Genomic DNA, 58,693 nt, shown 5'->3' with positions numbered 1-58,693 from the left:
AGTGTCTTGGCAAGCTCAAACCCAACGTGGGACGCAAGGGGTGAGAGAAAGGAATAGAAACTCAATCGAGATTAAAGTGCGATGCCCCAAGTTTAATCTCAACCACCCACTGAAACTTTTACACAGAGGGATGCCAATGGCATGAACATCACATATGTTTTCTATAAGTCATGGTTGCATTCACAATGTCACAGATCATTAGCGAGGAAAGACGATGTGGTCAGTCCATCGGTTATCTGTATAGATCAGAGAGTCATTTGATGTGTTATTCCATTCATTCTGTGTCCGTCCCCAGACGTTATTTGAATAGACACGGTCGCAAATCCTTTTGTTCCCCTCCACAAACGTCTTTTGATGGAGCATCCAGTCTTTGATGACAGGCTACACTGTGTGCTTATTGCTAATGTGCAATTTTGCTGTGTTATTGAAAAATATTTAGTTCAAAATATAAAGTTCAGGTCAGCTGTATACACTTACGTGATCTAAATCAGAGCACACGGTCTCCTGGTTATAGGAGACACTGAACACTTAACCATGAAACACTTGCGACGCCTTGTGGCCACATTTGGTATTAACAAAGCTTTTGTTTAGGACAAAAGTGCCTGTTCGAGCTCTGTTCTTGGGATCGGCATACCACATAATCTATAAAAGGGACCTAACATCAGGCCTTTGCAGACCATCTGAATATTAAAAAATAAATAAAATCAAAATCTATGTAGAAATAATAGTTAGGTTTGGTGTCTTTTATTGGACTTTTCTGGGATGTAAGATATAGTTATATCTGCCTGATTTATCTGATCATTATCAAGCATAATCTAGTCTGACCTTGACAATCCTCAAGCATAAAACACAAGTCTGATTAAAGCACACCTTTCTCCACCTGCACAAAGGCAATTCAGTGCCAAAAAGCTCTCTCATCTTCACAGGACATCCATGTCAATCCACGATTAAAAGGAGGATGCTGAAATAAGGGATGCGACATTTTTATCATTCTAAGACAGCAAAGGTAGCACTTGACAAGCCAGAGTAATCGCCCCCTCTGAAATGGCCTACGAATCATCCTGGCAGTGAACACTAAATCCACTTCCCAGAGACTTCTAATGCCTTCTGTTCTTGGTCCTCTGAGTGAACCAAACTCACCTGCCAAGCACTCCCTCTCCCTGCCTCGTCTCTCATCCCCCTCTCCTCTCATCTTCGCAGCTTCCGTCGTTCCTGTCACATGCCTCCCGCTGCCAGCCGCTTCAGCACCGGGGATATTTTTAACTCCTCCCGAAGCGACTGTGCGGCTTTCAGTGCCAGGTTCCCTGGCGCTGTTGCCCGGCTGGTGTCAAACCTCGCGGAGGAGCCCTGGGTCTCTCCTGCCCACATTAACTACATTCGCATGTCAATGCGAGGAAAGAAAAACAGGCCCAGGATCAGCGTCGTTTCCGCCACTGAGACGTGTGGGATTCTGGCGCAGTGTGTTATGGAGATTGAGAGAGGAGTCTCAGCTAGCTCGGGGCCTCTGTTGCTAAAGCATCCACCTTCGTGGGATCAGGGTCCCGCCTGTTCTTACTGATCATAAAAGTTTCCCAGGCCGCTGCTGGGGGGATTGAGCCTACCAATGAAGAGGCCCGTGTTTTCTTCGGTGTTACCCACCGGCACGAAAGGGCTAGGAATAAACTGACGTGTCATGCCAGAGGTGCGCCATTGCGGTGGGCTTTGCGGTGGTTACTGACTGTGCGTGTGAAGTAGAGCAAAACCGTTCAGCCGCACTTTGAGAGCGAAACCCTCGTCATGGGAGGAGGCAGCGCAGCATCCCTCGTCCCCCCGTGCAGCAGGTCAGCGGGGAGATGAACGGCAGAAGGTTTCATCTGATCCCACTGCTGCCGTGCGGAGTGATGAGCTGAGGGCTGGAGCCGAGCTGGAGGGCAAGGGAAACACTAAGCTGCTCGGGGAGCCTTAGCCGACCCTTAGCCCTCTGCTCTAACACCTGCCTCAGCTCGTGAAGGGCTCAAGAATTCCCCAAGGGCCTAGTCTGTGCCTCAAATAACACAGTATACACTATGTACTTCTTTATCTAGTACTTTTTTTTTAATCTAGTGTTTTTCTAGTGTAACACAGTCCCAAATTAAACTTCTATGCAGAACCTCATGTTATTAAGGCAAGCAAACTTGCAAGTCCGCTTAGGTGGCAAAAGTTGGCATGAACATTTGTCAGTAAAACATTATGAAGTCATTATATACACCAATAATGTCACATTCAAATACAATACGAATCAAGTTGCTGAAGGGAACCGATGTTTGACTCAGTGATCTAGCTAGTAGTCACGTCTCTTTTGCTATGTAAAGGAGTCTGCCACTACTTTGTCTCAAAAGCAAAGGATAGTGCGCGGTATATGATTTGAGACACAGTGTAGGCAACCGTGAAATTTTCGAGACCTTGAGACAGAATTACGATGAAGGACATGTTCAAGTCAAATGTGACAGATGTTGTCACCAAACAGGCTAACAGAAATCAGCTTTACAGAGAATCTGGGTCCAGGCACCTAGTGAGTAAGTCAAGACAACAGCGGCAAGAAAAACATGTACAGAGTAAGAAACATTTAGAGAAACCAAATCTCTGAAAGGGATCCTATCCTCCTCTGGATGAGCCCAGATAGCAAACTAACAGTACAGAATGAATAAAGTTTTGTTGTTGTTGTTTAGCTATGCAAAAAAATGCCAGTCCAAGCACACCAGTGAGGTTCCAAGCAGTCCGACGAGTTGCTAGCTGCCGTGTCCAGCCAGCAGCTGCACTGACACGCTGCCACTTATTGTTTACCATCACAACAGTCTAGTAAAGACCATCTAAAAGGTTACACATAAACCGTCCAATAAAACGACAGACAGTGCGCCAGTAAACCACTTTGTGGCTGGATTTCTGTGGATTTCCTTCCCTGCTCAACACATCTGTGGTGAGAAGGAATGACAATATGACTTTGACTTTGAAAATTAACCTGTTATTGATGCTCATGCCTGTATCACATTCCATTTGCACCAACGAGCACGGTTATCTCACAGAGTTCTGCTGCTACTCTGGTCCACGGCTACACATTGACAACTGCTGTCACTGTTGCCACGGCGCCTCTCAGAAGCCGAGTTCAGCCTGTGCTGCAGATGGCCCTGGATTTTCTTTGACTACTGCAGCTTTCCTGCATTGGCCAGCAGGGAGGATCTGGCATGAGCGCTAACTCCATTAGGTTTCCCTACAGCTGTTAAGACTGATGGGCCCACAGGGTTGAGAGACTGCCATATAAAGTCTTTCATACTCGATCACGCAGGCCTTTTTTTTAACCTACATACACACACTTGCATAGCTAGCCAACAAAACCTAGCCCTCTCCAGAAAAGTAATGAATGAGTGAATGAATGAACAGATGAATGAATCCTTTAATATCTGTACAGAGCGTCCTTGCTCACATTCAGTTAGAATCAAAGGTGTTCAAATTGACACACAAATCTGTTTATATTCCACCAATGTTAAGCTTCAAGTCATAAAGATTTCGACTCAAATCTAAATCACACACACACACACACACACACACATTTTGCTATCTGCATTTAGTTTCAGGAAGAGCAATAGATTCTAACATGAACTGGAGTTTGAAGATCGATTGATGTGGCCTTTCTTTTTTAATGACTCCTGTGAGATTCTCCCTACCTACCAGTGATGAGCATTCTGTCTGACTGCTGAGTGCCAGGGGGCAAGACGGAGAGATGTATCAGAGGCCCATCTCCATCCCATCAGCCACGGTCCGCGTGCAGCGTGTCCAAATGCCACGGGAACGTTTCAACGACGCCTGACAAGCCTCAGGGGAAACGTTCAAAAAGAAGGCCAGCACTGTTTGTTATCGATCTCGTCTTCCGTCGGAGGGCAATAAAAGCTAGTGCCCTGGAGCCCCGGACTGCAACACTCATTAGGAGGGTGTGAAAGTAGCAATTCTGGCACACAGCCGCAGGCAATGAGCGAAAGAAGAGCTAGGGAACAAGGATGAAGCGGAGGAGGAGGAAGAATGAGAGAGGGTTCGTCCCTCGGCTTCTCGAGAAAAAAAAACAAAAAACAGGTGACCTAAGAGGATTAGGCAGTGACATCTATAGGTGGGACCTGAGAGTGTGTTTAATTGTGCAGGGAGCAGTGTCAACACAGGGCCTCAGTGTGCAAGAAATAACCGCGTCATGACCCGTGTTTTAACACATGCCGACTGGTGTATAATATCTTACACCAGAAGCATCAAACTGAGACACTGCAGAGTTTAGTGTTCGCCCCACTCTGTTACAACTCATTCAGTTATTGGGGGATGTACTGATTAGCTGATGAGTTGAATCAGGTGTGTTCAGAGCAATAATTAGGATAACTGCCAAACATTGTGTTATGACCCTCCAAGACACTCACTCATGTCACAGATTTTAATAGACATCCACTTCAAAAAAATTCAAACCCTGTAATAGTGAACACTACAGAAAGTCCAAAGAGCCACATGGGACTGTAGTTGTATAATAAACACCAAAACGCATGACGGTATGAGAAAAGTAAGTATTTTATAAACTATGATTCTAAACTGGAGCTGGCACAACAAATTTCTAACTCATGCTATTGTACAAACCAAACATGAGACATAAACACAGAATATGGTAAAATGCTGCAACAAACTAGAAGCTCTATAAAACGATCTCATAGTTTCGAAGATAATGGCAGAAAATAATGGAAAATATATATATAATTACATTCATCTTATAAACCTTGTTCAGACCATGTTCAGTACATTCCAGATTACATATTGCAGATACCTCAGACTATTCAAACAATGTGGGACATTTTGTAAGACAAACCACCAGAGTTTTAATGAAAATGGAAATTAATATGACAAATACAGTGTGAAAAAACATAACTTATGCCTTCAGACACAACTAACAATGAATTATGAAAAGCTGAAGGAGTCATCAGTCATTGTGTGTGTGTGTGTGTGTGTGTGTGTGTGTGTGTGTGTGTGTGCGTGCACGTGTGTGTGTGTGTACGTGTGTGTGTGAGTGCGTGTGTGTGTGTGTGTGTACGTGTGTGTGTGTGTGTGAGTGCGCGTGTGTGTGTGTGTGTGAGTGTGTGTGTGTGTGTGTGTGTGTGTGTAGGAGTGTTTTGTGCTTATGTTGTCATATTTCCAGTCACACTGTGAACACTACCATGGTAATGTAACCTTTAAGAGACACTCTCCCACCCTCCCACAGCATCAGAACTGAAGTAAGCTCACCTCCCTCACTCACACTTCACCTCTCTGCTTCTCCCTTTATCTGCCTCTCTCAGTCTTCTGTTTTTCTATCTCTCGCACACACACACACACACACACACACACACGTCTCTCCCCTGCCTTTCTTTCTTTTTCTCAGCACTTCTTCAGCTCAAGGATCTACCAGTGCATGAGCAATACTTGAGGAAACAATGCCAAAACAATCTAGCCAAACATGCACACTGAGGGATAGAGATAAGTGACACAGCAAACCAAAAGAACAGAGCATATACACTAGAGAGAGCGAGAGAGCAAGAGAAAGAGAGAGAGAGAGAGAGAGAGAGAGAGAGAGAGAGAGAGAGAGAGAGAGAGAGATCTGCAAAACACCAAATCCCAATCTTCATCAATTAGCTCTGTGGTTCTGGAGGAGCGGTGGGGAGGGTTTGTGGGTCGCTCCATTCAGAGCTCGGCACTTATCTCCTGGAAGAGCACTCACTGACCGCTCTTCCAGCGATGTGCACGTTTGAATATTCATCCGGTCCTTGTCTTAATTAAGCATTTGATTAGGACATGAGAAAATGGAGGCCACTTAAGGATGGTACAGCTGTGTGGCTGTGTTCTCACGTGCAGAGAGGAACTGCACTGATCTGGGTTCAGGGCTTCCTCAGTGTACTCACACGCAGAGAGGAACTGCACTGACCTGGGTTCAGGGCTTCCGCTACTGCCCCCTGACCCTGGCCGCATGTCGGTTAGAGAGGCAACGTGCAACCGATGACATAAGACAACCCCATATAGCTTCAAAAGCAGAGACTTTATATGAGAAGAGAAAAAATTTGTAATTTTGACCTGTTCTATTTCACTCCAAAAGTTTACTCCAAGTAATGCAGACAAAATGTAATGCAGACAAAATGATCCCACAGTGTAAATAACAACTGACATTTTCAAATTGTGTAACAAAAAAAAAAAAATAAATAAAAACGCATGACAGCGAAAATATGCTTCAGCCGTGTGGGGTCCCGGGACTGGTGGCTGTGTGATAGCAAGACAGCACACGTGAGAACTCTAACAACACGGTGCATCACCTGTACCAACATGACAGAACCTTTCGCACCGATCTAGGATCAGCATTTTCCAGCTGAAAATCTCGTCTATCACAATTGAATAAAGAAATCTGCTCTGGGATCAGTGAATGGGCCGGGTGGCCGGAAGGGCAGGGCATGAAATGGCCTGTTAATCTTCTACACCGAGGTTGTGTGCTGCAGAACACTTTGACCATTTAATTAACAGACTTGACTCACATGCACGCATCAATCAGCGTAAATACAGCACCACACAGCATCAAATCCTCTTTGTCTGTTTTATGCTGATTTTATTTTCAACTGATGGATATTTTGCTGCCCAACCCAACACTGCCCAACACTAACGCTGCTACTTCTCATTTATAAGGTCCTCTTACTTTAAATTAAGATTCGGGTAATGAATGGCTTTTCTGTTTGTAATAAACCCGGTGAGCCAGGAGTTATTTTGAGGGGATGTGTTCTTAAGATCAGTAAAATCAGTAAGGTGGCTTGAGGACATATGGAAGGGCTGCCTGCCTGCAGATGCCAGATCCAAACATACGCGGTTCATCTGTGAGAATTCACACATTAAAACACAGATTAAAATGAATATCTTTCAGCAACAGAATGTAAAACAGAACTATTAATATTATGTGCCAATATCTTTCTAAAACTTTGCAGAATAACCCACGGTATTAATATTAGCGAAGAAACGCCCCAGCTCTGAAAAGGCAATAAAAATAAATACATCTAAAACGTGATAACTAAGAAATATTAGCAGCTTGTACAACAAAGTAATGGTTATTTCGGATTAGAGTCATTTTCACCATCCATGTCCTTCCAGCGATTGTAACATCAGATCGATTGCAATCATTCATCTCAGCGGTGTAAAACTTTAAAAGAGACTGTAAGCCTTTGTCATCTACCAATGGCTTCAAGCAGGCGTGAAAAGAGAATAAAACATCAAACAAACATACAGAAAAAAAAGATGGAGGAAGTGCACGTTCCAAATTAGACTGCGCGCAACTCCACCTCTGGGAACATTTCCGCGTGTCCCGCGCTCTCCACGTCTGACGGTAACGGGGCGATGGTGTGTTTCATTCGGTACAGCATCACAATCACCAATGCGAGGAGAAACAGCAGCAGGCAGACGAACAGCCCTAGATACGTGGATAAACTTGGTAACTTGGGGTCCGGACGCCCTATTTGCGCTACGGTGGTCCAAACAGGCTCCTCGGTTGATCCATTTAGGACGGGTCCCGTAAAACCATCAGGTGTTGGCGTGACGAAGTTCCTCCATATGATGCGCTCGTCTATCATGCTGAAACCAACGCGCAGCAATTGCACTCATTCAAATCCACTAGAAACAACGGCGAAGGATATTGCACATCACTCAGTCGCTCGTTCTCGCCTCTCCGAAAACCATGCGGTTCCCTTCGAAATCTTATACGTCAACAAAGAACTTTGAGCTGTCGGACAGTCTTCCCGTGGGTCCATTTGCGACGCCCTTAATGGAAGAGTATCTTACCGGAGGTTATGCGTGCGACTGTCGCTTGCACGCATCCGAGACACCGCGCTCTTTGTCACGCCAGCGAGCGGCAGCGCATGCTTCGTGTCTTTCTTAGTAACGAACCACTTTCGCCCAATAAACGTCTTTTAATTTGATACTAATTCTTAGATATCCAAACGAGTTCGCGCATTTCTGTGCCCAGCATTTCCCGATGCCTCATAGCCTAATGTCCAACAATTCGTGAAGGTGAGGCACGAGCCGGTCAGTTGAATAAAACAGCGATGGCCTTGCTTGTTTGGGATATCGCAAGCTCGTTAATGTCTCTTCATCTACCGTACAATGTCTTCCAATCTCTCCCAGCCCCCAACCAAGCGCATTACACAGCGCGGGGTTGGTTAAACACGAGCCCCCGTGATGCTGTTTCCAGCCATCTATATGAGCTCTAAACGGTAAATAAAGATATTCTATGACACGAATTAGGAAATAATTTCCTATTTCCATTAAATGTTGACAGACTTTCATAATAGCCCGCTTGGTTTCCAACAACAAACCGTTAAAATCGATTAAATATATAACTGGATTCAAAAACGTTCGTCCAAATGTAAGTACATATTGCTGTTTGCTGCAGATTTCAATAAATCATTTTGCATTCACCTTCTCATTACCTTCAGCATGCCTTAAACTTAAACATAGCGAGAATATTATTCAACGTGAAAGTGGATAATGGCTTCCGTAGGCCTGAGGGGAGGTTTGGATCTGTGTGTGGAAATGTACTATAAGTAAAGCCGCCTCAGTACCTCAACCCCCCTATATTTGCTGTAGGTAATAAAAATGCCACACAGGTTCTGTCTGAGGTTCACTTTAAGTAATCTATCACCAGTGGCTCATCTTGACAGATCATGTCTCTTCTAGGCACACAGCTTTGCTTCGTTACTTTAAAGCTCATCTAACCCTCTTTTTTTTAACACTAACTGAGCCGAGTTCGCATCCTGAGAACTGTCACACGTCTTCTGGCGCTGAACTCATTAACTTATAAATCCAACAATAACCGGTGCTTTAACCAATCAGGAAACATCTCTACACGAAGACGGCCCTCCCTGCCTGTCAATTATTTTCCTTGCCCACTCAGCACGTAGAGAGGAAGACTAAGTGCTTATCTTGCGTGTTATCCAGGGGATTCGGGTGTACGGAGAGGTTCGGTTTGAGGGTATGGGACTGAGGAGAGGGGGTGGACTCTTGATGGCCAAGTATGGCTGAAGTTAGCAAGCACTGTAAAACCGAGTTTTTGTGAGTTTTCCGTGTTACTTATATCAGTCTTTCAGGCGCCAAACTCTGTCCATCCTCCACACTTCGTTCTGCGCAAGTCCAGTTTCTGGACTTCTACAAGTCCCAATTTGTGGCCAAACGCATCAAATGCTTCATATTTACAGCGGAGACAGAGGTGTGGAACGGAAAGACCGGTGCGGTAAAGTAATGGTTCTCTTTCCTAATGGGTCAGGGCCTCCAGGAGAAAACGCTTCTCCTCACAACTGGCGGCTTCTTTGTTAGCTCATCGTTCTGTGCTGCGCGCGTGGCGAGACCACAGCTCGGCGTCTCGCCCTGCGCACGTCACGCGCCGCGCAGACAACGAGTCATATAGGAGGAATGCGGGGGAGAGGGAGATGGCGATCGTACATCAGCCTTGCTCGCCCTCACCCTGCGTATTCTCCTGCTGTGGAAGGCTTTTTAATATCGCGCTCGCTCAGGGAATGTGCATTATTAGAAGCGGACGTGTAGAGCCTCCGTCAATAACGGGGCATTTTATCGATTCGAAAGTGAGTCGAGTTGTATATGAAGAAGCATGTGTAGACATTATTTTAAAGCACTGTAAGTGACGCATGCACCGTGTTAATCGCGTAGGCTAACTGACTTGTGTTAGAAAACATGATTGGATGATAGCTTTTTGACTTAAATAGCGGTAACATCCAATTGCTGTCCTAAATAACAGTGGCGGGAGAGAGAACATATAAGTTAAATATTTATGTAGCAATGCAGACTTGTGCATTGTGTTCACCAGCTGTCAAAAAGTGCGACTGACGTGTCACATTATACATTGGAAGGCATTGCGCATGAGACCAACAACAGCAACACCGCGGGCAGAAAATAGCAGCAGGGAGAGAGACTGTACAACAGAGCCAAGCAGTTCGTCGCGGTTGCAATCTACTCTACCTCTGTTAACCGTGCTAGCACAGTAGCACAAGTTTTACACGCGCTCGCACGCACGCGCACACACACACGCGCACACACGTTGACTGTTTCTTGTAAAGCTTTGGCACTCCAATAAGAGATGTCTGTGTTTTAATAAAGACTGCTTGATGATTTATCAGAGGAAACGTGCTTGGCACTTTAGAAAACAAGTAAAACAGGCAACATAAGGCAACAGCTGACACCGACACAGACAAACACAGGCAGGCGAGAGAGAGCTGGGTAATGGTAGAATGAGAGATGTGCATACAGCTGTGTGTAGCAGCGCTCTCTTTGTGTGTGTGTGTGTGTGTGTGTGTGTGTGTCACAGCTGGTGCTCTTACAGCTTGAACTCATTGTCTTTGCTTTAAAAATTCATCAGTGCTTCTGCTCTTAAACCCTTGAAAAGCTTTTCCTCGCCCTCCTTCTCTCTTTGTGATGTCTTCATTTGAATGGGCCTTGAATAACATGGCCGTGCGTCTATATCAAGAGTGTGAAATTTTCCTTCCCAACAAATCTTAAAGCAGCAGACATTTACTGACCCTTTTTAAAAAAATAAAAATTAGAAGCTAGTTGTTAGTGTTGTTGATGTTAGAGGTGTTATATTTTATATATTTATATATTTTATATATTAGATGATGTTAGTGGTGTTATATTTTAATATATTATTAGTCTTTCTTTTTCTCTGCACCATAACTAAACTTAATTCATAAAAGTGACTGGGAAAACGCATGCCATTTTGATGTTATGTGATCAGCTAGATATGTCTCAGGTATAAGGAAAGTTTTCAGTGTTCAGGAGACTCTGTGTGTGTGTGTGTGTGTGTGTGTGTGTGTGTGTGTGTGTGTGTGTGTGTGTGTGTGTGTGTGTGTGTGTGTGTGTGTGTGTGTGTGTGTGTGTGTGTGTGTCTGTGTGTGTCTGTGTGCCCGACACCTTACTCAAGTTGTTCCCGGTGTGTCCTAGTAATGTCAATGCAAATAACTAGGCTAAAATAATAACGCCTCAGCGTGGTAAAAATACTGACACGCCAACTTTTGAATTTATGGAAAGAGAAACATTAACCCTTGCTCAAGTGACTTGCACTTCTACCGAATTCCTCGTGTGACTATAAGGAGATGCATTCAACAGCGGTGTTTTTCTATGTAGGCTAATGTTCACCTGGCCATTGGATGGCGCGCGGACTCTTTTGTGCGCAGTGCGCTCACACGCGCACATTTAAAGTACTGTCGGCGTGCGCAGCTGAACTCCCCAGTCCACACCGAAGTTTCGTTGCTGAGAGCACCGCCGACAGCTTGCTATAAGAAAATGTCCGTCAACGAGGTGTACGTGTTCCGACCGTTCAAACTCATCGCTCTGCTTTGCGTGTTCCTTGCACTTTGTCTGGACGTTGTGGCCCTCGTAAGTCCCGCCTGGGTGACAGCGGAGGGCTACGCTTTGTCCCTATGGGAGTCTTGTAGAGAGATCGAAGCCGACTGGAAGTGCATCTCCACCCTTAAATCTGGTAAGCGTCCTTACGTTTGTAAGGATTGTTCTTGGAAAACGTACCGTTTTGGGTCCAAGGAAGGACTGGTGCATCTTACGTCGATGCGATATTTAATTACATCAGTATATCGATTGAAAACTTTGTGTGTGAACCCTTTTTGTCGATATTTGCGCTATGCTCGACAAAACTTGAACATGACTTTCCTTACAGGTTTCCTGCAGATTAATACCTTGTAAATAATGTACCTTGAAGAATTGCACAGCGAGATAAAAAAAATGGATGTTATGAAATGAAGCGTTATCAAAATATGGACATTATTTGTACTGATCAGATATATAAATAATATCAGTGTTATCCAGGCGATTCAGGTGTACACACGGACATGATGTTTACCCCAAACCTCAAAATGTTACGCTGACCTTTGTTTACTTGCTGCACGTGAATTTCGAACACGTAAGATAAAGTGACAGCGGCCGGGAAAAAGCGCCGATTTGCAGTTCTGTTTTGACAACTGGTTACTTGTATACGCAGATCCATCCGGATCCAACTTTCGCGTATAACAGCCGTCGAAGTGAAGCGCGTGGAATTTAGGATTTTCCGTGTGCACGATGACTGGATCAAACAATGGACTATTGTTACACCCGCCCAAACCCCCCACAACTGTGCGTGTCTCTCTCACAAAGGATTACTCGACTGCAGGTGGAATCCGGCGAATTCCTCAGTTTAAGTGAACTCCCATTCCAGTGTCTTCGTTCTTAGGATATTCTTAAGCTCCACATTACAACGCCGTATCGGTTACACCGTTCAACCCACTCCCTTTCCCGATAGGCCGAATTGTCTCAGTTTGGTAATTGCACTCGCTGTGAAAGTTCCTCCTTCTCTCGGGCCTGGTATTGATGAGCGATTAGTTGACGTGCCGTGAAGCGCCATCTGCGAGGCTCGCTTTGACCCGCGCGCGCATTGTTTGGTGCTGGGCGTGTTCCGTCGCATGAACTCTTGCCTGTAGCTTTGCTTTCGTGCCATTTGTCGTCGCTTGGCCGTGATTATCATTTACTTTGCTAAATGAGTCAGAATATACAAAAGTGTTCTTGTGCAAAATAAAAGTTGCGTGAAGGGAATCACTCATCTGGGTGCGATAAAACAGACTGAAAAAGGGAAAAAAAACAAAAACAAACTCGTAACTACAGACCAAAAGAAAGTCAAAGATGTGTCTAATCATGCTGTGCAGTGGGATCCCTTTTGCCTTATACAGCTCAGTGGTTGGCTCTCTCTCTCTCTCTCTCTCTCTCTTCTCCCTCTTGGTGAAGATGCAAAAGATGTAAATCTCTGAACAGTCACTCACAGCTACTGATGATAATGAAGCTGCCTCCCTGCTGGCTGGAGATGCTGCAAGTGTGTGTGTGTGTGTGTGTGTGTGTGTGTGTGTGTGTGTGTGTGTATGTGTCTCCCTGGAGACATTTCTATGGGGAAATGTGGCAAATTCCATGAGTGTGTGTGTCTCTCTCCCACTCCCAGTCTACCTTAAACGATCGCTGTAGGGCACACTCACTCACTCCCTCACTAAACACAAACACACACATTCAGCGTGCAGACTATGCTCATTCTAAGATTGATGTTAAATTTGGCCAAGAACAGTAAATATACAAATACACACAAACACCAGTTTGCTGCCCGTATGAAAGAGAATCTCTATTGAGGACACCTGTTCACCCTTTTGTCTCCTTGTCTTTGATTGAGCTCATGAGGTCATCTGTGTCCTACTTTAGCTCTGGAGTCTCACTTGTCCTCCAGTTAATTTCACTCCCACAGAGTTGAATTAGACTCATTCTGACCCAGTAATGAATAACTGGAGATTTGATTTTGTATATTTATTTTGTGGCATTTGTAAATATATTCCAACATGGTGTAACAGAACTCATAGTTTGCAGAACTATACTGCGCTTTCCAGCTGTCAGCTGCTGTGTGTATCTCCAAACTGCCTGAAATATGCATAACCTATGTGAACAGGCTTGAGTAAGTCAGTGCTCTGAGTTCTGAAGATTTCTTTACTTATCCTCGAGTCCAGTTTGGACACGGATAATTAAGAGAGAAGCTCCACAAGCAGAAACAGCCCTGCAAAAATGAAGTCAAGTTAAAAAAAACAAAACAACAACAACAACAAAAAAAAACAACAGTATTTGAAGTTGCTTAAGTTTCAGTCACCACAGACACAGAATGATCCTTTTCGGGCAAAACCATTTGTTGAACCCCAGAGCCCCCACAGCAACTAATGAGGAGTTCTTGACAAGTACATTTTACAGCTTCAGTAGGATTAGCTGCACATGGAATTACAGCTTTTAGTTATGTTCTCTTAAGCCTTTAGGAACGTAGTCGCAGGAGTGCGCTACAGTGTGGTTTGTGTGTGTGTGTGTGTGTGTGTGTGTGTAAAAAAAATGCATCCTTTTGTTCACAAATATAGAATAGTGCATGTAAAAACACTCCACGAAGTGCATCGTTGATCCTGCTACATCTAGCTGAGCCAGTATGATACGTCAGTAGTGCCCCTGCACTCCTGGCTCCATTGCCGGTGCGGAATGCCGAAGTTCCCGTTTGTGGGGACTTTATTCAGAATGCAGTGAACCGGCCATTGTGGGAGAGACTTTACAGCCATTACAATCAAGCAGCATTCTCAGTCCTCGTAACGTGTCGGTCACGAAGGGTCCTTCAAAGGCCAAGCGGTATCAGCACCGGCTAACACATGCCACGGTAACCGCACGGTAACCACACAGCAACCACACAGCAACCACACTCTTCAAAGCAGCAGCGCAACTTGTGGAATGGAAGCCTTCAATCCTGCAGCAGTTGACACAGACACAGTGTTTGCTGAATGGAGGTTTAACTCACATATACTGAATATGTATTCTGAAGTACTGAAGTGCTGACTTTAATCCTTAATCCTCTGGGCCAGGTTCAAAGCTTTATACCGTTCAAAGCTCTCCTCTATCATCTGTCTTTCTCAGCCGTTCTCTCTGTTTTGAGTGACAAACTCGATGAATTATCGACAAGATTGATCCCCTGTGATCTTCTGGGAATGACCCAACACACACACACTGAGCGCTTGACTAGCTGGCGTGACTGGCGGTGCCTCTGTTGCTGTGGGTAAAGATATGTTCTCCCCCTCTCTCTCTCCCGTTTGATTCAGCTCATTAAGCCACAGATCCCCGGAGGAGGAGAGAAAGAAGCAGAAGAGAGTAGAGAAAGAGAAGGAGAGAGGGAGAGAGAGGTTGACAAGGGAGGAAAAGCGAGAGAGAAAGCGAGAAGCTGTGGGAGGAGAAATGGAGGGAACGAGACTTGGAGTTAATTAACAAATCACATCTTTTCTCTCCCTCTGTTGGGCAAAGCCAGCAGGAGCACGTTGAGATGATGGAATGGGGGAAGAGTGTGAAAAGGGAAAACAATTGGAAGGAAAGGGGGGGGAACGCGAGCAGCATCGCACGCCATAAGACGTGTTCAGAGTGGGTAGCGCGTGCGTTCATCTCCTCCTGACGCAGCATCACGTGAGGTTTGCCTGACCTCGCGCTGCGCTCGGGGGAGATTCGTGACGAAAGCCGCATGCTACAGGAGAGAATGGTGGGCTTATGCTGATGAAGTCTCTGGGGAAGCAGAACTACCCAGGTCTTTCAAGGATTCTGCTGCACACGCAACACTTTGCCTTTTGCAGTTAGTAAGGTTCAAATTTGGAGCAGTTTGGACTTGTTTTGATGGCAATGCTGTGGAAGTTTCTACTAGTGAGACAAACACAAAAACAGGCCAACCAATTAATGACACTTTGGAAATAAAAATAATACTTTCTACTAAATGACATGCATGTATGTGTGCATTATATTTATAATCTTAAAATAATCTGTATTATACATTTAGGCTCAAACTGCATCTGGTTGCCTTTTTACTGTAAAAAAATTAAGGCACATATTCAAATGAATCTTCAAACTCCGAATATGGGTTGGATCTGGGAGTCAATTATTTGAGACAAAGGGAAGTGACCACACTACTGCGTCAAGTCTCTAATGTGAAGCATTTTAAAAGTTCTTAACTGAGATCTGTCTCATAAGAGTTTATGCTCTTACATTTTGCCGCATACTGTTTGCATCTGCACCTCTCATGTTTAAGAGGAAGTTTGGTGCTGGTTTTGTCCTAATGTAAACCAACAGGGCCAGTTAACATTATGCAAATGAATTAGGATGGGTGGTTTTATCCGCTGTTAACCTCATTAATATTTATAGGTGCAGAACTGCTTTGATTCGCCACCTTTAAAGGCCACAGTAGCCATTCTGCTGTCTCAAAATGCTGGGCATACATTCATTCCCTCCTGAACCTGTATTCAAGTGCTGAAACAATGACCAAGTCTAATGTCTCAGCATTTCAATTGCCTGGGTCTACTGTTAATGATGTTACAACTTAAGAAATTTGAGTCAATGTTTGTGCGCCCTTAGGGGATGATGGTAAGTCTGACAGCATGTAGCTAAACTATCAAAGTCTTTTTGCTGGTTGAATAAGCCTTAAGTTAAACCGCCTCCTAAAACCACAGTGAGGTTTTTGTTTTTTTTTCAAATCAAAATCAAAGAGTAAGAAAAGCTATATTAAGTTAACATGATAGTGGAAGCCTGCATATAGTATACAGAGTAGTCACTTTATTAAGTGCACCTATTCTGAAGTTGTACCGAACATGATACAGTCAGTTGAAAGTTGTGATCCACCACTCCTGTAACCACTATTGTACTCTAGTAGGCAGTTGAGTGACTGCACTGGATTCCTGTACCCAGTGTAGGTTGTGCCAACATGTATTGACCTCTTCCATTAGTGACTTGGTTGCTGGGTGTTTTTTAATATATGTTTATACTATAAATACTCCTGAATTTATATGAAATTTTTTTTAAATAAATATAGATAGATAGATAGATAGATAGATAGATAGATAGATAGATAGATAGATAGATAGATAGATAGATAGATAGATAGATAGGGGTAGAGAGAGAGAGAGAGATGTTGCACTAAAGATATTGCAGGTCAAAACTGTAATGAAGTATATAGTGGTTCCAGACAAATGGGGCGTTTTGGACAGAGGTCCTTCATCAGCACACATCACCTGCCCCTTTTGGTCTGTTTTTTTCCAGGGGCCACTGGAACCATGGTTCAGTGGTATAGAGAACAACACAATTACCATTCAGTTACCATTCAACTTACCAGTTCACCCCTAAGTAGATACTTGAGAACATTTTTGAACGAAAGCTATAGGGGTTTGGAAATTAGTCATTATGTGTCAGTGTAATATGAAAATACAATTGTTTTAAATCTTAAATGTTATACTATTGACACCTCTCTCTCTCTCTCTCTCTCTCTCTCTATGTGTGTGTCTCTCTCTCTCTCTCTCTCTCTCTCTCAGATTGGCAGATAGCCACACTGGTGTTGCTGCTAGCTGGAGCGTCAGTGACTTTGCTGGCATTTCTTGTCGCTCTGATCTCCCTGTGCAGGGGCACACACAGGAAACACTATCGCACAGTGGCAGTGTTCCTCTTCACAGCAGGTAAGCAGACACCCACCCACACACTCACTCAGTAACAGAAGGCTAAGCGTGGCCGGCTTCACACCTAAGCACCCTCTCTCAACCCTCAGAGTAGCCATTTGGGAACTGACATGTCTCCACCGTTACAGCTCTACATGTGCTGCTCCCAGCCATTTCAACATTACAAATGGGTATAGAATTTAAAGCCTTCGGAAGGATGAGGTGGCGATGGTGGTTGAGACTGGTGGCTAGCAGTTGCTGAGTTGCTGTGTGTAAACACAGGCCGAGGCAGCGTGTGTGGACACGGAGGCCATCCTGTTCAGGGTGCTTGCTTAAGGGCCATGCTAATTAATTCACAGCTCATTAATCATGGCATCCAGTCACTCCAGTATGCTAGTTCTCTCTCTCTCTCTCTCTCTCTCTGTCTGTCTATCATTGCCAGTCTGCCTGTGTGTTCCTAAATGGGAGCAGACGTTTTGATTACAGCACTGAGGACGGAGATGAGAGCTCAGAGAGGCTGCTGGGAGATCAGAGGAAGGCCAAGAGCATGAGCTGCGGCTCTGAAGTAGAAGCTTCACCCTTTTCTTTCTCTCTCTCTCTCTCTCTCTCTCTCTCTCTGTTCCCTCCTTCTCTCTCGCTCTCTCTTTCTCTCTCTAAACAGTGTGCCAAGGCAAACCACAGAGCTTACCCACAGTCTTACTAATGAGTTGAGGAATGCATTTCCTCCTGACCAGCAACCCCCCCAAAACACCCTATTCCTGACTCCAGTCTTCTCCTCTACTTCCCCTCATTAATTGCTTGGGTCAGAGCTCTCTTGCTGTAGAGAGACATTGCAGCATTTCTGTGTCACAATTAGGCTTTTATGAGCACTCAGCTCCGACAGCTCCGTGCAGCCGGCGAGGTGAAGAGGTGAAGAGGTGAAGAGTGCCTCCCTCTCTGATCAGCCTCAGACCTTTTGTCCCTTGGCACCAAATTAACTGCTAAAACAAATGCTGTCTGAAAGAGAGCCCCAGCTACAGTGAAACCTTCAAACCCACACCAGCAAGTGTGTGTGTGTGTGTGTGTGTGTGTGTGTGTGTGTGTGAAGTGCAGGTAAAATGTGTAGTATCTGTAAGCATGTGCACGCATTTGTTTATGTGTATGCTTGTGCGCACATTTGCTTGTGCTGTTAGGAACTTGTTTCCCTTGAGTGTATTTGTCTCAAGTACATGCATGTGTGCACGCATGTGTGTTTATGCTGTCAGGAATGTTTGTGTCAGGAATCACACAGCCTATTGTTCTAGAACTTCCTTTTGTTGATTCACAACGGGCTGCAGTGGTCCACTGCCTGGGCTGAACATAGGTCAGTACAGTCACTGCTTTAAGCAGCAGAGCACAGGCTTCCTCGTCTTCCTGATGATCCCAGATCGGTGAACCCACTGCATTTTGCCACCAAAAAACAGCATTACATAAGGCCTGCTTCTACTTGTGTAGTTCACTCACAGAGATGAAATCCCCTACTTTGTTTTAAACTGAACTCAGTCAAAAAAAAAAACCACAGAAGTTTGGAAAGCTGGCTAGATTGATGGATGTTTCCTTAACTCCTAAAATGGGTATAAAGGAAACTGAAGTTCAAACACCTTTTCTATCTCTCTCTCTCTCTCCCTCTCTCTCTCTCTCTCTCTCTCTCTCTCTCTCTCTCTCTCTCTCTCCCTCTCTCCCCAGAGGGGGTTGAAATGGTCAGTGCTGTATAGTGTGCTTCTGAGATGGCTGGCGTGTTTGTAACAGTGTGTCCAAACTGCGTTTTGTTGTTGTTGTTGTTGTTGTTGTTGTTTTCCTTTTTCCATTAGGAGCTCCAGTATTTCCCTGCACTGCTCACAACTGCTGCTAGTAGAATTTGTTTGGCTGTGTTTGTGCAAATTAGAGGGCGTGTGTGTGAAACCAAGAAAGAAAGTGTGTTTCACTCATTCCTTTATCGTACCCAGCTGACCTCAGTTAATTTTGTCCACCTCTCTCTTTCTCTCTCTCCATCCCTCTCTATCCCTCTTTCTTGATCTCTCCATCTTTGCTCTGATTTATGTTAAGTTTTAGGACAAGCATAAACACAGCCATAAAAGGGTAGCAGAAAAGAGCAGTTGCTTTAGAATTGAAAATGAAGCCTGTGGGGGGGCGGTGAGTGTGGGTGTGTGGGGTGTGTGTGTGGGGGGGGTGCATGTGTGTCTGAGGGGCAGAAAGAGAGGGAGCAATGGAAGCTAATGCAACATCTTTTACTGGCTATCTGAAATTGGTTCCAAACTACTACAGCAGCTCTTAAATGCTGTGTTGCAATATGGTGGTGTATGTGTGTGTGTGTGTGTGTGTGTGTGTGTGTGTGTGTGTGTGTGTGAGAGCATAAGTGGGCGTGTGTGTGTGTGTGTGTGAGCATAAGTGGGCGTGTGTGTGTGAGCATAAGTGGGCGTGTGTGTGTGTGAGCATAAGTGGGCGTGTGGGTGTGTGTGTGTGTGTGTGTGTGTGTGTGAGCATAAGTGGTGTGTGTGTGTGTGTGTGTGTGTGTGTGTGTGTGTGTGAGCATAAGTGTGTGTGTGTGTGTGTGTGTGTGTGAGCGTGTGTGTGTGTGTGTGAGCATAAGTGTGTGTGTGAGCGTGTGTGTGTGTGTGTGTGTGAGCATAAGTGGGTGTGGGTGTAGCTAGTTGTTTTCCCCCCTCTTGCTATAATTACTCTTAAGCCACATGCAGATAAAGGCCCCCTTATAGTGGTAGCAAGTAAAGAGGGAAAGAGAGAGAAAGACAGCACTGTCTGGATAAAGGGCAGCTCTGTCTACCTTATTGAGCTGTGATCTCTTGCAGCGCTAAAAGCTTGTTGTTTTTGTCATAAACCCTCAACTACACACACAGACATTCACAAAAAGGTCATCGTCAAGGCCTTGGTAAGAACAAGCATTACTTATTCACTCAGTGACTCAGGAACATCACACACATTCAGTCTCTCTCACACACACATACACATCACTGCAACAATGACTCACTCTTTCTCTAGCACGAGCACACACACACACACACACACACACACACACATACGCGCGTGCACGCACGTGTGCGCACACACATTTTGTGTACCACTGTCCCCATAAACATTGGTACATCCCATGCTGCCTCTCTGCATTCACTGAAGCCCAAGGCAGACACACGCACACGTTCAGGGTGGAAAAGATTGAACCAGACTCATCCAAATACATGTATTACTTTTTCTTAAATGGGTTTCTCTGCGCTGTTGTTTCTGTTGCCATGGCGTCTCTTAACTGTTACACTCTGACAGCCCACTGGCAGTGGTGAAGTCACAGCATGGTGAACCAAACTTCATCATAAAACCTACACAGCTATTCTCTGAATGTCATCATATTTTAAAAAAGTTGCATCTTCAACTTAACTGAAGTAGTCATTTTCAGTGGCACAAGTCACGGTAATTCATTTCAGGTGGAATGAATTCCACCAATTTGGCATAAATGCTTTTGCTACTGAACGGACTTGTGGTTACAGTGGAACTGCGGCGACTATGTTAAGAACTTCCGGTCCTGCACCTGGCCGGATGTGTCGGGCTGGGGGGCTGTGTTTCTGCTATAGGAACAATGTATGATGATGATGGGGGAGTGGGGAGCATCCATTCCACAACAGTGATGTCACCACATTCTGCATTCCAGGCATTGTTTCAGAAAGCAGGTTTAAGGTCCATCTTTAATATAGTTTCCCTGGTTCAGCTGTAATAACCTGCCTTTGAATGACTTCACAGGAATAAACCTGATACTGATCTCTCTCTCTCTCTCTCTCTCTCTCTCTCTCTCTCTTTCTCTCTCTTTGTTATAATGGAACGATATTCATTCTCTTAGCTGAGATAATTGACTGAATTTTAAATTAACCAATCTCAGCCAGTTAAGGAGTCCATCTGTGTCTGCTTTGGTTCATCATATCATACACAGATGCTCGTAGTTTACTCTGCAGCACTTAGATCCCCCAAACCAGTGCAGAACTGTGTTTCCCAAAAAGAGTTCATACGAAGATTTGAAACCTGTAACATTCTTGCTTCTTTACTGTCACGCAACAAGCTTGGTAGTGTTCTGAGTCGGTACTTGTATGTGGGTACACACCCGCTAAACTACAGCCACGCACAAGCACAGAAACCTGGACAACAGGCAGACCTGGTGCAGGATAGGACAGAGGGTGCAACACAGTCCATTCGCTTACAGACCAGCGTACAGGCTGATCTGTCTAATTATTCCTAAAATGCCAACGGGAGAGGTGACAGCCATGTGCAGCAAAATGCCTCGGGTGCCTTGGGAGAGAGAATGTTTCAGAAGCGTCTTTTTAAGATCTTCAGTTAGGGGCTGAGACATGGCAGCGTGCTGGACGAGAGGGTGCAGACATGATTTCTGTAGACTTATTTTTGATGCTCTTGACGTAAAGGATTTCACTTCCCACAGGCCACATCCAGTAGTTCCTGGTGCCTGGTTCATTGTCTTAACTTCCCCTTTATTCCAGAGCCTGTGTTGCTGTTGTAGAAACTAACTACATTAGCAGGATGCTGAAGATGGAGGAAAAATGCTGGTGATGGAAGCAGATTGTTGGAGATGGAGGCAGAATGGTGTCAGCAGACTAGAGTGTTTCTTGACTAGTCTGAGGAAATCAACTCTGCTTGGACTTCTGCACAACATGGCTGTGATTGTGATTCAATTGTGCACCTTTGGGATGTTATGAATTCTGAAGGTCAATGATCAATTGAGTTCAATAAAGTTAAATACAGGCGTGGTGGGGGGCGATGAGGGACAGGAAACGAAGTCTTTTCACACCACACCAGGAAGGCAGCCAAACTGCATTTGATCCAACAGTTAGGCTAATCAAATAAACTCAACTCCTCGTGCTCAAGCAATTAAGATTTGAAACAGTTGTATTTGTGCTGGTTCAAAAGTTTGGCCGTGCACCCTTTCGAACCCTCCTGATGGTCTCATGACAACCGTTTAGATTTTGTGGATACCACTATGATGTCATAACAGGATCCAGACAGCTGGTTCTAGCAGGGCAGATGTGAGGATCTATCACTAACTGTGACAGTGGCACTGGGCACACTGGGTTCACTGGGTTGTGTTTGTTGGTCCATATCATCTATTCATGGAATGGGAATGTTTTATGTGATGTGTGTGCTGTTTACGGTTATAGACATCTGCTTCTCACTGCATGAATATGGATCGTGTGGTAAACTCTGGGCAGCAGTTAAATGCAGTCTGTTGCTTATGAGCATTGCACGTATATAGTGAAATAAATGAAAGTAGTGAGGAAGAAGACAGAGAAGGAAAAGGGTGTTTGTAATGCGCAGTAGTGAGCAGCTGTTTATGTCTGATTGAGAAGGGCAGAGAGTGTGAGGGAGGCCCCTGGGGGTGTGTGTGTGTGTGTGTGTGTGTGTGTGTGGGTGGATGTGTGTGTGTGTGTGTGTGTGTGTCAGTGGTGTCCCCTCACCCCCCACTGATTCATTACTCCAGTTTCCCCCCAGTGGCTTTCTACACACACACACACACACACACACACACACACACACACACACACACACACACAGCTGTGTTCCCATTATTCAGAGCATGCCACTGTACAAGAACCTGCAGGCTCACACAGGCATGACCGTGACTGAGTTAGCCTATCAGTACACGCTAGAACAGAGAATCCTCTTCCTTTAGCCCCAGATTAGCATGGCGACAGCTCGTGTGACTGAAGAGGAGCGGGCCTCGGATCTCACGGGTTAAAAATGAAAAGTTGGAAAGTTTCTTCAATTTACCACATTTAATTTCCTTCTTCTCCTGAATTGCTTCAACGAAGATGAATCACTGAGCTTGACCTTGCCTCGTCTAATTTGAAGGTGCTTTTTATGTGATAAATTGAAGGACATTTTGCAGTTGATCCAGTTAGTTTATGCTGCTGTTTCTCATGGCAGTATGACGGGTGTTCTAGTTGACCTTATCTCTTGCTGTCCCAGGCACATTCTGGTTCACAATATATTCTGTTGACAATATATGTAGACACACCTCTATTCCTTATTTACACTACATTAAGTATTCCTATAAAATTTGGTTTTTATATAATGTAAATCAATATATATTTGACTATTGTATTTGTTTCTCTCTCCATCTCTGTCTGTCTGTCTCTCTCTCTCTCTCTCTCTCTCTCTCTCTCTCTCTCTCTCTCTCTCTCCGCAGTGGTTCTCCAGGCCTGTGCTCTGGTGCTCTACCCAATCAAATTCATTGATGGCAAGATGCTTCAGACATACCATGAGTTTAACTGGGGGTATGGGCTGGGCTGGGGAGCTACCATCTTTATGTTGGGAGGGGGGATACTCCTGTGCCTCCGAACAGACATGTATGAGGATGGCATGTATTGAGGCATCACCTACACGCATAAACACACCTACATGCCCAAACAGATGCATGCACATGCACACACACTGACAGGTTAGGACTGGCCACTGTATATCTCACATTTACTTGCACAGGTTTAAATAGAAGAGTTCTGATGAAGTTTCAGTGCTGTATACCACATGTTTATGCAAGAGTAGGACACAGTTTGGGGCATTTGTTTCCAAGACATAGAGCCTAGATATAGTCCATATATCTATACTACACTACACACACACAGACATATCAGACATCATGAAAAGTACGCAGGTTTGCACAACTGTACACTCATTTTTCACACTTACGAATAGTTGTCCTTATAAAAGGTCAAATGCATATGTCTGAAGACATATCCACACACATACACACATGCAGGCATGCAGATACATGCACGCTCACACACACACACACACACAAGCACATACATATTCACACACACTTAAGCATGCAATTCTGGCAACTCTGTTAAATACAGAGTGAAAGTTTAGGTTTAGGCCTACCAGCTAGTATAGGAGAGATAAAGTATGAGGAACAGCTGTGTGAAATGTGAAATGGACCACAACTCCCACAATTCTCCATGTGGGCCCTGTGGCTATTTTGGGAGACTGAGGTGTGCCACTCCTTCTCTCTCTGTGACCGCAGACCTTTTCAGCGGCATATTCCCTGGATTTCCAGTCGAGAGAAGACAAGGAATGAGAACCTTAAAGTTAACCAGTATCCCAAGGGATTGGTTTCTTTTTAAAGACACATATACTATTTTGTATATTTCTTGTGTTGCATTATGATGGAGAGCATATCATCTTGCTAATATCTTTATATATTGTCCAAGCATTATGTATAATTGAATTTGAGGTATATATTTTATGTTACATTCTTTGATAATTTGCAGTTTTTGAAACTGTGGCTGGATTTAGTGAGGAGGTGACACTTTCTGTACTATTGCTTTACAGCATATGTGACTCTGACTCTTTCTTCATTTAAAGTCAATAAATGGTACTGTCAAATGAACATATATTGTTTTCTTTTTAGAAAATCTTTTTATATATTTTAACTGATTTAGTAACTGCTCACAAAACCACACATAACAAAAAAGGATCCCACATACTATATGGATGCCACCCACAGGCGAGCTACAAAGCAAACCAAAAACCTTTATTTAAAGCTACCCCAAAACAACAATAGTACATAGTCAGTATAACAACAATATAGCCATTACACAGCACAGGAGCGACAGAATGTCTGAACTATGGCTGTACAAAAATAGTGCACTGCTAAAACTAGCAATGCCATATAAATAAATATATTCTAGTATTTCTAGAACACAGGTAGAAGTATTGCAGAGTCCCATCTGTCACCCTTAGAACCAATTTCCACATCCCAAAATATGCGTGAGCTGCTATGGCTGGAATGTCTTACTCCAAAAAAAAAAAAAAAGGGGGGGGGGGGGGGTAGATATAGCACCAGATGCAGCCTGGGTTAGGAAGTAGCATGGCTGACATCCAGAAGCCCCCATCGCCCCAGCCCGTCTCTGCCAGGCCGGATGAAGGCTCCCGGCCAGCCAAAATAAGCTGCTCTGGACCCTACAACACCAAGCCAGCCGACCAATTATGGGAGCCGTTAGAGAGGAGCGTAGGGTTGAAAGAGGCTAGAAGGCCTCAAGTTAGAGGGCAGCACTGCAATGAGCTCCCCCGGCCCCAGGTGCCAGGATATTGATGAGGCTTGGAGTTAAGCCATTTCACAGCTGCTTTAATGGAACGGAGGCAAGCAAGACCCAGTTGGAGAGCTGCTAACCTGAGCGCAGCCACTCAATACTGTTTCAAGACTCCATACTGCTGTCAAATGGATTTTAGAAGAGTGCAAATCTCCTGTTTTTCATTCCCAAGAGATAAAGAGGGCTTGGAGACCCTGGCAGTACCACAGTGGGGTTGCAATCAGTAATTACATGAAAACAAGACTGATAAGGTAATCATGGCATGTTGTGACTGCACACACTACCCAACAGGGACTTGGGACTTGCCGCTGCCTCTGCTAAGCAAGACATAAACTGTTGGCAGGCTTGGAAAATCAAACAGCGTTATTAGCAGAGCAAGGAGAACACAGTCAGAGAGTTACTTAAGCAGTCATGTGGCTTTCTGTGCAAAAACAGATCTGTTATTCTGATGGGCTGCAGAACTCTCCAGGGCTGCTTTAGTGACCCTCTCTCACTGTCTCTCTCTCTGTCTCTCTCTCTCTCTCTGTCTCTCTCTCTCTCTCTGTCTGTCTCTCTCTCTCGACATCCCTGACCATTTTCAGCTCTCTTCATTGGCAGGCTAACGACATGCTGGGTCTCTCTGTCTGTCTCTCTCTTTGTCTGTCTCTTTCTCTGTCTCTCTCTCTCTCTCTCTGTCTCTCTGACTCTGTCTCTTTCTCTCTGTCTCTGTCTCTATCTCTCTCTCTCTGTCTGTCTCTCTCTCTGTCTCTCTCTCTCTGTCTCAACATCCCTGACCATTTTCAGCTCTCTTCAATGGCAGGCTAACGACGTGCTGGGCTAAAATTAGACGCTCTCTGCCTGCCTGTGTTGACATCTTTAGCCTTAAAGGAAAATATGAAAGTAAACTCCACCTGCACCATTTACCATCGCTGCACTGTGGAAAGATTTCTCTTGTTCCGGCTGTCTGGTATTCTGTCTTTTCTCTGTCTCACAAACGTAACCACATTATCACTACCACTGCTACTATTTTCAAAGACACGATACACATGATACACCAATTTACAAGTCCTATCCAGAAAACGACCATTTTGTTGGGTTCATTGCAGCCATGACCACTAACATTTTGGATTTCTTTCATGATTTTAAATAAACTCAAATTCATTATTCAAATGAATGTACTAAATGTTTTTGCAAGGCAAATAAAACTCTAAAATTAGCTGACTACCTAACATAACCCTGCAGTTAGCCACTAAGAGGTTTTTCTACAAGGATTAAAAAATATGGCTACTGAACCTCTATTGTCCCCTACAGGGATTACTAGTTGGCACAGGATTAGGTATGCCAATAATCTTATAATAACTGTAATATTTGTATATATTATATTGGAATAATATAACTTAGACATCTTGCAGTGGTAAACCACAAAATACTAGAAGCTTGCATATTATTAAATTCTAATGACAACTGTTTTACTAAAACCACAAAATGAATATCTAGAAAAAATTGATTATCTGCGGATTTAAGTTGACAATATGCATACTGATACAAGTGACCATATTGCTTTTCCTTGTCAGTGAATCATTTTAAATTATACGTAAATTCTATTGTATCTCATCACCAAAAATTGTTCTTAAAAGAAAATTCAATACAGGTTCTTGTGTTATAAAAACATTTTATTCACATTTGAAATTGCCGCAAAAGTGGAGTTTGTTAGCATTTCACCACAGCTGGTGAAATTTAGAAATGGTAGCACGCGCGCGCGCACGCACACACACACACACACACACACACACACACACACACACACACACACACACAGAGAGAATGAGATGAGTCATAAACCTGTGTCTTCATCTTAGAACACTGCAGCACTGCTATGGGAGCCTTGGGAGTTTTTCCTAATCTAATGCTAAGACTTCAGCAGCAAGGCCCCAGCGTTAAGGGCTCAGAGATTAGACCCTGCCGATAAGGCCTCTTTCTGCCTCTAATACCTCTAATCTCCCCAATCAATCGCAGACTGACTATTAAAAAAGGGGATATTAGTTACAGCTCAGAAATAATTAAAGATACAGTATTACAAAAGTGATACCAAACTGAATGGAGAGTAGTATGAATGGAGAGTAGTATAGATTTTTCTGTATTACTATATAACAAATCTGCTAAAATCACACAGTGGCATGTGGCACATAAAGCAGGTACAGCTTCTGCTTACCATTCCTTTCCCCAAAACAACAAAAACAGCAACAACAACAATTCATTTTTACACAACCATTTTCCAAGCTCTCTTTATCCCTTAGAATTAAACAAGCTGTTTCTGTAAGTGCACCTTTAAGTTGTATTGACTCTGTTCTGCATCTGCAACTGCAGTGGAAGAAGGATGTGTATGCTGCAGGATAGCTGTTAGCCTGGCACAGCTCTCAGTTTGTTTTACAGAAACTATGCAGCTGTGCAAGTTTACATTCCTGGCTAACATTTATATATGGAGTAGGCTGATCGTGCTGAATTAATAAGAGATTTTCACTGAAGGCTTTTCAATTAGACAATTCACAATGCAACTCCATTTGACGTTAACAGGTAAGGTAAAGTACGTAGGCAGTGATGTTTTACTAATATGCTGTAGCCTCTTCTTCAGAACTCTGAGAAGGGCCAGGCTGCTAAAGGCCCGCCCCTGTAAAGCAAATCTTACATTTCATTGGTCAGATTTTATGTCATTTTACTAATAGACTTACATTACAAAACCTTCCAAAGTATCACTAGAAGGGGCGCATAGGTACGTACACAGCAGCAAGACCCTGCAGCAGTTTTGATTAGTTCCACTAAAAACGTGCCCTATAGTATTATGAGTATTTAAAACAGCCTATATGAAAAGTTTATATTTGTTTATTGTACTTCATTTATAAAATATGTTTGTACGATTTTTTTCTGTCCACTTTCTTGTTACCTATTCTATGATGGGTTATAAGGACCTGACTTCACACTTCACTTAATTAATCAAGGCTCTCTACACCTGCATCTATCACTGTTCTGTATTTACATACACACGTGTGTATCTTTAGTTACACTTTCTGGTATCTGGTATATATTTTTTTCTGTTAGGTCAGGGTGTGAAAATCAAACTTTTAATTAGCAAAACATGGTGGAACGAGAAATGGAAAGACGAACTCTCTAAATGATCAAATGAGATGTGATAAATGTGACTTTTCAGTTCTTAGCTGATACTCAGAAGAGATGCTCAGAATACCGGAGAACAAGTCCCAGATTGATGTGCCTGCTGCACACAAAGCTTACACTAAAGTGTGGCCCCAACCACACTGTGACCTTAGGATGACCTGACCTCTCTTGAGGAGTGTGTGTGTGTGTGTGTGTGTGTGTGTGTGTGTGTGTGTGTGTGCGTGCGTGCGGGCATCTGTGGGGGCAAAAGAAAAGAAAGAGTGAGAGCATGTGCTGAGGGAATTGGCAAAATCACAGGTAGGTATCATACTAAAATTTTATTTAATTAAAGTTTTATGATTTATTTATTTGTTATTACTTTATTATTATCATCAGATAAACAGACAAGACAGAAGTAAAATAATAAACCTCTTAACTCAGGTGTTCCAAACAGCATGTGAAAAGTATAAAAAACAGAAGTGGAAAAAAGAATGGAAAAGTTTAGATCAGCAACCACCCTCATCCTTCAACTCCCACCGTCATCCTTCAGTTCCCACCCTCATCCTTCAGTTCCCACCCTCATCCTTCAACTCCCACCCTCATCCTTCAGTTCCCACCCACATCCTTCAACTCCCACCCTCATCCTTCAGTTCCCACCCTCATCCTTCAACTCCCACCCTCATCCTTCAGTTCCCACCCACATCCTTCAACTCCCACCCTCATCCTTCAGTTCCCACCCTCATCCTTCAACTCCCACCCTCATCCTTCAACTCCCACCCTCATCCTTCAGTTCCCACCCTCATCCTTCAACTCCCACCCTCATCCTTCAACTCCCACCCACATCCTTCACCTCCCACCCTCATCCTTCAGCTCCCACCCTCATCTTTCAACTCCCACCCTCATCCTTCAGTTCCCACCCTCATCCTTCAACTCCCACCCACATCCTTCAACTCCCACCCTCATCCTTCAACTCCTACCCTCATCCTTCAGTTCCCACCCTCATTCTTCAACTCCCACCCTCATCCTTCAACTCCTACCCTCATCCTTCAACTCCCACCTTCATCCTTAAACTCCCACCCACATCCTTCAACTCCCACCTTCATCCTTCAACTCCCACCCACATCCTTCAACTCCCACCCACATCCTTTGGTATCCACCCACACTCTTTGGTATCCACCCACATCTTTCAGTTTCGAGTGTCTTTCTCAGATGCCAGTCTCATACCATTCCAAAACTGGTCCTGGGCTATCTCTGAATGATGCTACCCTGATGACAGTGCAGTGGCAGCTTGATGGCACTCTTACTCTACTTCACTAACTAGGGTAGTGTCCCCCAGCAAAAACAGGGCACCATCTGAGCTCCAACCCAGAAGTTGGCCACACTGGCACAAGGGGATAGATATGGTCGAGTTGGACATGCCCAAATTGTGTTGTATGTGCATTAATGAGAGCAAAGAAGGGCCTAATACACACCAAAAAGAGCTCACGAATGAACGTCTGATTCTGGTAGTATACTGCAAGCAAATGAAGACCCAATGGGAATCATTTACTCAGTTAGAACCCTTTAAAAAAAGAGAGGGTGGGGCGCAGTATATTGCAATTTAACCTTGCACCATATTTATAAAATGTACCTGTAATCTAATTACTGTCTTTTTCTGTAGCTATATATAGTTATTGTCTTTTGTATAATGCTTACGCTGTTACATGTATTCTGTGACCACTCAACCCTGCTGAGTAATATAGCAGAGTTGATGAGCAGGTAATGAGAGCCAGGTGTTATTACTCAAGGTGGAACACTGGATGGGATCGCATTGCCAAAGGTGTGGGGTTGATGGGAGCAAAGAATGTTTGGCTGGCTGGCTGGCTGGGATACGTTACAACTGGTCAAAACTGAGCCACATATCTTCCAGATTAATAATTAATTCTACATAATTTAATAGTTAAATAAAGAAATATGTATAATTTAATAGTTAAATAATTTAATAGTTTAATAGTTTTAATAGTTAAATATTTTAATAGTTAAATAAAGAAATAATAATAGGCATAACTGAATCTTGACATTGTAATTTTTTTCCAGGCTGTGTGATCACTGCTATGCCTCCTGGTTCAGTTCAAGGTTAAGAGATAGGATGCCCTTCAAACTCAAGACTAATGTACTGGTTTACCACTGTGCTCTGCACAGCCATCATGTGTCTCTGTATACATGTGCACGCATGCGTGTGCATTTGTGTGCTCGTGCATGCGTGTGTGTAAACTTGCAGATGCGGCAGGGAATTCCAAGTCAATAACATTCTATTTCGAGCTGTGACCTACAGAGAATCTCTTGGTCATGTTTTTAAAGTGGCCCTATTAGCCTTATTCTTATTGTTAGACTTATTCTTATAATGTTATAATTTTATTTTGGGCTCTACCAGAGTAGATACTTCAATATTACTTTTCTCACACTGGGCATCTCGTTTCACCATCTGTCTGAAACGCTCTGTTAAGCCCCATCCCGATGAGACCACTCTGTTCTGATTGGTTTAACGCCAGAATGGTTCCACCCCTACACATTCCATTCCTAGCCTGCAGGCTGCAGACTGTGCTTGTAAATGATGCAAATTACTTGTTAGGTGTATCAATTATAAAAAATTATCCAGCATTCATGACTGAAAACAGTTTAGACTGAAAATTGGCACGCTTTTTTATAGGCAAACTCTTTTGTGTTGTATCTTTTTAGGCATATATATATATATATATATATATATATATATATATATATATATATATATATATATATATATATATATATTTCCATCAAGCACGTTCTGGAATTAAACTCTTCATTAGAAAACTATTTCAAAACATGGGAATAAGCCAGGTTAAATGTTGTACTACAGCCAGCATCACACACAGTGACTTCATTTTTCACCCTCTCTTATCCAGTCCTTTTACATTTACCAAGAGTAACTTACAATTATAACTGAGTAGATCTTGAGCATTTGAGGGTTAAGGGCCTTGCTTAGGGTGCCAACAGCTGGCAGTGGTGGGCTTGAACGAGCAACCTTCAAATTACAAATCAAATACTTTAATCACTGGGCTACCACTACCCATTTATGTATACACTCTATGATTGCAACCATAACATTATGGACTGTAATCATAATTACACCACCACACTGTTCAACATCTAGTGATTGAAAAAACAACAACACTGCCCTATTTCCACACAATTTAGGTAAAATTCCACACAATTTAGGTAAAACTAACAAAGCAATGATACACTAAGATTAGCTGTCAAGTTAGCTGAAAAGTCTGAAATTTAGCTGAGTCCAAGTTAGCTGAAAAGCTGAAAACTGAGCACTGGGTGCATGCCTAGAGCCAACAACTCGTCGTAGCCACGTTGTTTGCTTTAAACATAACCGTGAATTGCCGGTCACACAGTAAAATAGCTTAATTGGAACAGTGAACAGGAGTAAAACTGAATTTCAAACAATTACTTATTTGTGGTTCTACCTTTGGCAGCAAATGCAAAAGCGATTTTCCATCATAGTACAGAAAATATCTTCTCTGCACGGCTACTGAAAGCTCTTTCCAGCTTCAATTACTCACAATGCTTAGTGTAAGGCTGTACCAATCATTGCAGAGGGCGGGCAATATGGAAAGCATTACGAGATTGCGTCATCTTTGCAGAAAATGGCTGAAATTCCAGCGAGTCCTTTCAGGCAGCTAAGAAGGTGATTTTTGGAGGTGAGTTACTCATTCGGGCGTGCACTTTGGGCTTCGTAAGTTTGCAGGCCGTTTACATGCCCAAAAATCTACATAATACAAAATGAAAGAGAAAACCAGAAACACACAATAAGTCCCCTTTAAATGTATGTTTTATAGCCTTTTATTCATTAATTTCAAATTATTTCACATAAACAGATAAGATCTTAAAAAAAAAAAGTTTAATCATGACAATAAATAGTCGCAGGTCAAGTTAATAAAGCTTCTTTATTTGTGTGCATTGTAAGAGGAGTTACGGGGAAATGGGAAGGAGGAGATAGGAAAAAAATCTGAACCCCATCCGACGCTAGTTGTCCCGGTATGAAGGCGATGTGGATCAACAAAATTAGGCACACCCACCCATTTAGTTGCCGTAATATACAGATCTACATCACCAGTCGCCTGGCATGGATCTTTAATATGGTCTCATTTACATGTCGATTTAGATTTTCACTTTGGGCACAGGTGAATTTAGCACAGCGGTAAAATGACATTGGTGCGCTAATTACCGCCATCAAAAGAAAACTATTTGAGTGCAAATGGAATTTAATTTGGGTTCTGATAGCAGTAGGCCTATACTATTTTAGACTCAGAATAAAATAATCTGGAATTTGAGCGCGTTTATTTACTTCTATTATTAGTAGGATTATGCTCAGTTCACTTCAAATGGAATATAATATTCAAAACCTAAATGTTTTCTTACAGTTTAAAGAGAATAAGAATCTTACATATATCCCATAAAGCTTTCACCAAAAATGTGTCATTGTGTGCGTCCGTATGTAGCGTTTTGAGTATAAATATAAAGAAAGGCCCAAACAAACAAACAAAATAGTTCTTCTCCCAGAAGTGGAGCAAAATATCCAACACCATCTTTTCTCCCTCCAACTCGCAGGGTATTGAGACCCAGAGCATTAGCCAATGCTGTGCGCTCAGCACAACGTTTCTCAATCCGGTTTAGCGTCTGTCATAATGAGAGAAATTAGACATGCTCACGAGGCTACACGAGGGCTTCCTTACGACTGGGCGCAATAAGGACTAACAATGGACACCGCTCAGCATTAGCTAAACTTAATGAAAAGTTCCTGCCAGACGCTGAACGCATTCTAACGCTCATGCTTTCTCCTGCTAGTGAGACACCTACATGCCAGTGACAGCCCACGCAGTTGTAAAATGGGCGCCAGTGGCCTTAGTGACATGTGCCTAACGAAATAAAGATTAGGCCTGAGGTTTTTTTTTTTTTTTTAAGTGGCAGGCTCTTCATATAAACACTGACATGATAGAGTATTAAAATGGTACACTGACCTATGGTTTACAGATACCGGAATTAACCGGAATTAAATACCGTGTTATGAATCTGGCCCATAGTCTTTCATACCTCTGAAGAAATTTGGTTCTTCTGAAAGCTGCATTCTAATGTAATAATTCAACCACTTATGGACAAACAAAGAAGACACACGTGTCAAGGACCTCCACGTATGCACACACACACACACACACACACACACACACACACACACACACACACACACACACACACACACTTCACATGAGCAGCAGAAAAGTAGGTGAGATCCTCATATAGTCCAACCAATGAGCTAGAACACTGACTTACCCTTGTTCTTGCCCCCCAAACTCTCTCTCTCTCTATCTATCTATCTATCTATCTATCTATCTATCTATCTATCTATCTATCTATCTATCTATCTATCTATCTATCTATCTATCTATCTATCTATCTCATTCTCTCCATGTCTTTCTATGTTTTTTTCTTTTTCCCTTTCCATAAAACAAAAAAGGAAATTGAGGTAAATGGTTCAGGAGTGTTTCCTTAGGCAGGTGTGTGAGTGTGTGCAAGTGTGAATGCATGTGTGTGCACCATGTATGTGTCTCAGGTGTGCATTGCCCTCACCATAAGTGGCTCATTTATTTATAGCGGCAGTGAATGGAGCATGTGTCAGCACAGGCTCCAGGCTCTGCCGGCGTGCATGCGTGTGTGATTAGGTATGGCACGTTATAACTCTCATCAGCAAAAGCCTTCACTGTGTGTGAGAACATTTTCAGGTCAATGCCGCACTAGAGAACACTGACATTCAATAGTAGAGACATTTATTTTTTAGCCTTTTCACCTCTCAGTGCATTATTCTGTAGAGACATACTGGTTTCTATAGCAAACTGCTATTGATGATGGTGCGTATGACCTGAACTATACTTTAGAGCTTGCGCAGCACACTTGCATGATTCAAAGGTAGTACTCATGTAGTGACTGTGGTTATATGGCTAAAGTAACCTGATCCCACTCTGTTGCTCTGAGCAGCTGGATAAACAAAGGTCTATGAACCCATGAGGTCACAGAACTGCCACATCTTAGGAACTTAAAAAACTTCAACAATGCTGGATTGTGCAATGAAAAAATCGTGAGATTTCATAGAAGAGGCTATGAAAGTTTTGTAAAATGCTCAGAATGCCTCCCCCCTACCTCTAACGACATATAGACAGTTCTTCTGCCATCTAGTGGCTTTGAGGAGAAAAACACAAGGGAGCAAGGGGATGTTAATTGGCAATCTTCAGCTTTAGGTTTTTTTTTTACACTGTGTGTGTGGAAGCAAGGTTTCTGGAGTCACAGAAAGGGAAGTGTTTATTGTGGAGAGAAATATGTTTCCCCTTCTGTGCATAAGTCCCTTCATATTACAAAGGAGAGAGTCTGTCAGTATTGGTCAGTAACACCAGTAAGTATATGAACACACCGTCACCTCTGCAGGTGTTAGTTCACACACACACTCACACACACACACACACACACACACACACACACACACACACACATGCGCGTGCACACTCTCTCTCACACACACACACACACACACACACACAACACACACACACACACACACACACACACACACTCACACACACACACACACACACACACACACACACAATACTTTCCTTTCCTCACCAAGGTGGCAATGTGCTCTCATAGCTGCAACAGTGATGGAAAACTCATTTTACTCTTTTGACTCTAGTATGGTTCCTGAATTTTGCATTAAAGTAACAATAAAATCATCTTAAAACATTTTATATAAAAGTATGATATTTATGTTAGGGATAACACAAAGTTATGTGTATTATGACATTCACAACTTATTCACAGCATATTTTCACTATGGTCATTTGTGTCATTTGGAGGAAATCTTTGGCTTTAAATTCTTTAAATGTAAAAAATGTAAAACATATTTAAATTCTGTTAATTCTGCATTACAATTAATAATAATTATATTCAGTTTTTGAAAAAATCTACCAGGCTATCTTAGTATATTGTTCTCAAATAAATGTAAGTTGCTGTAAGCGTTCTCATGTTCACACATCAACTCTGTAATGGATAGACATATGGCTCTGTGAAAAGAATAGCTTGTAATTAATTATCCTAATAAACACGTTTACAGCATTTAATTAGCCATCGGGTAAGTAAGCAGTTGATTGCAAAAACTAAAATGACAAAAGCTAATTTTTAGGTAGTTATTTTCTTTAAATGAAACAGCCCATATCCAGGCACTTTTAATAAGCTTTAGACAAAATCAAATAAAATATGACAAGATTTTAGAAATAAATATGGTTAAAATTTTCTTAAGATTCCTCTTCAAATTCTAGTGTACAATTGCTCATACATATTAGCAAAATATTCATGTCCTAATCGTTTGTAAATAACAGGTTTGACAGTGCTTGAACCAGGTTGACATTTTTGCAATGAATGAAAATAAAGGAAGTAGTTTTAAACATTTTGAAAAGTATCTCAGTTAAAAAAGTAATTTACATCTTTGGCTGTTATGAAATTCTGAAGCAGCCAACATATTCCAAAGCAAAACAGTTTGCAGTATGTACTCATTCTATTTACATTAAGCAAATGTAACTGTTGATAAAACTCTCAGAAAAGTTTCAAACATTGACTTTGAAAAATAAAAATTTTAATGTATCCAGTAAAAATGAAAAGTGAAAATTTTATAAACATTCACACTTTAACAAATTGAGCCCTTGCAACAACAACAAAAAAACATATCAGACATTTAATCTTTTTATGTAATGAGTTATTTTAGTTTTGATTTTGCATTTTGTACCTTTTCATTAAAAGTACATCAAAATGCAAAATATGCTTTATTTAGACTTACCTTACTTCATCGCTGCGGGCATTTAAAAATAAAACTTGCAATAATGCTTTACATTATTGCGTTTACTTTGTAGAATTTGGAATTTGGAATTTTTTCATTGCAAGGACTGAAATATTTAAAAAGAAGCACATTTCAGAAGATTTGAAAAAGTACTATTCCTTCAAAAACATGAATCATGAGTTTGGTCTTCTACTGATGCCACAGCTATTTGTGACTGAAAGCAGAATTAACTTCCTTCAATAGGATCAATCCTGTTACAAAAAAAGCACTAGGTAACACTAGGTAACACTAGGTAGCACTAGGTAGCACTAGGTAACACTAGGTAACACTAGGTAGCACTAGGTAACACTAGGTAGCACTAGGTAGCACTAGGTAGCACTAGGTAACACTAGGTAGCACTAGGTAGCACTAGGTAGCACTAGGTAACACTAGGTAGCACTAGGTAGCACTAGGTAACACTAGGTAACACTAGGTAACACTAGGTAAGAGTTTATTATTACATGGTTGATGATTACACAGCCATAGCTGTCTAAGTGGTGAAGTACATGGCAAGGCAGTTTGTGTACATGTATAAGTTTTGAATGACATTTTCATTCATAGTTAGGGTTCACACACATTTTATGTTTAATCACAGTAGGGTTGAGCTTGCAATTTATGATTGTTTCCATTGTCAAATGTACAAAAGCATGTCTTTAAAAAGGTGACAGTGTAAGAACTAATATATATATTTCATGTGCTATTCTTCTTCTTAATTAAATTTAATTGATCTCAATGTTACAACTTCTAACTTCCAACTTTTTTCTCAGTTATAACAGGGCTGACATTTGAAGGCATGTGTATAATAATGATTTTTGACCCGATTTGTGCATAAAAATCTGATTAAAATGTAAAATTAAAACTTATATATGTTCATTTTCAATAATGTTCATTTTTTTCTTATTTTAAGATTAAAAATTAAACTTCAATTAAACTCAGGGAAACTTTACTGTCTACTAAAAAGTATATCTAAATGAAATATTTCTGTATTAGCAACTTATGTATATATGTATGACATTTTACAAAAGGTCAGAACAAACAGCTTCTGTCACGGAATGCTCCCCCCTCAACCCTCTACTAGTCTAGTCATGTGGTATGGCCCGCCGCATGCAGAGGGATTCACGTTTGTCTTATTTGTAAGCCCTCCTTGATGGTACACACCTGTATGGGGTTTACTGTTGTGTGCCTGTCTGTATTTAAACCCCTGTTGTTGTGTGCTTCCTGGTTGGTCATTGTTTGTGTAGTCACTCTTAATGTTTATATAGCCTCTGTTAATGTTTTAGCGTCATGTGTATTCATGTTCACCATTAATGTTATGTGTGAGTGCCACCATTGTCGTATATATTGTATGTCAATAAATGTTTGTCAAAGTCGATGGAGTCATGTGCATCCTGCTCCGCGTCTTGTGGCCCTAGGGCCGTCACAGCTTCATGGCATGCATCTATAGGTTACAGTGGCAAGTATTTAGTGTGACACAATAGCAGAAAAAGACATCCTAAATCTCAGAGAAATGCTGATAGAAGCCTGGTAAAATATACCAGAAGACTACTTCAGAAAATGCCAGGACAGTCTCCCCAAAAGAGTCCAAGATGTGCTTAATGCCAAGGGAGGTCACACTAAATGCTGACTTTTATGTAGAAGCCATTTTTCCTGTATGTTCTATTTGTAAAGACCAAGAAATAATTATATATGGTCATTATACTATTGTTAAAACACCAAATCTAATAGTAATAGCAAGCCTCGTCAGGCAAAGCTTCTTCCCAGTTCTGGACTACATTTGCTCCTGCTCATCAGTAAATATAAATGCTTGCTGTATTTCTCCCTTTTATGCATGACAAACATTGTGGCCTGAATGTGTCGGTTTTGTCTGTGAGGCTGCTTTCATCAGCACCTATTAACATTAAAGCAGCTTCAGCTCTTATTAGAAATGACAGCGGTTTGGCTTTACTGGCAAACTCAGCATTTCAGCTCATTCATTTGAATTTTGGAATAAAACAGCTGGTTTAGCCAGGCAGTGTTTTTCTAGTAGAGCAGGGAGAAACAACTTGTGGCTGATGTGTCTGGACCGTGAAGGCAGTAATGATATCATCCCTGTGTCTCAGTGTTTCTGACAGGGAAATATATCAGTTACTGACCCCGCAGCTCAGCAACAGAGAGACAGACAGAGACAGAAACGCCACAAAGAGCTTGGTTACATCTCAGAGAAAGAGAAAGATGGAGAAGTCACAGTGAGATAGAGAGACACACAGGTCACATCTCAGAGAAAGAGAAAGATGGAGAAGTCACAGTGAGATAGAAAGACACACAGGTCACATCTCAGAGAAAGAGAAAGATGGAGAAGTCACAGTGAGATAGAGAGACACACAGGTCACATCTCAGAGAAAGAGAAAGATGGAGAAGTCACAGTGAGATAGAAAGACACACAGGTCACATCTCAGAGAAAGAGAGAGGGGGGGGGGGGGGAGAGAGAGTCCTACATCAAGGTACAATGTATCACTATAATATATTGTCACTAAACTACCCCAGTAAAACACAGAACTAGACAGTAAAATCATACAGTTCATTCTGGATTTGTGGCTTTCTTACCCCCTCACCTGCACGAGCTGGTGTGGTGTGCTCTCTGCCTCCCTCTTCATTTCTCTGCACACCTGGAGGAGAACAGCACACGCCACTCTCACATCCAGCAATGATTAACTCTGACCTTGCCCCATGTCTGACCCAGGGACAGCACCGCAGGCCATGGTCACATGCCCCGCACAGGTCACATAGGGAATCTTCATTAAAAGCATGGCATCTGAATATTAAGGGGTAGACTGTGTTTGTTTTAAATGATCAAGGAGTGTAGTGTAAATGGCAAAGGCCAATGAATGGAGATGAGAGAGAGACCTTGCAGTTTTGTTTATAGAAGTGCACATAGTGAACCTCTTCCTTGCTATTTATCAGGTATTTTGTTAAACAGAGTGGGAAAGGAACACCTGACACTACAACATCTCTCTCTCTCTCTCTCTCTCTCTCTCTCTCTCTCTCTCTCTCTCTCTCTCTCTCTCTCTCTCTCTCTCTCTCTCTCTCTCTCTCTCTCTCTCTCTCTCTCTCTCTCTCTCTGTGTGTGTGTGTGTGTGTGTACTTGCTACCATTTCTAAAGAAGAGACCCAAATATCTGACTCTTCACCTACTACTACTGCTGACTGAAATACAAAGTAAAAAAGATCATCATCAATGTTAAAACAAGACCCTGTGTCCCAGCCTGGAAAAGACAGTATAGTCTAATACACTATTCTAGATTACATCTAGACAACTGTATCAAGCATTGCAATTACAGAATATCTTAAAGGAATGGTTTGGCACAAAATCAAATTTCCATTTACCCCAAATGTGGTTGATACGCCAAAACATCTGGTTATCCCAAGATGGCTATGTGAAGATTTGAGCAGGTAAGGTTTTAGGTGAGGTAGGCTTCCATTACCCGGTAAGCTCCATTACTCTCATAGCTCCAGTATAGCCCTGAAGAAGCAAGTGTTGTACACCAAATATGCATTGGCTGACTGACTACATTTAGGTCAGTGGAAATTGTGTAGATTCTTTGGCAACAAATAGTTGGAGAGAGCATATAGTGATTTATTTCAAGTGTGAATTGGTTGTGATATAAGTGATATAAGGTCATCCATGGTGGTCCAAAATAAATATTCATATTTTATAGCTTAAGGCAGGACAATCTTTAAGAGGAAAGTCACTGTAAAATGCTGGGACAGGAAGATTCATTTGTAAACATCACACACGGAAGAGAAAACATAACTGGCCAGAGGATATCTAAAAAGATCAGCTTTACCAAAATGATTGTGTTTTTAAAGGTTTCATACTGGAGCCATTATATGTAATTATCTCTGCTTATCTGATTTTAGAGAACACATGATGTAGCTCTAACAATATTATCAGCTCAGCAGTTCAGTTACTAGTACATAGGCAATGTGGTAAAAGGAATACCTTTTACCTTACCTTATCTTCTTATTCAGTAAAATCTATATCGCACATTAATAAATGATTTAGTAAATATTCATTATGACATGATTATTTAGTAAACAGATAAGTAAATACTCATTACTTGGTAAATATTCAATATGACGTGTTTGAGGTCGGATATGAGACTATCACAAATGCATCATTGGCTGAAATAATGTTATGAACATATTATTATAATTCTGTTGTCATTGGTGCAGGGTTAATTTCAGCTTTGGGGGTGGGGGGTGGCACTGCTCACACCCCCAACCTAACACATCATATGAGTAGTGTGAGCAGGACATATTTGGGGGGACACGCCCCAAATTACACTTACAGTTTACCCATTACAACTGGAACTTCAGACACAATAACTAAAGTCAGATGTACCAAATTCCTAAACTAAGTGTGCAAATATGAATGCGCATCTACTAATTTCTTTGCTCAGAACAATTTGAAATAGATGCATGCCACATTGCTACACAAAGCTGTCCATGTTAGGGGCAAAATTCGGAAATCCAATTTGCTTGAGTTCATTTGGACAACACTTCTTTCAGTCATTTACCATTTAGTCACATCTTCACATATGCAAACACTAAATAACTTTAACCGCTGTTAGTCCCTCCCAGCTTCCGTGTTCCACGTTTTCCCTGTCTTAAGTATTTTACTTTCATTCCGTAGTTCCATTTTCTTCGCCCTTGTTTGATTGCTCACACCTGTCCCTCATTTCTAATCTTGTTAAGTTCATCTATTTAAACCCTGTCTAGAGCCCTGTGTGCTTGCTGTTCATTGCATGTTTATTTGAATGACTGTGTTTCCTTGAGTCTGTGCATTCATGTTTATTTGACGGTTGCCTTTGTGTTAGGTTCAGTGTTTGGTGTAATGTCTGGATGTTTGAAAGACTGACTGTTTCAAAGCCTTCGTTTGTTAACCTGTTTTTTTATCCTAGCCTTCGTGTTTCATAGCCTCTGTTATATCCTGCTTCCCCTGTTTGCCTTCGTGTGTTTGATTGTTCGTAATGTATCCCCGTAATCTCCGTGTTGGCTCTGTGACCCTGGACTGCTACAAGGACTCTTATTTTAGATTTGCCCGTAATAAATCTCATGCTTCTCCGCACATGCGTCCGCCTCCTTACCGTTCACCGTTACAGTTGCATCTTGAGACAACGAGAATATGGCCAGGTTTTTTGGTTTTTTGATTGCTGGGCAAAAAGCATATAATTTGTAGACATTCAAAAATTTTACATAAATTAACATTCAATTTTTACAGCCTACATTCACTGGCTACTTTCTTTATAAGCATACCCAGTAGATACACCTTATAGGTGTACAGTTATAGACTGTCTCATGCTAGACTACTGTTCCTCTACCCTAATCATCAGTGACCCATTTCAGACCACAGGAACATCAGTGAGGGAATACTATTGGCGTGGTAGGCCACCCAACCCAGACATATGTAAAAACCCCAGGAAGGCTGCAGTGCCTATGCTCTTGGCAGAGCAAAACCAACCCACAAACCACACTTACTACTAGGTTAAAAATGGGGGACCAACAAAATATCAGTGGTCTGCTTTTGACCACATCTGCGCAGGAAAACTGACTGGCAGCAGTAAATTCTCACATATAAAAAAACAGATGTTCCTAATAAACTAGCTAATAATTACTGCTTGGGGAAGGAACAGGTAAACAGGACAAACAGAATATAGGGGAACAGAGTGGTAGAGAACTGAGTAGAAAATGGGACCACCAGCAGGTATGGTGACCCTGCAGGCATGGTGCAGGCCTTGAAACAGGTAGAAAAGAGTCCTCTGAGACCAGCTGAGCAGAGGTCCAGAACACCAGCTGGGCTGTAGGAGCAGGCTTGGGTGGATCTGAAGTGTGATATTTGCATGTTGACTTGGAAAACATTGCAAAGCAAAATTTATTTATATAGCGCTTTATACAAGAGTTTTTGTCACGAAGCAGCTTTACATATATCTGGGTCCAAGCCCTGATAGAGCCAGCTAAAGGTGGCGAGGGAAAACTCCCTAAGGCTGAGAGGAAGAAACCTCAAGAGAACCAGACTCAAAAAGGGGAACCCATCCTCCTCTGGTCGATACCATACAGCATGATGACATGGAAGAAATGAACAAAAAATAAGCATAAAGATGAACTAAGAATAATGATCACACCAAGTGGGTGATTGTATTGACATTATAGTGTCTAATTCTGAAGTGTGACATTGCAATAGTGTGTCAATGTCCTGGGCCATGTCTGGTGGAATAGTCACTTACTGTAACGATGAATGTGGCAACATAATACTTAAAAGTGAAAGGTGAAAGGTGTGGGACACACAATGAGATGAAAATTAGATGAATAAGATTCTCCTTCCCACTAACACAAAACACATGAACCCTGCAGACGACATCTGGTATAGTTCCTTTGGTGCTGATGAACCAAGGCCGGAACAGCTCTTTATTGAGGTTCGGCAACGACCTTGAGTGCTTCATGAGCTACAGATTGAATTGCTCAGACTGCACTGATGACTCCTCATCTAATGTCATTTTTCCTAATTCCTCATTGATCCTAAGGCCAGTGAAACTTTAATCATTATTGACATTGGGGAACCTACCGCAGAGAGGTAGGGTCATGATATTACAAGTAATAACTGAGGCTCTTTAAACTGAAATACAGAACAGAAGCTGGGACCTCTTTCTCTAATTGAAGCCAATAAGAGAAGATAAGAGGAGATTTTACTTGATGTCGATGATCCATCCACTCTTGGTTCTGGCATCACCTTTCAACATACAGCCACTGAATGACTTTGACAGTTAATGAAGAGTTGTGTGACTGAGGCAAACAGCATTTCCACAAAACATAATGGCTGGGTCACACCACTGGCACACCACTGGTTGCAGCAGTAGGGCTTAATATCCCCAAATCAAAGACAGGCAGTTCAGTCGTGGACATTAAGGTCGGTGTAAGGCAGATATGGCAGACAACGACTTATGATGGTGCAGACACAGCGCAAACACAAGCTCAGGACAAATTGATCAGCTGTCTCGTTAGCATCCCGTACTTGGCACTGAAGAACAAATTGCAGCATGAGATGAATTTGTTCAAAAGATTTGACGGCAAGCTCAGCCTTCACCTCTCTGATATAGTCTTTCGGTTCTTTTCCTGTGGCGATACCTATTTTGCTAAACTTGAGCTTGAAGGACCTGATCTGAGAACTTGCAAAACAAAACCTGTACTTGTGATTTTTAATGTGAGAACTTGTAGAATAAACTTCTGAAGGTGAATGTTAAGATTTTCACTCACAGAAAATATTCCCACAACTGTATTTGTAAACTTGGTCACAGAGAAAAAGTAACAAATGTGTGAATGAATATTAAAATATTCATAAATTCATTTTTGACTGTACAACCACAAATTCAAGCTTGCAGTCTCTTAAACATGACAGCACAACTGCCAAATAACTGCCTTAGACTAGTCACAAATTATGTCCCATCCCCACTGCGCACCCAGTTCTGATCCCATACAAGTGCACAAATCAGTTTTGCAACATGTCTACTGAGATAACTGTTGCAGATGAGGATGGCACAGATTTTATTCTACATGTTCTCATGTCAAAAATACAAGTGCAAATTTTAGTTTACAAGATTGCACATTTAAATTACAAATATAGATTTTGTTTTACAAATTCCCAGATCAGGTTCTTCAAGCTCTCAAGTTGCAACATAATTACCTCCATATTCTCCCATCCACTTGTATAACCAGTTCCCTTTATTCTCAAAAACATATGCATTTGCCAGGCTCAGACAATGAGACTTGCCACATTAATGTTGCAGGGCATTTCCAGTGAATGTAACAGTAATGTAAAGTCGCCTTGATCCATTGAATTCAACCAGTCTGCAGTCATGGTCATTTCCACAGACCAAACCAACACCTGAAGTAAAATCATGTTAAACATTGGGGAGAGGATAGTAGCACACCTGCTCATCAAGGGTTTCTAAATAGAAGAGGTAATGTTTACAAGAAATGCAGAAGGGTACAGAATCACTTCCTTGTAATACCAATGGAAACGTAATAAACATAAATGAATAATCCCTTCATCTATCACCTAACTGCCAGAATTTCCTACAAGGAGAATTCTTTTCTGTATAATAGAATTATCCCCTGTACACACTGCATCTCTATTTTTATATATTTAAAACGTCATGTCAAATATGGTTTGAGCTATCTATAGACAGCTGATGTCTTTTCTTAGCTGCTGTACATACTGCATCTGTCATTTTAATATGTTCAGCTTGGTCATACACCTGGACACCTAATATATATATATATATACACACACACACACACACACACAAACACACACACACACACACACACACACAAATGTAAGCAAGAATAAAGTGTGCATGCTTCTCAGCATTTCTGACTCTGTGTCACTCACTCTGAGAACTGTGCCCAAGGGCCCCGAGGAGGAACACTCAGATCAGGTGAGACAGACAGTGGGACTAGAAGGGACGGGTTAAGGAGAATCAGGAAAAGTCCTTACACTACCTACTGAATCAATTACTAGTCGTTTTCTTTACATGCTATCCTCAACAAAAAGCTGCTGTACTGCAGGTGCAGACCAGTTAACCAGACGTCCACGGGGATAGCTGGCTCTGCCTAAATCCTGCCTCCCTTTTCTTGGGGTCATAGAGAACACTGAAAAACATTTTTTTCATTACAGATGTGTGAAAAATGGCAAGTCTGATCCTAGATTCTGGTTAAATTTTTGCAAAAAACAGTGTGTCAGTAAAAATAGCTGAACACGAAGCGCTCCCACCTCCCGGGGCGCAGTTCAGTCTGTGCAAATTGATTTTGCCCTCATGTCTGTGTGTGGGCTGCTCAAACTAATGATCAGTTTTCCAAATGGCTTGAGATATTCCCGTGTGCTAGAGAAAACGCCCAGCTTTTATGTGGAGTTACTCAGCAGCGCTGTAAATATCTAAGCATTGATTGGAAGTTTCTCATCTCCTATCACCCTCAGTCGTCAGATATAATTGAGCAAACAAAGTGGACAACCAAAAAATAGGTGAAATAAAGCAATGCAAGAAACACAAAGGAAGTGAGTAGATTTGCTTCCTACCGTTCTGTGAAATGCATGTTGCTTCTAGTGCAACCACAAAAATGTCTCCTTTCAAAGTTTTAATGAGAAGACTGTTTCCCACACCGCGGTTGAGGGGCCAACCAGGCCCCGTATTAGCTGGTGATTTATCCAGAATTGTTGCTGATTATACTGCCGCATTCATTTAAGACTCACCAGTGATCAATCTAATGATGCTTCTTGTCTCCCATTTCCAACTAGCCAACCAATGCATAAGTTCAAACCTGGAGATGAGGCATCAAAGTTTGCTTCCCAGGAAATTCAGCAGGGCTATCAACAGACCACCTACTACTGTTGTGACAATAACCTGAACAGCTTTATTAAATGATTAAAAAAAACAAAAACATTTGCTACAGAAACTGCAGTAGCACACGAAATCACATCAAATCAACATGCAGAAGATGGCTCATCTCTATGGAAACTAACACAGAGAATCCAGTGAAAGACGAGAGTATATGGGAGATGAGAGCAACGGCAAAACAGTTCTGTAATCTGGACATGAGGTAAAACATATCTGTGGTGTTGGTAAAGTGATGAATAAAATGGCAAACAAGCTGCTAATTGGATGAAAGCCAGTCAATAACCAAATTATTACAATAAGATTACAGACAAGACACACAAAAACACCATTGTACAGATATACGCACCAACTCAAGATGCTGAGGATGTAGACAAAGATACATTTTATAATCAACTTCAAGCTACATTTGATGACAAAGCCAGCTATGATGTGGAGATACTGATTGGTGACTTTAATGTGAGATTTATTATGGGCAAATCCAAAATCAGAGTCATTGTAGTAGTCATATTACCAACACAGAGAGCATGAAGGCAAACAGGGGAAACAGGATATAACAGAAGCTAGGAAACACGAAGGCTAGGATAACAAAACAGGCTAACAAACGAAGGCTTTCAAACATCCAGACATTACACCAAACAATGAACCTAACACAAACATCAAATAAACATAAACTCATGGATTCAAAGAAACAAAACCATTCAAATAAACACTGAACAACCAACACAACAGGATTTAAATACATGAACTTAACAAGGTAGAAACCAGGGACAGGTGTGAGCAATCAAACAAGGGCTGGAGAAAACCAAATCACGGCATGGAACTAAAATACACAAGACAGGGAAAACATGGAACACAGAAACTGGGAGGGAGTAATCGTGACAGCAAGTTATTGGTTGTCAAAGAACTGCCCCAAACATGAGTGATAATGGTGAACAACTCATTTTGTTTTGCAAGCTAAATAAATTATACATTGATATCACTTACTACACACACAAAAATATGCAAAAAGACATGGCGTTCATCTGATGAAATTACACAAAATGAAATCGACTACATCTGCATCAGCAGAAGATGGAAATCGTTTGTACAGGAGCATATAGAGGTGCAGATTTTGGTTCAGACCACTGTCTTGTTAAAACAAAAATGAAATATTTACATTCCGCAACATCACTGAGCAAAGTATTGAGTTCCAAAGACCGTAATCAATCTGTTTTGTGGACTTTGTGGAAAGCATTTGAAAGTGTACATAGAGAATCATTATGTATACAGTATGCCTCAAAGATTCATAAATATCTTTAGAATATATCTTAATTCCAGTTGCTGTGTGAGAACTAATACAGGTACAACAAAATATTTTTCCATCGCTACTGGTATGTCTCCATTTCTATTTCTTCTGTTCATGGATTTCATTATGAAACAAGTGCTAAATGAAATGCATATGGGAATATGCTGGAAAGAACAAAGTTGTTGGCAGACCTAGATTTTGCAGACGACATTGCACTAATAGAAGAATCACGACAAAATGTACAAAGGCTACTTATGAAATTAGAAACTTTAGCTATAAAGGTTGGCTTAGCAGTTAAGCCCAAACGATTCAAGATGTAAATCAATTAATCAATCTACTTTGGCAGTGTAATGACCAATGACAGGGACACTAAAGCAGATGTCAGATGCACAATTGACAAGGCAGCTGTGGTATTTCAGCATATGAAATATGGGCAACAAAATCAATCAACACAGAAAATATATGTCTTCCATCAATGCTCTCTGTGACAAATTCTCCATATCAGCTATCAGGATTGCATCTCCAGTGGTAAGGTATTGAAGAGAGTGGGATCAAAAGGTTTGCAGGACATTGTGACAGATTGACGAATTAATTGGGCTGAGCACTGTCTTTGTTTACCATACAAGCAACCTGCAAACATTTCCATAACTTACTCTGCCAGTGAGCATGAGGAAAAGAGGAAGGCAAAAGGAAAACTTGGTGAAGAACCTTTCTTGAAGATCTACAGAAGGTTGATTTCACATGGGATGAAGCTGAGAAAGTTGCAGCTGATGGCATCACACTGCTGCCCAATGTGCTACACAGTGCAGGAGGACATATGTTTAAGTAATCCAATAAAAACATAACAAATAAACCTAACCAACACCAACCTGGAAAAGAAAGAGAGAATTTATACAGGTTTTGGCACCTGCCCCTAACCTTGTGAAACTGGACAAAGGTTTACCTTCATCCGGGGACTGTACTTGGTCTTGTCTCTTTGCCACAACATGGTCAGAAAACAAGGAGGTATTCAGTTTCCTGAGTAACATCATTCAAACACTATACCTGATGCCACAAGGTCAGATGAATAGCACCAAATTCCAAAATACTATGTAACCCTCTAGAGGCAAAAGAAATAGTTATAATGAAATTAAATATATGGAAGAGGGAATCAACACATTTTTAATTAGCATCTTCATTTATCATCAGTTTATTGCTTATTGAGTGGTATTACAAGTACAAAACAAAGACATGTATAGCTTAAATCTAAAATTGAATTACAAATAGGAGGTCAGCATTTGCTGTCCTTCTGACCATGGATGTTGCTACCACCTCTGAATTAAGATCATTAAGATAAATGCAATTGCTTTTTCATAGTATAAAATAGATACCATTTATATGCTACCTCTGCATATAACACAGAGAACGAGTATTAAAACCCACACATTTTTTACAGGATCAGAAATGCATATCATTTTCATCTTCCAGTAAAAACCAATTACTAGCTTGGCATAAGAGAACAATTAAGATTAATTATTATATTGGCTTTTAAGAGTTGGCTTATTAGCATGTAGCATTTTCAGAGCCAAGATATCAAGAAAGGGGTCCCATCCCAAAAAACAAACAAAAAAATAGAAAAACAAGACTAAATAGTTGTTTACATATTGAGGTGGAAAGGGCTACAAAATGAACTAAACTAATAACTATTTGAATGGTGGACTTGTGTCTGATTCCCTACAGTGGCTGAGAAGCACTGTTACCAATGCAAGTTATCAATCGCACTGCAAATGAAAAAACATGCTGCAACTACACAAAACATATTCAACAAAATGGCAACACATGCTACATTTCAGAAACACGATGCAAATTCATGAATGTTATACAAATTCAGCAAACACTTTATTCAAAATGACGACACATGCACTACATTTTGTGAACACCGTGCAGATACCGAAAACACATACAACTCGCTGTAAATCCAGTCACAACACAATGGAAGTGTTGTTTCTGGGGGTCACAGAATGGGATGGACAAGTGAACAGCCAGCGACAAATAATTTATATTTGAAATTGTCATGTTCTTTTTTTTAGCAGTATTCATGAACAGTGCCATGGATTTTTATCAGTGTTCTTTAAGGCTGCAGTCTAATTCATTCTGTATCAGCCAGTATATGATATCCGAAATATCAGTGGCAACTGCAAATATAATTAACTATTTTTCATCAGCTACTCAGTTACCGCTGGTCTCATAGCAGTCTATCCCTTCTGTGTGTCCTCCGGAAACACTTCCATTGTGTTTTGGATGGATTTGCAGCATTTCTGAAGTTGCATGCATTTTTAAAATTTGCACTGTTATATAAATCTAACACACGTGTTTTCATTTTGATGAACATGCTTAGTGTAATTACAACCCTTTTTTCATTTGCTGCACGATGGGTCTTCATGGCCACCATAGATACCCAATGAAGCAGTATACATTTACTTGTACTTGTACAATATGTAATAAATGCTGGATTGAGAAGTGAGGGGAGAACTTATCTCTATTGTCAAGCAGACATGTTTTAGGACCAAGGGGTAATGAATTTCTTGTACTATATTTACACAGAATATCTGGACAAACAAGCAGTCCCAAAATCCTTCAATCAAATTACCTTTTTTCATTTATTGCAAAGGTTAGAGAAATTGGAATTCATTCTATGCTGAGATGCCAAAGTGACATATAAATGATGCAGCACTTTGAATTGCTTCCCGAGCTGAATGAGACACTAGATGATGTGAAAGATGTTCACAAACATCCTTCCAGTCTGTAGCTTCACTTGTACATCCAAATGCTTTCCACTCATAGTGCCTTAGTTTAATCAGTATGGCCTGTCCTACAGCTAAGCAGAAACCAATAGAAACACAGTGCTGCTGACTCAGTCAGGTCCTTCCTTCAGTAATTGTTCCACTGGGGACATGGAAATCCATTGGGATTATGGTTTTAATAGAGTGGTTTCTTAATGGTTGATTGCCATATATTTCAAAGAGTCACTCTTATGAAATTTAAATTTATCAGTTGATCTAATGTCAATGTTTCCACCCTCAATTATTTCACCAATAGTATGTATAGCCTTCTTACCCCATTCAAAAAAGCCCTTGTGCATGCCTTGGGAAAGTCTGGATCACTGTGACCAGGAATTAAAGAGTTTCAGCATAGCCTTCATGTCTCTGAATCTGCTTCCAAACAGATACAATGTTTTCAAGCAGTGCAATATCCTTAATCAGTAAGGATACCTTGGACTGTGACAGAAGCAAGAAGTTGGGGAAGGAAACTTTAACGTGTGGTGGCCCGTGTGCCACAGGGCGAGGGGCAGGACGCACAGACTCTCTTCGACATGGACGAACATTTAATTGAAACAAAGACGATGGCACTCATGTGTTACAAACAATGAATGCAACACGGTTACCACTGAACAAACACGATTACATTTAACAACGGCAAGAAAAACGTTTAACGTTCACAAATTACGCCAAATATAACCGACCACACTGCACACAACGACAAGAGTTTAAATACACAAAGACTAACACAATACAGGTGTGTGCAGTAGTGGCTGCGAACATAATCCTCCTACTGCACGTGGCCGACCAAACCACGTACCTTACGGGAGGCGAGCGTTCCATGGCAGGAACGGTATTCAACGATGCAAACTTATTGAGATGTAGACTGTAGTCATTAACAAAACATACAAGGAATGAATTTTAGTTGTGCACATAATTGGTATTTTATACAACATGGAGAAACGAGATAGTCAAAGCTAGGATTCTTTTTAAAGAAATAAAGGCTATAACTGTACTACGATTATTATTAATGGCTTTTCTTAGAAGTAAAATCTTAAATACATATAACAAGCTTGGCAGTATATTAATTTTGATTAAATCAATGCGGCATAATCATGACAGGTTAGATAAATTGTCAGTCAAGGCTATTTTTAAACATTCCTTACCCAGTACTGTAATATCACTAAACATGTGAAAATTTAGTGGTAAATTAGTATTGTCAGGTACAGTTATATCACAACACATAATTACAGTAAGCATATCCTTCAGATTTCTGCTACACAGATGGACTACATTCTGCATGCTGCATTCTGTCCTGTAAAGCTGGTGATATTTTCTTTCACATCCTCCATGTGTGTCCATCTCGCCAAAGGGCCACTGAAGGGCATCATGTTACAGATGACACTTAAGCTTGTTAATGAATATACTGATTATAACTGATTATATAACAAGAAAATCCTGATTTTACATGTTTGTTTAATTTGTAAAAAAATTAAAACCTCACTTGAGAAATCAAAAACAATCAAATGAATTCTGCTGGATATATGTAGAGCTGATCTATTTGTCATGGAACGCTCCCCTTTCCACTGGTCACGTAGTACGGCCCGCCGCGTGCAGTGGACGTTTGTATTGTTTGTGACCACGCCCCCATGATGGCACACACCTGCACCTGGTTTAATGTTGTGTACATTTAAACGCCTGTTGGTGTATTTATGTTAAACGTATATGTTCGTGATGCCGTCGTTAGTGTTCATGTTAAATGTTTATTTTATGTTTGAGTGCCGTCATCGTATACGTTACGCATCAATAAACGTCTGTCAAGGGAGTCTGTGCGCCCTGCGACACACGGACCTTTACACTATTCTTCAGAAACAAATATAAACACCTCAAAATCATATGACAAAGATTAATGAGTCACTCTGAGGATTATATTTACGCATATTCATAGAATCAGGCATGTATACATGCACAGGAGAACCAGAGGCAGCCAGAGAATAGTACAGATGTTATGATAAAGTGAACCCTCATTTTGCAGACATTAAAGGATTCTTGAGTTGTGCATTAAACTGGAGCTGCCCTCAGCATACACCCATTGTCCATCAAATGTACCACTGCCACCCTGCTTCATGGCTCCCACACCACAGACACACTCTCATGTATGGTTCAAAGACCTAGAGGTGTGTAATTTTGGTCATTTTCTAATTTTTATATAAGTAAATATAAGTAAATTTACAAGCTGGATACAAGGAAACATTTTTAGTAAGTTTAGTGATGGCTCCTGAAGTAGCAGAGCCATGAGGGACATTTGGGTCAGCCAAAATAAGGGCCAGGTGGGCAAGGAGGACCGTGTGAACCAGGAATACCTGGAAGACCGTCCCGTCCAGGAATGCCCGCAGGGCCATGAGGACCACGAGAACCAGGAATACCTGGAAGACCGGCCCGTCCAGGAATGCCCACAGGGCCAGGAGGACCACGAGAACCAGGAATACCTGGAAGACCGGCCTGTCCAGGAATGCCCGCAGGGCCAGGAGGACCACGAGGACAGTGCAGCATAACTTCATGGAGATCTGAATACGTGCTCCCTTGTCTGCTTTCACACACCAATCCTGGACAGATTGGCACTGTCCAGTTTATCTGCTCTCCATTACTTTGCTGATACTTTGAAGCTGCAACATCATAGAAAAAGTGCATCTTTATTTAAATGTCTTCCTTCTTTTTAGGCCGCTACTATTCACCCCTTTGTCCAAAATTAATTATTTGCAAACACAAACACAACCTTTGTATGTTTCCGTACTAATAAATGACTTACTGTGAATTACGTTTTGAATGAATATGATGATCAGTAAGAGACTGTTGCAGATCAACAACATCATCTGTAGTTTGTTGCCCACCAGTGATCCTGTAGGACAGATGGACAAACATGGAGGATCTGAAAGAAAATAAGTTATCAGCATCACAAGAAAGAATACAGCTGCCCATTTGTGTAGCAAAGATATAAAGGTTTACTCTGAAAATTGTAATGATTATTATATGCTGTGAAACAATGAGGTGCTTAATCCTAAATTGTCTTACCACGTGCTGTGCGTGTGTTCCTCAGTAAAGGAGGCTGGTGTAGAGTCTGGTACACATCCTCAGTCATTCTGCTCCTGTGTATCAGATTCTAATAGACATTAAGACACAAGGCACCCTTATTACCCCTGTTTGTTAACAGCCCACACCAGTGCACAGTGCGAGTTGCAGAGCAGAGTGAGAAGTGCTTACGCACTCAGTGTGGCCTCTTGTTAAGTCTAGGGCTGAGCCTGTGAAAGGAAAGAGAATACGGAACTTGTCTGTGCTTCCTTATAAGGTCTTCCTTTTTTGCATGGCTATTTCATGGCATAGGCTACCGGTAAAGGGAGGGTCCAGGGACAGTAACACCCCCCCACACACACACACCAAGGCATGCACCCCCTGGCATGTGCCCACCGGCGGCAAAGCAAAAGGAGGTGGGGAGGGGATGCAACAGAGACCCCGCCTGCCAGGAACCGAGGCACAGATACAGCGCACCATCCGGTGCTGGGTGCATAGAGGCCTCCTCGCCTCCTCGCCTCCTCGAAGCATGGCAGCCGTCCTTTTCACTGCAGAGGTCCATATATGCCAGGGGAAGCACACTAGCTTTCCCCTTTCCTCTCAACAGGGCCCTCCACGGATGGTATAGAGTTTGGTACGCATCCTCATTCTGTTCGCCTGTATCTGATTCGAACAGACATTCACCGACCCTTGTAACAGGTGTAGTGGAGAATGGCAGTCCCCTCTTCCCACCATTTTGGCCACATCTCACCTCTAAATACCCTCTGAAACCAAAGTTATGGGTTCAGTTCCTTTGGAGAGCATGTACTATCATCCTAATATGTAAGTCACTCTGGAGAAGAGTGTCTGCCTAATGCCATAAGTGTAAGATTATGTGTTCTGTTTATTCTTACAGGACAAATATTAAATGTAGTATTACCCACCAATACACATTAAATGAAAATTATTTATTTTACGGTACGGTATTCTGTTAAACACTGCTCATTGAACATAATATTTATTTTTTTACTATTTTCTTACTATCATGTTTGTGTGCTGTATGTATTGTATTTCCTATTCTGTATCTACAAAATGAAGCTTCCAGTTTTTGTTATAGATACCTGCTTCAGTTTGAGAATACCAATGCTCTGTGACCTTGGTTGGTAGCCAAATAAACTGACATTAGCTAATATGTGTCATGGAATACTCCCCTCCCCACTAGTCACGTGGTACGGCCCACCGCGTTCAGTGGGACTTATTCATCTTGTTTGTAACCACGCCTTGGTACACCTGCCCATACATGGTTTAGTCTGGTAATCTCTGTGTGTACTTAAACCGCTGTGGGAGTGTACTTTGTTGTCGGTTGTTGGTCATGTTCACATTAGTGTTAATGTTCACATTGTATGTGTATTCATTGTCACCGTTTACGTTATATGTGAGTGCCTTTGTCTTCCGTGATTTTCAATAAATGTCTGTCTCCGTCGAGGGAGTCTGTACGTCCTGCACCTTGCCCTGCGGCCATTACAATATGGAGATAAAATTAATATTGTATGAATGTATAATGTCAAGTTCTGAGGATGCTTTGCTTCTTATCAATAAAAATAGTCATACTTAATCATCTACCATAGTTATGTTTAATAATCTGAGTTTATTGTGATTTTTCTTTACTTCTCTTTCTTCTTTTGTATTTTCTTAGTATTTAGTCTTATTCATCATTGGTTGTGTTCTGTCTTGAAACAATAGATTGCAGTTTATATTCAAGAAACGTCTAGTATCACTTTTAGACAGTCATGGTGGATGTGATGGTCTTCAAATGCCATCTGTAGTACAAATTTACAGAGACATCATAATAAAATTTTGCCAGTGTTTACTGAGATGTTTTGATTCACTCACAGGTCAGATAAACTGTTACACATTCGAGAAGTAGCTTATGCTTTATTTCAAATCAAGCAGAGAGACGTGAAATCCGGTGTAGTTCACACTTGTAGCTGTGACCATGCTCAACATCGGTGATCAAAGCTGGTTTTTTGTCAAGCGAGCAAAGATGTGAATTTTGGTGCTGCATACTTTTAGCTGACTCAGTTTTAATGAATAGAATTATAGTACAGTGTTGTGGCAAAAGAGTACATCTTGTACAGTTGGACCTTTTCTGTGAGGTTAATGGCTAAAAGCCATTTACAACACTGGTGTGCACTGCTTTATCATTGAAAGAGAGAGGCAGAAAGGGTCAAGTCTGGGGGAAAGCCAGGAGAGAGAGATGTTTCAGCTATGACTTCAGTAGGCTATTATTTAGTATTATAAAATAGTGTTGCAGTTGTAATGTGTCCATTTTAATGCATATTTTGCATTACAAAAACAAAAGCGTTCACAAAAGAGTGTATGTATGTGGTGTTAATAATGTATTTTACTGTTGGTGGATTACAGTGTTCTATAAATGTGTTTCCAGGACCTGCTTTACTCAGGCAAAAGAGAGGAAGCTAATGGTCACTGTGGTTAGCAAACCTAGATTGTCTTTAGAGTCTGTATGACTTTATACTGTATGAATCTAATAGTATAAAATGTAGTAAATTAAATGAATATTAACATACTTTGAAGCTTAATAATGTCTTGTTTTGTAATGTTTACATTTGGCTTTTTATACTGACTGAATATTAAGACTACCACACCCCAGCCAGTACCCAGACAGTTCTCAGACTGCATCCTATAATCACAGCACACATTCACTTCCTCATTCACAGGCTATATTCAAAGCAGCATTGTACATGTTGCTTCTGTACTGACTGGGCCTCAAATAAACCAAAATCTATTTTTACAGTACGCAAAAGATACCCGGATGACGTTCTACTTCCCCCAAATATTCCAGTATGCAACCTGAGCTATTTTAGTGTTGTACTGCATCCTGTCAACAGTAGCAGAAAATTGTAACCGGACATGAAAATGGGATACTGGAGATTTGTACCGAGGGGTGTGTGGGTGTGTGTGTGTGTGTTGATTACAGCATGCATTTGCTGTGGGATCGTTTCCACAAGCTTCTGCAATGTCACATTTATTTCTATCCAGAGTTACATAAATTTTTCCCCAAGATCTTGTATTGATGATAGGAGATTTGGACCACTGCGCAAAGTCTTCTCCAGCACATCCCAAAGATTCTCACTGGAGTTCAGGTCTGGACTCTGTGGTGGCCAATCCATGTGTGAAAATGATCTTTCACAATTTGAACCCGAAGAATCCTGGCATTGTCATCTTGGAATATGCCTGTGCCATCAGGGAAGAAAAAATTCATTAATGGAACCTTGTTGTTCATTAACCTGGTTGTTCAGTATATTCAGGTAGTCAGCTGACCTCATTCTTTGGGCACATAACGTTGCTGAACCTAGACCTGACTAACTGCAGCAACCCCAGATCAAAGCACTGCCCCCAAAGGCTTGTTTGGTAAGCACTAGGCATGATGGGTGCATCACTTCAGCCGCCTGTCTTCTTACACTGATGCACCCATCACTCTGGAACAGGATAAATCTGGACTCATCAGACCACATGACCTTCTTCCATTGCTCCAGAGTCCAATCTTTATGCTCCCAAGCAAATTGATGCCATTTTTGCCAGTTAGCCTCACTGACAAGTGGTTTTCTTAAGGCTACACAGCTGTTTAGTCCCAATCCCTTGAATTCCCTTCACATTGTGCATGTGGAAATGCTCTTACATTCACTATTAAACATATCCCTGAGTTCTACTGTTGTTTTTCTATGATTTGATTTCACCACACGTTTAAGTGATCATTCAACGATCATTCAAGATTTTTTTCCGACCACATTCCTTCCTCAAAAATGTTTCCCCACTGTCCTTCCACTTTTTAATAATGCGTTGCACAGTTCTTAACCCGATTTTAGTAGTTTAAGCAATGGCTTTGGATGTTTTCTCTGCTTGATGCATGCCAATAATTTGACCCTCCTGAAACAGATTAACATCTTTTCCACGACCGAAAGACAGGATGTGTCTTTCGAAATGGCTGTTTAACAAATGAGAAGCTACTCACTGCATCAGTTATCAGTAATCCAAAACACATAATCGTAAAACATTAGCAAAGGTCAAAAACACAAGAATCACAGCATAAACACAACAATGACAAACTAACAAACAAGAAAATGCAAGCGAGCTCTAGACTGGGTCAGCTATGTCTGCGGTAGTTCTTTATAGTAGTCTGCTTCTGGGATTGACGACACAGAATGAGCAACATAAACATGAGGACACGTGGAGTTTTGTAACAAGTGCCACTCTGAAACTGAACAGAGGGAGACCAACCGAAAACAAAGCACGCACCACACGAACACCTAAACATGGCTTAGCATGACAATGTTCACGTGACCTCGTAGTATGGTTTGCGTTAGTTACATACAGGACACTATACGGCATACTACTAGAGGGACCGGTATGCAGTATATACTGTGTGCAGTATGCAGTATACAGTATGTAGTAGGCTATTTGGAACATAGCCCTAATCACCCACTTACTGATTAATCACCCACACCTGTCCCTCATTTACCTCTCTATTAAATCCTCACAGGTGCCCTAGTTCAGTGCTCTTCATTTACAACTACCTGTTAGAGCTTGTGCCAAGCCTGCTCTTCAAAGACTTGCTATGTCTTTTTGTGCAGTTCAGTGAATAAAGGTATCTAATTTCACAAATGAGAGGCAATAGTGCTTCTCAAAATATCAAATTTATTTAAACAGAGTTCTTTCTTACATCTTCTGATGCACATACTTAGACACATAATCAGTATTATACTCTGGAGCCATCAGATGTTTTGGCTCTCACAACAGGACACCCTTGTCTAGGTAATCTGCCCAAGATTGATCAAGCATCAGCCTGTGTCCAAACGGCACACTCCTGACGCCACTGGTCACCCCTTTTCAGCCAGAGCCATCTAGATGCGCTCGCTGCTGCCAGCGCTGTTGTTGATGGCTCTTCTCCTCCTTGACCCTGTGATGCCCAGAGGGTTCTGCAGGCCTTGCTGAGGGAATGACTTGCAAACCCCTGGCTGCCCACCTCCACTGGAATGCACCTGGTCCTCCAGCCTTTCCTGCAGTTATCCTCCACTAGCTCCTGGTGCTTTATCCGCTCCCTCTTATGTACCTCCTCCATCCAGTCCTCCCAGGTAATGGTTATCTCCAATATGATGACTTGCCTTGTGGCTTCAGAGACCAAGATCATGTCTGGTCCTAACAAGGACTGGATATGGGCTGGAATTTCCAGTGATAACACATCTCGCTCTGGGACTTGGAGCAGCTGCTCTAGATGTGCTCGGGGCTCCATGTCTTTGACCCAGAGGGCATGCAGATGTTTTTGCTTTGCCCCATGCAAACTGGTTGGTGCATTAAATACTGTCTTGTTTCATTCAAAGTCAATTTAATACATGCACAAGTTATTACAGTCTGCCAAATGGAAAACCAGCGTGAATTAGTTGTAGCAGGAGAGTGTGCTTAGGATCCTAATGAAGCACAGAGAGAGTTCATCATTAAGAGAATGAGAAGGAAAAACAGAAAATAGTGATCATTGCTTACTGAATGTATCTTTCCAGCATTGGGGTTTAAGGTCTTCATTTAATTATGGTAAGTCATTACAGCCCATAGGTGTACTGAGTGTCATACACAAAGCTGAGCCAATCCAGAACCAATTGCCCATAAGCCCAAAAGAAATTTAAAGCTCAAATTTGCCCAGAAGGTCTGTGAGTCTTTGGATTTTATCAGTGATAACAGATTCTGGTCTGCAGACAGCAATGAAGAATATGTGGGGAAGCCATTTAAAAATTAAAGTCAAAGTGTGAGATGGTCATCCAAGTAATATCCTATTTATTCAAATGGAACATAAATCCTACACCTTACG

At 41.7% G+C, this 58,693-nt stretch overlaps 1 protein-coding gene across 2 annotated transcripts; it reads left to right on the top strand.

Moving 5' to 3' along the window:
- The first annotated feature begins 11,196 nt into the window (after positions 1–11,196).
- Positions 11,197–24,471, top strand: LOC113586858 (transmembrane protein 47-like). Of its 2 annotated transcripts, XM_081719978.1 has the most exons (4): positions 11,197–11,530; positions 16,935–17,075; positions 23,269–23,356; positions 24,106–24,471. In XM_081719978.1, exons 1-4 carry the CDS (start codon positions 11,335–11,337, stop codon positions 24,203–24,205), a joined length of 525 nt encoding a protein of 174 aa, XP_081576104.1. In that variant the 5' UTR covers positions 11,197–11,334; the 3' UTR covers positions 24,206–24,471. The 2 variants fall into 2 exon arrangements, with proteins under 2 accessions (XP_081576104.1, XP_026881044.1); XM_027025243.3 differs by having other exon boundaries at positions 11,198–11,530; positions 23,269–24,471.
- The last annotated feature ends 34,222 nt before the right edge of the window (positions 24,472–58,693 follow it).

The sequence above is a fragment of the Electrophorus electricus genome, chromosome 8 (assembly GCF_041902795.1).
Source record: "Electrophorus electricus isolate QZ-2024a chromosome 8, ASM4190279v1, whole genome shotgun sequence".
NCBI lineage: Eukaryota > Metazoa > Chordata > Actinopteri > Gymnotiformes > Gymnotidae > Electrophorus > Electrophorus electricus.
Note: the sequence above shows the minus strand (reverse complement) of the source record. Positions and strands in the feature narration are given on the sequence as shown.

What these genes read in the sequence shown, in the direction of transcription:
- LOC113586858 (XM_081719978.1), top strand. Translation starts at nt 11,335, where the DNA reads ATGTCCGTCAACGAGGTGTACGTGTTCCGACCGTTCAAACTCATCGCT. An exon ending in AGTGTTCCTCTTCACAGCAG is followed by an intron (nt 17,076 to 23,268) that starts GTAAGCAGACAC and finishes CTCTCTCCGCAG; the next exon opens with TGGTTCTCCAGGCCTGTGCT. An exon ending in TACCATGAGTTTAACTGGGG is followed by an intron (nt 23,357 to 24,105) that starts GTATGGGCTGGG and finishes CTGTGACCGCAG; the next exon opens with ACCTTTTCAGCGGCATATTC.